Source organism: Microcebus murinus, chromosome 7, assembly GCF_040939455.1.
Source record: "Microcebus murinus isolate Inina chromosome 7, M.murinus_Inina_mat1.0, whole genome shotgun sequence".
Lineage (NCBI taxonomy): Eukaryota > Metazoa > Chordata > Mammalia > Primates > Cheirogaleidae > Microcebus > Microcebus murinus.
This window is the reverse complement of record NC_134110.1, coordinates 81,420,250-81,492,338: the sequence shown is the minus strand read 5'-3', so window position 1 is coordinate 81,492,338 and position 72,089 is coordinate 81,420,250. Positions and strand designations below refer to the sequence as shown.

The 72,089-nt window shown below is 36.1% G+C and overlaps 1 protein-coding gene and 1 long non-coding RNA gene across 2 annotated transcripts; one reads left to right on the top strand and one right to left on the bottom strand.

The window, feature by feature from the left end:
* Nucleotides 1-16,722: 16,722 nt before the first annotated feature.
* On the bottom strand, nucleotides 16,723-38,913 carry PEX2 (peroxisomal biogenesis factor 2). Its single transcript, XM_012739181.3, has 3 exons — nucleotides 38,766-38,913; nucleotides 23,812-23,953; nucleotides 16,723-21,469 (listed from the first exon to the last, which is right to left on the bottom strand). The coding sequence occupies exon 3, from the start codon at nucleotides 21,452-21,454 to the stop codon at nucleotides 20,537-20,539; it is 918 nt and encodes a 305-aa protein (XP_012594635.2). The 5' UTR covers nucleotides 21,455-21,469; nucleotides 23,812-23,953; nucleotides 38,766-38,913; the 3' UTR covers nucleotides 16,723-20,536.
* A 41-nt stretch (nucleotides 38,914-38,954) lies between these two features.
* On the top strand, nucleotides 38,955-64,481 carry LOC105857069 (uncharacterized). The gene is made up of 3 exons (XR_012920196.1): nucleotides 38,955-39,110; nucleotides 45,231-46,498; nucleotides 63,998-64,481. It is a non-coding gene; the product is annotated as an uncharacterized LOC105857069 (long non-coding RNA).
* The last annotated feature ends 7,608 nt before the right edge of the window (nucleotides 64,482-72,089 follow it).

Sequence of the window (72,089 nt, the reverse complement as noted above, 5' to 3'; positions counted from 1 at the left end):
AATATTTAAAGGCATATTGATAGAGGCTTTTTCAAATTTCTGTAAAGGCATTGAACATTTATTTTTTCAGTGTCATACTTTTTTCATAAAATTACATGGAGGTACAAGACTCCAAATGGTATGTATTAAAATAGAAATTATGTAATATGAAAAATGTGAAACATCGACGAGACAATTAGTCCTTAAAAAAGTTTTACAAATTAAGACTGTATTTTTATATTATTAAAAAACACCACAAACTCATTGCTTTTTGTAAATAAGAAAAACTTCTTTAACGTAACAAAGTGAAATTCATTTCCATTGTCATAGGAGATTGACAACAGAAAAAAAAGATTAATTCCTTGGCTTCTAGGCTACTATTTAAATCTAGAAATATTCTAGAAATGACTTAATCTTAGCGACAGAGAGCGTCCAGCTCATTTGGCAGTCTTGAAAACTGCTCAAAAGAAAGAAAGAAAAAACAAAAAAACGAGAACAAAAACAGACAACAAAAAAATCTCAGCCTCTCTGCACCTTTTGTGATTTCATAGCAAAGATGAGTTCCAATCCATCTCGTTTTCATTCTAGTCCTACATGCCCCACTGGTCTGGGAAAATTGTTCCTGACAGAGGGATGAAAACAAATGGGAACTTGCCTGCAATTTGCTGATGTGCAGGAGAGCTCTTTCCCAGAATTTCCTTTTGGCAAAAGCAGACCTTTCAATTTACATAAAAGTGACTGTGTTTTTCCTTTTACACTACCCTCTTGATTTACATTTTTCTTTATTGACTCACTTCTTCCTGGTGTGTTAGAAATCACTCCTCAAATTCTAGAATGACTGAGAGTCCTTTTGGCTCTTCTTCAGGCCGTGCATCTTCACTCTTTCTAATCAAAGGCTGTTCCACTCTTATGACTAGCCCAAACAATGGGGGTCCTGCTGGGGGTGGTTTCTGTGGACCTCTTCTCTCTCCATATGGGGGAAGTAGAAATTTATTCATAGCACAAGCCTCTGTATGGTATTTTAGTGTTTAAAATATTTTTGAAAGAGTATTATTTTTGTTAAAAAAATCAAATTTATTAAAAATGGAGGATTCTAGATAGGAAAATGTCAATTTTTAAGAATAATGAATAACGATGATTTGGGGAAGACCTACAGACAAAATAAATTCAGTAAGCTTCTGTATATTTAAATGGATAGAGGAATGCAGAAGACAATAATAAAAGGACTATAGATTTTAGAACTAGATATGTTTTGGAACACAAGTTATGTAACATATTAGTTTTGTGACCTTGGACTTAAACTTTCTGTGACTCAGGTTTATTGTTAGTATTGTCTCCATTTATAAAATGGGGATGGCTACACCTTTATTACAAGGCATTGTAAGGATTAAAACACAATAATTCCTGACACATTTGAACAACTGTTTGTAATCCTACACGTTTGTTGAGGGTGGACACTGTGTCTTTTCATTTTGTTTTCCCCATATTAAACATAGCAGCTATATACAGACATGCAAAACATATACACCGAATGACTGAACAAGAGCAGTGGTGCAAATAATCTAGAATATCTGATAATTGGAATAATTGTATTCCTAGTAAAGCAGGTTTACATGTGGCTTTCCATGGAATGAGATTTACATGATTCATGATTAGCTAATATTTGGAATTAGATTGCATTCCATGGGAGCACAAAGGTTGAACAGAAAGTCACAATGTCAGTCTCTTTGCACTTATTCTCCCCCCCCCCCCTTTAACACTAGAATCAATGGATCCGGGCTGACATCTATGTAACATTATACTATAATAAGAGCTTATCTTAACATTAAAAGCTCTTTTTTGGTATATCCAAATATAATGTGTGTATCTAGTAGGCAGTTGGGCCTATTTTGGGAGTTTGATTTTTTTCTCCATAAAACTGGTGATCTCAGAGTATGAAATAAAAATCTAAAATCCAGAATTGGAATGGTGGCTTCAATTTACACTGTCTAGCTCCCGTGGTTTTTATAACAGGTTTAAACTTATTTCAAACCTTGTAGTGGAAATATCTTTGAGCTAAACCTTGGAGATCTTTTAATAAATGAAGATGGTAACCCAAAGAATAAGACAAACAACATTACTAGTGATTAGGAAAAAACTTGTTTTGAAAATAACATGGGTTATTACTAGTATTATTTTTAATGTACTTATTACAATCAATCTGGCTTGCTGTGGGTTGCATTTAACCCAAAATCATTTAACCATAAATATTTCAAGGCCATGTACTTTGAGGATAGTCAATCAAATTTAAATAAAACACTTATTTTAAAATGGCATATTTAAACCTTCTGCTACAAGGGCTTCTTTTAACCTTAGAATGGCATCATACTTTAGTGGAGCAATTGCAGCAGAGAATGAATATGAATCACTTAATTTCATTAATATATTTATATTGCTGCTCATTGTCTGAATCATCAAACTATGCATGGCTTTTAAGGGGCCTAATGTTTTGCTGTTCTTTTGTTTGCAATAGTTTAAGCAATTCATATTTATGTCACTTATGCGTGCCTACTATGGGTGGGAAAGGTAATTAAAGATGAGAGGCAAACATTGCCATCCCCATTAGCATAAGCCCAGTGGATGTAAGCAATTTAACGAAGAATTTAGCTTGTGATTTTGTAGCAATAAATATGGTGAAGAAGAGAATCAGATTATATATTTTAAAATAACAGAACATATTTTTATTTAATTAAATTGATTCATTGGGTATGTTATCATGACTAGTACACTAAAGAAACTATTAAATGATTAAATATGGAGGCACACACTATTACAATATTGCATTGTTTTAATCAAAGTATCTGTTCCAATAATGTAGATGACAATTTGTTAAGGACCAGGGACATGGAAAGCCGAAGGAACTTAGGGGACAGAAATGGTGGAAATCATAGAAGTATTAACAGGTAAGGCGTAGACATGATTCAGTAGTTAAGGCTGAGGTGGGGTTCTGAAACCAAGTCCAAAAGGTGGACAAGACGGGGAAATGGAAGAAAGCAGGTTTAACATAATATTAAAAGAAAATGTGCCTTGAAGTTCAACATACATTGGTTCAAACCTCAGTTCCACTGATTACTTACAGTATGACACTGGAGACTTATCAATACTGTTTTCTCATTTGCAAAATGTGAGTAATAATGTTTGCCTCTTATGGTTAGTATAAATATTAAGATAGATAACATGTATAAAACACCTAACATAATACTTAATAAATGACATTTTTTAGTGACCTTGATACAGCATCCACATTTACTTCATGTGTATTCACTATTAGGCATTATCTTTGGACTAGTCCCTACTCTCCAGGAACTTACATTTTAATAAATGTGAGAATATGTACACAAGTAATGACAATAAAGTGTGATGTATGCAGTGAAAGATGAGAGTAGTGAACTCAGCTTGGATAGGCAAGAGGAACCCGTACAGGGAAGGGGACACTTAATGCTTGTACATTCCATTATTGATTATCCAAGGTAGGCATCTGTCTTAGTCTGCTCAGGCAGCCATAATAAAATATTAATACCATGAATTGAGTGGTATGAATAACAGAAATTTATTTTCTCACAGTTCTGGAGGCTGGGAGTCTGAGATCAGGATGGCCAGCATGGTTAGATCCTAGGTCAGATCCTAGTGAAGGGTGTTTAACTGGCTTGCAGATGGCTACCTTCTCCCTGGGTCCTCACATGGTCTTCGCTCCATGAGTGGAGCACAGAGAGCAAAAGAGAGATCTCTTCCTCTTAATAAGGCCACAAATCCTATCAGATTAGGACCTCACCCTTATGACTACATTTTTAACCTTACTTACCCCCTGAAATCTCCATCTCCAAATAAAGTCACATTGAGGAGGTTCAGACTTCAACATATGAATTAGGGGCAGGCACAATTCAGTCCATAGTAATATCTGTTTACAGCCAGGAACCAAATCTTTAAGACTGAAGGAGAACAGCTGCAGAAGTCATATAGACAGTCTATGCAAAAGGAAACAGAAGCTCAGATAAGTAGCCTGCCAGCAAATCTTCACTAGACTTGAAACTCCTCACAATAAGGTAGTATTTTTTTCTCAGAATGGAAAATTTTGCATATTTCCAATATTTTTAGGACAAAAGACAGTCTCTATGTTTGGCTATTTGGGGTCTTGTGCTCAGTGGGAGCACGTGACTAGAGAAATGATGATATAAAAAGGGATGGTAGAGAAACAGGAAGAACTGCTGTCTCATCCATCTTGGATTCTTTCAATGGGGCCTGATACACCAGACGGTGTTCAATACATGTTGGTTTAATTGACTTGATAGGAAAATCCAAATGCACAAAAATAAACTTGGGTTTTTGCACTAATGATGACAGAAAGTAGCTCCTTGTCAGAAAAAGAAAACTTACTATCCCAGGAAAGGTAAGTTATTTGTTAAAATATCTAAATTACCGCTTCTACAGAAGCTCATAAATGTTTAACCCAGTGAAGAGTGGGTACAAATACAATTCTGTAGCCTAAATTCCAATTGTACTTCCTCTTCTGTGTGCATAAGAGCACTGCATTGTGCAGCCTCTCTTATGGTTAGATTTGGTCCAGGCAGCCAAGTATTGGCCTATGGGATATGGGCAGAGTAACACAAGCCAGTTCCAGGCCTGACTTTAAATTCACCTTGAGTGATCCTCAAGCTCTTTTCACTGCTGCTGGTAGCACCCTGACTTACAAACCACATGTTCCAGACTGTGAAGTTGTAAAATAGAGGAGGCTCATCTAACCTGCCTTGGCTTTGCACAAGTGAGAAGGAAATTTTTATTGTGTTAAAGATATTTAGATATCAAGTATAGGTGAGCTTATCCTGACTGATACATTATCCTTTCCATGTGTGAGGAAATTTATTTTCTTTTTGCTTAATTCTATTTTATTTCAGTTTTCAAAATAAGTGGTCTCAACCTACTAAAGTAATTTAATGAACCCTAGTGGGTCATGATCTGTAGTTTGAAAAACACTCTTTAAAGAATGTTAGAGTTCAGATAAGTCAATGGGATGCTTGCCACTAAAACAGATGTGTTAAATAAGATCCTAAAGACTTTGGGGCTATGGTTCACATTAATCACAATTAGATGGTTCCATTTTCTCCTTAGGTAGCTAAAATCTGACCCCAGTCACCTCACTGATTGGTGACAATGGAAACCTACTCTAGAGATTTGTCTCTTTAAAGGAGGCAAATATTATTTTAACAATATAAATATTAATGGTTCACTCCCTAGAAAGGACAAAGAAAATGAGATCACAATTTCTAAATAATCCTGTTTCTTTTCTTCTTGATCCGTGATGTTGTGGACTGCCTTGGCTTTTTCATTTTCATGCAGTTTTCTTCATTCTGGCTCTCAAATCTTTTACTTCATATCTATGCCTTCCTGGAGCAGTTTGGCTGTGGCACATCCCCAGCTGTTATCTGTCCGGCTGCTCTTCCTCCTTAAGGTTTGAAATCTTCTGAGATAAACTTAAAGCTAGTTCAGTATTGACCTTTCAATTAACTCAAATACTTGAGCTCTCTTTAAGAAAGGTTGTTTTTGATTATTTGTTTATTTTTAAGTAATATGTTGCTCAAGCAAGAGAGTATTGAGCTTAAAGAGAGACAGCGGATCTTTATCTCTTCTGAAAAATGTAGGAAGTCTGGATACCTTGGTGTATCTCAGGTTTAGATCTATCTCGGCCCACCCTTCCATCTCTGGGCTTCAAAATATTTTAAACCCTTAGGAGACTTTTTATCTACCTTGTCTCTACTTGAACTGTCAGAAAGACTTGATGACAAGGAACCAAGCAAGCTTTCTGCTGATAAGAACTTTTATTTAAAATCATTTTCATTAAAACATCTTGATATTTGAATATAACATAGCAAGAACAAATTTAAAACAGATTCAGACCTAGCTTCTTCACAGGTTAAAATCCTTTGTAACTTAGTATGGGGGAAATAATGATTAGTGAGTGTTTCAGTAAATGTGCTCATGCTCTTGTATGAAGATTCAATATTCTGTGGACTTGCAGAGCAAGAATGGAAAAGTCCTTACAGTAAGACAAGTATATAAAATTCACTCAGTGATAGATAATAACAAAAGGATACAAATATTAATACCATATTCAAATATGCTATTGCCATTTGCAGCAAGGCAGAGTTTTCTAAGAGTAGTAGTGATACATTATGTCACCCATTTAAGAATAAGAGCCCAATGAGAAATCACATCACGGTAAAATTTAAAGTGCCATTTTTAGTGGGCATACTCTATTCACAATAAATTAATCCTAACTACTAGTTCTTACCTTAATTTTGAAAAGTAATTATTATTTAAGGCCACTGACAGTTGGCATGAACTAGAAACAAAGATAACAGGTGGCTGTATCATGATAGCTGCTGATGTTTGTGAATAAGAAGCAAGCATCAGTTATAAAGAAGTAGGAATCATCTGAGGCACAAAACCATGGATGGAAGTCTATGGTGTTTCCAATCAGAGAGTGAATGGGGAAAAGAACTAAAGGTTCTAGAATGCCATACCAAATGAATTAGGCATTTTTCTTTTTATTTAAATGGGAAACCATCAAAGAGGGTTTAATGCAGTGCAGAGGCCTGATAAATTTGAAATTGAAATAGCAAGCATCATTATCAGAGATGGATTTGGTGGCTGGACTGGAGGCAAGGAAGTCAGAGATCATAACAATTCAAACTAGGCAGGGAAGTATTACAGAAATGGACAGCAGTGGTCAGAAAAGATGTGTAAGACAATGCAAATGCAGAATTACAGGGCTCAGGACCAACTGAATGTAAAAATGAGGGAGGGAGAAGGGGAAGTTGAGAAATAATTACAGCTTTTCTTTCATTGTGACTAAATAGGTGGTGATATAATTAAAAGAACATAGTGAAAAGTGGGCTCTGAAATAATGATAAACAGTTAAGGTTTTGAAACTGTTGGGCTAAATCTTCAAATAAGATAGATTCAATCCATTAATGGTCTTTGGAAACCAGGCCAAACAGTTCGGCTTTGAAAAGTAGTTAGACAAGAGCTACGGACGAGTAAAATCATAGAATAATGAAAATGGCACTAAAGTATAATTTATTGTACATTATAACTTTTAAGAAAAACTAGATTAAGAAAAACTCATCTTTGAGAAGCCAGTGATGTCAGCATAGTGATAGCAACAGAAAAATTTAGGGAGAGACCAGAGAAGGGAGATTTGAAATCAAGTCATGAAAGGTCCCCTAACCTATATTACGACAACTTTGCCTTAATAAGAAGGAGGTGCCTTCTCAGGACAAACTAAATTCTACCAGTGGAAAGCATGGCAAATGGACCTTCCAAAAATTATAAAAAGACACTTCCTCCTATGAAAGGGCTCATGTGAGCCTTCATCTGCCCCCACCAAAAAGCACCTTTTTTAAAACTCAGTTACAAAAGAAAAAAATAATAAAAAGGCACCTGCATGTCGGAGTTCAATACTTAGCACATAGAGTATGGCCTGAATTTCAGCTCCCATTCAGCTCCTTGACCTTGCTTCTGTTTGCAGCATGGGTGTGTATTTGTTAGTGTTGGAAATGTTGACTGGACATGACTAAAGGAAGACAGCCATGCTTTGTTTTACTTCAAGCATATAAAGGACTTTTTTGTAGAAGGAAGATTAGACTTTTCCTAATGGATATACAGGACAGAATCTTGAAATGGCAGGTAAATTCTTTAATAAGTAAATAAAACTATTCAAAAGCATGACAGATTTTCTTGGAAAACTGTGAATTCAGTTATTAGAAGTAATAAAATGGAGTCTGGATACCTAATTGATAAAGATTTTACAGAGGAATTCTTCAAAACACTTCTTTCAAGCCTGAGATTTTATGATACTTGCCAAGTAAGTGTTATGGCCAGTAAATCCATGATTACAAAAAACAGCTGACTGTGGAATGGAAGAGGCAGAACTTGACTTGGTTCTTGTAAAAGGAATATTCTCTCAAATACAAAGATTTGGGAAAAAAACAGAAGAGCCCCCCAAACACTTAATTTTTAATGTTTGTGTATGTGTATAACATATGCCCCAGTTGACTATGATTTTACTATAGGTACCAGATTAGCGTTAGCCTAAATATTCTATTTGAATTGATGGATTATCCTAGTCTAAAGAGTTGTAGATAAAATCCTGGTTGGTCTTTGGCTAGATTATGTGCTTGCATTCCTCAGATTTTCTAATGTGGATAATCAGATAGCTAATGTTCTGTGTTTCTGCATTCAATTGCTTTGCTTTGACATACTTAACTAGGATAACATTTTTGTTTCAAAACAGAGGTCTTCAATATGACTGACCTTGTAAATAAGTGTACATGTATAAAGTATCTACATTTAACTTAAGTAAGAAAGTAAGAATATTAAACATCAATCTCTGGTTTTCACTTAATGTTAAGTTGGCTAATTTAAGGAATTTTTTTTTCAGATACATAAGCAATGGAGAATGCTGAAAGAAAATGGATAAAAAGAAAAGAGCCCTCTAAGAAGGACAAGGATGTACCCGAGCCAGTGGGTTAGTTACACAGCTAATATTGCTGCTGTCTTTTCAAAGGACAAATAGAAAGTCAGGGAGATAAAGATCCTGTTTTTTGGTCGAGGAGGTTGCTGAGCATCTTGGCACACATTCTACCTTCCTACTCACAGCCCTCACTGGCGATTAGAAACTGAATCTAACCAGAGTACCTAAGAGTTAATGTTTTTAGCAAAGTAGAACATTGGGGTCTTGCAATTATGTATATAAATACCTATTTCCGATGACAATTTCATCAGAACTATAAGAAATAGAGGAAAATAAATATTGGAAAGATCAGTGATACAGTAAAACTCAAACACATAATCGTTTTTTGAAAAAAGATTCTCATTTAATTTGTAGGAAATCCATTCATCAATATTCATTTATAGAATGCCTATCATGTGATAGGCACTCAAGATAAAAACAGTAGCAGCAGCAATAACAATACCTTTTTTCATCAGTTGCTGTTGGCTTGATCTAACAAGCTAACTAAAACAACATTTCAAATCAAGTAACATTTATTAAGTGACTAAAAATGTACATCTTTATGGTACATTATTCTCGAATTGAGGATATTACTATTGTTACTTAATTGGACGTATTTATATGTCAGCATGCAGAAGAAAAATCTAAATGATATTTGCTCAGTCTTATGTGATAACCTTTCATAGTTTATTGCTATTTGGCACGAGTACAGTATAAAATCAGGTTTAATGTTACAAGAGATTATTGTTAACAGTTACCTATTGCTGCGTAACAAATTACCAACCACTTGAGGATGGGGTCTTGCTTGCCAGTTCCTAGAGCTGCTTGAAGTATCAAAATGGTTCTGGACTCTTTAAATACTTATTGTGTTAGACTTTTGCTACCTTATGCTTAAAGATGAGAAGAAAGCCTTCTGTCCATTCCAGTCAGGTTTTGTCCTTTGGGCCCAGAGCAACATTTCATATGTCTGTGTCCAACAGGGATTATCCTGAGAACATATCTTTTGTTTTTTAGTATGTGTATCACAGTGTCACTAACCTTTTTCTTTTCTTACCTTTTTAGTTGACATGTAAGAATTGCACATATCTATGGGATACAGAGTATTTTGATACATGTATACAATGTGTAATGATCAAATCAGGGTCATTAGCATACCCACCACCTCAAATGTTTATTTTTTTTGAGTTGTGAACATTCCAGATCTTCTCTTCTAGCTTTTTGAATATATGGTAAATTATTGCTAACCATATTAGCGCTACAGAACACTAGAACTTATTCCTCCCATCCAGCTATAATTTTGTATTCTTTAATCAACTTCTCCCTATCTTCCCTTTCTCTATACTCTTCTCAGTTTCAACTATCCAAAATTCTACTCTCTACTTCCATGAGCTAATTTTTTTTTTTTTTTTTAGTTTTCACATGAGTGAGAACACACAAGTATTTATCTTTCTGTGCTGGACTGATTTCACATAGCATAATGTCCTTCAGGCTCATCCATGTTGGTGCATATTTCAAGATTTCATTCTTTTTTATAGTGGAAAAGTATTACATTGCATATATAAATTACATTTTCTTTATCCATTCAGCTGTTGATAGACATTTACGTTGGTTCCCTATCTTGGCTACTGAGAAAAGAGCTGCAATAAACATGGGAGTGCAGGTATCTCTTTGACATACTGATTTCCTTTCCTTTGGATAAATACTCAGAAGTAGAAATGCTGGATGTTACGGTAGTTCTAATTTTAGTTTTTTGAGTAATCTCCACACTGTTTCCCATAATGGCTGTGCTAATTTACATTCCCATCAACAGTGTACAAGAGACAACATCTCTTTTATTTTCTGCTGGCAGCCCTCCATCACAAGGTTTGATGGTTCATTTTATGTGTCAAGGTGGTGGGTCCACAGGGTGCCCAGGTATTTGCTCAAACATTATCCTAGGTATTTCTGTAAGGGTGTTTTGAATGAAATTAACATTTAAATTCATGGACTTTGATTAAAGCAGATTTCCTTAACAATGTGGGTTGGCCTCATCCAGTCAGTTGAAGGCATAAAGAGAACAAAAAGAATGGCTTTCACCTAATAAAAGAGAATTTTCCAGCTGGCCAGTCTTTAGACAGCACGGGCTCTCCTAAGTCACCAGCCTGCTAGCCTACCCTGCAGATTTTGGACTTTTCAGTCTCCATAGTTGTATGAACCAATTCCTTATAATAAATTCTTTCAATATCTATTTGTGTGTGTAAGTATATCATATATATTTATAAATAAATATATACAAACACATACACATACACACACACACACACATCCTATTGGTTCTATTTTTCTGGAGAACACTGAATATCATATAGGGGTGTACTCATTCCTTAAGGGCAGGCAAGGCATATGGCAGGACACTCTGCAATTCTCTCTTTCATCCTTATCTTGGCCCCAGGGAATAAATCCTCTTTCTTCACTTCAGCCTCAATCAAAAACACCTCGAGCAATTTAACATACTTTCCTAAGGTTTATTCCATAAATTCCTCTAAAATATACATATGTGAATCCTAGGAGTACATATAACCTTGTGATATACATATTTTACATAAACCATTGTCCCCATTTCTGACTCCTTTTCTATGAAGGATTCTGAGAAGTGGAAATCTTGGGTCAAATGCTGAGGTACTTAAAGTTCTTCATTCATACTGGCAAACTACTTAAAGTATATCATTAATGGGCTTTCATCAACAATCAATATTCATATCTGTACAGTGCACTGTTATTCTAATTAGCATTTCTTTGCTGGCCAAGTGGAACACATTTTTATAAGTTTATTAGCCATTTTTACTTCCATTTTGTCTTTTTTTTTTGAGACAGAATCTCGCTTTGTTGCCCAGCCTAAATTGAGTGCTGTGGCGTCAGCCTAGCTCACAGCAACCTCAAACTCCTGGGCTCAAACGATCCTACTGCCTCAGCCTTCTGAGCAGCTGGGACTATAGGCATGCGCCACCATGCCTGGCTAATTTTTTCTGTATGTATTAGTTGTCCAATTAATCTCTTTCTATTTACAGTAGAGATGGGGTCTCGCTCTTGCTCAGGCTGGTTTCGAACTCCTGACCTCGAGCAATCCGCCCGCCTTGGCCTCACAGAGTGCTAGGATTACAGGCGTGAGCCACCGCGCCCGACCTCCATTTTGTCTTTTCACGTCTTTGTACTCATTATTTTTATGGAGGGGTAGGTACGGTTTTAAAACATTAACTCTTTATCTTTTATATAATTTGAAAAAATTTTCTTATTTTGTGGCTTGTCTTTACATATTTTAGTTATTTTTTTATTTTTATAAAATAATTATACCCAAATCTCCCAAAGATGGTTATTGTCAACATTTTGCTACAAATTTCTCCAGTCTTTTGTTATGGGTTTATATAAACATATGAACATTTTTGTTCAGAATAGAGTGATAGTGCACATTCTATTTATAACTAATTTTCTTTGTTTTACTGAGAGATAATGAAAATACTACCATGTTATTAAATATTTTTTTACAGCATGATTTACTTAACATATTTCCTATTGGATATTTTTGGCTGTTGACAATTTTTACCATAGTAAATAGAGATGAGCATCCTGGTAAATAAATCTAATTATAATTTTATGAGAAAAAGGAGGTTTATTTTAAAGTTTCTCATATATATAACCAATACGCTCTCCAAACAATTTACTACCTTACAGTAACTTAAGATGATGCTCAGGCCAGGTGCAGTGGCTCATGCCTGTAATCTTAGCACTCTGGGAGTCTGAGGCAGGTGGATTGCTTGAGGTCAGGAGTTAGAGATCAGCCTAAGCAAGAGTGAGACCCTGACTCTACTAAAAATAGAAAAATTAGTCTGGTGTGGTGGTGCACACCTGCAGTCCCAGCTACTTGAGAGGCTGAGGCAGGAGAATTGCTAGGGCCCAGGGGTTTAACATTGCTGTGAGCTAGGCTGACACCATGACACTATAGCTCAGGTGACAGAGCGAGATGCTATCTCAAAAAAAAAAAAAAATGCTCATTTTTCTATACTTTCAGCAATACCTGGTATTATTAAAAACCGCACCACCAGAAAATAACTTTACCAATATGTAGGTTAGAATGAGCATCTCTTGTTTTTCCTTTCCCCTGACATTCTTCTATTCATTCAACTACTAATTATTGAGTACCACTATGGACCAGGCACAGCATTGAGTTCCTAGAAAACAGTAATAATTCTTCCCCTTTCTAAATCATTATCTCCACTTCCTGGGTCAAATAAATTCTTGACATGGACATTTCCTCTCAAGTATCCAAGTATCTCAAGAATTTATTGTATTTCTCCTTTATCTCAACTATAATATAGCTACTGAGGACACAATCGGTTTCTGCTCTAATATCACTGCTACTCTAAAGGGTAGTTCTATGTGGGTAACCTTTTTTTCTGATACATTTATGATTATTATTGAGATCGTGTAATGCTGAGGGTATGGTTGAACAATGAGCCTGCGGGATAAATTGTAAGATAAAACTGAAAAGTAGTTTGGTATTGTAGAAAGAGGGTGGATTTTGAGTCAAAAGACCTTAGTTCTCACACTTGCTGTGTAACCCTGGGCAAATTACTTAGTTGCCTCTTTTGTAAAGTGTGGTTTATAACACATCTCACAGAACAAAAAGTTCTGAGTATCAGCCCCTGGGTAGAGCTAAAGACTTCTGGCTCATTTCAGCCAAAATTTGTTTGCTACTTTGCTTATCCCCCTTTCAACAGCCTTTTCTCTAGTTTTGTTACCCTGTCTTCTGAGGTATCCTTAGCCTTTCCTACTGCCTTGGAAAATCTCAGTTCAGGATTACCAACCTGTGCTTTCTTCTCTACATGCTACCTTAATAGAGCAAGAGAATCTTGCTCTCACTGGACTATTTTTCATAGTGATAACTATTTTTCAGGCAAACTGTGAACTCCATAAGGGCAGAAAACATGTCCTGTATTTAATGTCTTTGCATCCTTGGTGCATAATTAGCACTGTGTCTGGTACACTGTAGGTCCTTGTGGCATGACGATTCATCTGAACTTGGATGTTAGGCGCTTATGTGTTAAATCTCAAGAGCTTTTTCTTTCTCATTTTGATGTCCTTTTTAAATTTCTTCACCTGAACATATCCTACACACCTTAAGACTGAATTAAAATGTCACTGCTCCTGGGAGGCCTCTACAGGTCCCTGATGGAATAAATCACTCATTTCTCAATATTCTCCAAGGACTTTGTCTATTTACTCTTATCATCCATCTTCTTCTTTGGTAGACTCTGATCTCTTATTTATCTTCGGATTCCTAATGCCCAACATACTGAAGAAAGTGTTCAATAATCATTTGTCTGAATTGAATGAGGAGGGAGGCTAGGCTTAATTGTTCACATGACCTTAAATTTCAGTTTGTATAAAGGAGAAGTCAGTTTAAAACGAACTCAGAGGACAATAAGTAAAAAGAAGCAATATGCAATAACTGGGGAGTGATGGGATGAAGAAATAGGTTTTGATTGGTGGTATCATAATTTATAGATGTATAGGAGCCACCTTTCCCCCTTTCTTGGCTGCCTCTAATCTCTGCCTGGTGCCAGCAGGAAACCCACTACAGGTGGCAGCACATTGCATAGAATGTATCATATCACAGATAATGCTCAGCCCTTCTAGATATATTGCTTTCTATTGATGACAGAATTCCAGGGGCCACGGCAGACTCAAAGGCAGATGTTTATATCTCTAAACCATACTTGGAGACCTCTGCATAAGAATGGCCCTGCTGAGACAAATCCATGGACATTACTTATGTAACTCATTAAAGGAAGTATGTGGGTAACCAGAGCTTCAATGGAAGGCAGAGGAGTAAATAAGGACCAGCTTCAGAACTTGAATTGGTTATCTTGAAAATCTGTCACTTCACCCTTGCAATACCTCATAACTTTGTATTATTGGTAAATTTAATTATCATGCTTTTGTTTCAACTTCTCAATCCAAGGATTGAGGTGTTTTTAAAGAGACTGGACTTTAATTTCTGAAGGCTTTTAGATGTTTAATCTTTTCCTTGTCAGTATTTCTGAGGATTTTTATTTATCATACATGGCCTTAGACTATCACTGAGTCTGCAAGCTTCCTCCTTTCCCCTCCCCAGTTTATCTTCATCATATTTTATACCTGATTACTCATTTTCCATTTCTCAACTTTGAAACACTGAACAAAAGCAAACGCAAGTATTGGTGGAGGTAATTTACCTAAGAATAACTCTCAGGAGTTCCACTGTTAATGGAAAGACCATGCTTCCTAAGTTTCCCCCAGCCCTCTGCCTGCCTCCCACTCTGGGGTTGAAAAGAATGGAAATATGCATTATTGAAGAAAATAATTTGGAAAATTATTGGGAATAGATTTGAGAAAAAATGTTTCTCTTAATATTTCCGCTTTGCCCCTGGGAAATGAATGTCATTGTTTTCAAACATTAAGGAATCTGTTGTTTTTGAATTTTCTACCAGTTATCCATCTATCTGTGGAATAAACATATGCAGGAAAGACTGATTTCTTAATTTTTAAAAAAATAAAACTGATGGGACAGCAAATGATATTCAATCCTATTAAAGAGACTAAGTACAGACCTTTAAAAAAGTCCTTACATTCCTTACATTGGGATTGTGTTGTATGGCTCTACAATTCAGGGGTACTGGAAATTATAGAACATCTGCAATGAAATTGGTTTTCTGTGAAAAACTGATGAATCACTTACTGCCAATGACTAGAAGGAAAAGCACTTGTTTATGCCCTTATGTAATGAATTTTTATGAGGTGAAGTTTGCTGTTTATAAAAAATACACTTTACGCTGCTGTAGATGTAAAATAATAGAATTCAGAATCCAGAGCAATGCATTACTGCAAAGACAGTCACCAGCAGAATATTATCTGCTTACAAAACACCAAAACAAGGCTATTACTTCTATAATGGAATTAAAAAAAAAATCCCATCTAGCCAGTTGGATTCTAGAAGAAAAAGTATTTAAAGAGATATAGCTGAAATTGACAGTTCCAAAATTGCATGTATTTTCAAAGAAAAGTTATTAATTCTCTTATTGTGCTCCTGAATTCCGACTGTTTTTCCTCAAAGCAAGAATGCCACAGAACATTTTAAATTAAAAATGGCACTCCTATGATACACTACAAACTTGAGGTGCTGGTCTCTCTATACCATTACAGACATACATATACAATTCTCCCTACAATAATACACAATATCTGTGAGGGGCTCGATGATCAAACTCCAAACTCTCTTGCTTTCTTCAAACATTTCCAGAGCATCAGTATTGTGCCAGTCTGTTTTGACTGTAGTATTAAAAAAAAAGAGAGAGAGAGAGAAAGATTGAACTCACAATCTTACTTTGCTGGTTGAGAGGGTCGTCAGTCAAAACTGGGGAATATTCTACTAGCCCCAAGAAGACGCACTAAGAAATAATGCTTGCAATATTCAATGGGGCTCTTTGTTCTCAAAGAATTTATTTGCCCTTTATATTTGGTCTGAAGCTAAGTATTTTTAAAGCAATTAATTATAATTTCCATTAGTGGAAAACAACTATAGTATTTTATAATTTGTGTTGACTAAAAAGGCACTCTTACAAATTTATGTGGATTTAGAAGAATAGAGACTATCAGGAGATGGTATTCCCTGAGTGCATAGTGAGATGTTTATCAGAGAACCGTCCTGGACACCTCAAAGAACAGTAAAACCTCCAGCTCCACTAATTCAGAATTCTGACTATTTAGATAAAGTCTCAGCTTAAATTCAAGTTTGCATTATCTATTATTGGCAACCAAACCATAACAGTACCTCAAAAATGTCAGCATTTTTGTGTCCACATCTGGAAGGAATATAAAACCTAGGTCAGCCTCAGTGTCTTGATTCTTAGTTGAGGAAATATAGTCATTTCACAGGCTTGGGCAATTGATAATATTTAATATTCACGTCAATTGCTCTGATGTGATATATTCTAGATATTTTAAAGTAACTAAACTACATTTATTTATATTTATTTGATATTTATTTACCAATATTGTACAAATACTTTTACCCTTTTTTGTCTCATACTTCTAAGTGATTTAAAAAATGCACACACTGAAGACATTTAATATGTAATTTAAGATGCATGAAATAATTCAGACTTTTTCAACAGCTGTGGTTGGCTATAAAGGTAGGCTTTATTTTAATGCAAAAATAGGTACTCTAGCAATTTAGAATCTTATATCCTATATTCTCTCACATAGTCAAAAGACTTGTTTACTAGCTGTGCAGATGTTTTACCTTCGGATTGAACTGAAACAAAATTGGCCATGAGATTTTTTAAAAAATAACTTATTTTGGTCTAATTAAAAAGTATTATATGCTCATTGTAGAAAATTTGGGACATATGGAAAAATATAAAGAAGAAAATCAAAATTGAATTACTGAGAGGCATTTATTATAAGACATATGTATCTGTTTATCTCATCATTGAGATCATATTGTACTTAATTTAGCATCCTACTTCTTTCATTTTAGTATCATACTGTGAACACTTTCCCATGTAATTAAAATTATCCATAAATATTTTTGCATAAAGTTCTTTTCCATTGTATTCACGTAACATTGTTTTAGTTAATTAAATAGCTAAAGATTTTATTTCCATATTGTTGAGCATTTATGTTGTTTCATTTATTATAAATAGTGCTATACTAAATATCTTTTAAATAAATCTATACCATAATTCTTATCATTTCCTTCACATAGATTCTTGAGTTCAATGGATATTACAAAAAAAGTCTACATCCACCTGATTTTGAATATCAGTATTACCTAACTAAATAGATTTATGCTTTATTGGTTCTGGGGTTTGGCAAAGGCAGGAGTTGAACCTGTTAATGAGAGTAAATTATTCTACTGCTAATGAGAAGGAAAATGAACTGCCTACAAAATACAAGACTTACATTTTCTGGCCTCAGAAGTGACTTGGTTTAACCTTATTTGACTAGGTATAGTTAGTTGCTAGAATAACAACTCAATTCAGGATTCAGTGAAGGTCATTATACGCTTTTCTTTTTTTTTAAAATAGAAAAAATAAGAGACTACCTTAAAAAATATGAAGGAATATTCTGTATTGTTTGACAATTTACATACCATTTGAAGGGATAAGAAGACATAAAAGTAAAATACTTGCTAACTTATTTGTGGTGATGAATATAACTATACATTATATACTATTAGTTGCAGAGAAACATGGATCATCAGGTCTACAGACTATATGGCCAATTGGTTTGGCTAAAAAGTACGTTCGGAATTTCTCTGTTGCTGAAAATATCTTTTCTTAATACATTAACACTTCACTTACTGCGTGCTGTTAAGAAAAATAGCTTTTTGTTGAAAGCAAATGTTTCAAGTAAATCAAGATTTTGCCTTTACATGTCAACATATTTTGAAGGCTTTCTCAAATATAGCAATACTAATTTCCCTTCCTTCTTAACCAAATTATACAGAATATGAGGGAGCTTTTACTGATGATCCAAGGTTATTTTTAAACCACAATTACTATTCACAGTTAGTCCTCAGAGCCTGTGTGTTCCTACTCTAAATGTTACCAGATTATAGTCTTTTTGCTTTTAAGTTTTTTTTCTTTGGTACCAAGCTGTCCATTACTGTTTGTTATTGTAAATAAGTCTACTTTTACCAGTTTTCTTCCTCTCTTTTATGTTATTTTTAATCTGTTGGTGAAAGTTTATTAGAATTTCATTTAAAATAAAGCAGCCTGGGGACTTGAGGAACTGTCCCATGAATAGAGCTTTGGTGCATGGACCTATGAAAATCTATAGTTTTCTTTAGGCTTTATTTCCAGGTTCCTGACCATTTTGGATAGTGATACTATTAATGTACTACAAACCTAACGGAAATAACGACCATGTTTGTAACAGCCTTTGACCTGATTTTCTTGCTTTTACTCACACCTCTCCACAAATTATCCAAAGTGATACCTTAAAAATGTTAATTTGATCACATAACTTCTCTGTTTAAAATCTTCCTGTGGCCTCCCCATACTTTGAATAAATCCAGGTATTTTCCCCCCTTGGCCTGCATGGCCTTACGTGACCTGGCCCTGGACTCCTCACCTCACCCACCTCATTTCTCACCTCTTTTTCTCTTGCTCATTGGAATTTCTTGCTGTTACTCAACCAGGTAAGACTCTCATCTGAGAGGTTGGACACCTGCCATTTCTTTATCCTGGCACCTTTTCTCTGCTTGGAATTCTCCTTCAGTTCCTTTAGGCATCTTTTCAAATTTCAACTCCTCAGAAAGGCCTTCATGAGCATGTAATTCAATATAGTATCCCTTGTGACTCTCCATTTCCTTAACCTGTTTTATTTTCTTCAGAGTCTCAACATCTGAAATATACACATGATAAACTATTTTTTTAAATAACAAAACTGAATATTCCTTACACCAATTTTGTTAATAAGAAATATATGTGCAACAAAATGACTGAAATGAAATATATCAGAATATTGTGATCTCTGTTAAAAACAATTATGAGAAATTAAGTTTTCTACAATAATGCAGAATTTTTGAAGTTTCCTAAAACAATCTTTCAAAATTAGAGGAGGAAAAAAAGGGCAAACTTTTAAAGATGTAGAATACTTTCCTTAGGTATCTTATTCTAAATTGAACATAAATTAAACTTATAGTCCATTGAATCACAAAATGTAAACTCCTGAAGGTAACTTTCTTTTCCTGTTTTATTCATTGTTCTATCCCTAGTGGTTACATTAGTACCTTAAGTGCTTATTGAAGGAGGTGAACAGAAAAATGAACTGGCAATGTATTTCTGCCATATTAAATAATTTCATTTTCCTAGCAAGATGTTTATTACATAAGAACTAAGTTTTTCAAAACATTCTAGTTAAGACTTGAGACAAATCACTGCTCAAGCTAATTCTATAATAGTTTAAGAGTTTAAAAAAATAATATGTTGATATTGTGATTTTTACCTGTGTAATAATCAGTTGAAAGTAAATAGCCTTGATTATCCTATGGCTAACTTTAACTCCATGTGAATTATTTCTAACTTTTTTATATCAAAGTCCAATATATTTTATTTTGTATTTTGGTTTATTCTCAAGGCAAAAAATTGAGAATTGGTATAAAAATAAGTGCTATTATTTTGGTGAAGTAACTTAGAGTCCAAATATTTTTCATGTTACTGTTATGTAGCAAAAGGTTCATTTGTAAGCTTTTAAATGAAAAATACAAAGAAAAGGAGTGAACTATAGAGAATTACCTTGATATGTATTGGTATATTACTCTGTTACACACCTCAATGTCTTATAAAACTATCAGTATACTTGCTGAGAATGTAAGTTCTGAATCAAAGGCTACAGAAAGAGACTTGTATTTGGTGTTTTTCATATGGTCCTTAATTGTCCCAGGCTTCATTTCTAAACTGCTTTAAGCAATTTTTACTTTCTGCACATAAGAAGCCAACTATGATGGGGTCTAACAACTGAGGAATGAACCCCTTAAAAATCAGCATAAGAGAAAAGCATAAAATCACAATTGAGGCATCAGATTTTAAGGTTTAAAACTGTGTTGTTAGATTATAACATTATGTCATCTCTGAAATAAATACACACTCATCCCACAGTCTCCCAAATCTTTATCTTTGGAGTCCGACCCCTTTCTAGGAAGTAGTAAAATGAAGAAACGTTCTTAGTCATCTGACAAAAGCTCTCCATTATTCTTGACACTAAAAATTTAATGGTATGATTTAAAAAACATAATATATTAACATTTATATATTTAGAATTATGTGGTTTCCAGTGATTAGACTTTAGTCATGCCTGGAAAGGAATAGAAGACAGTGGCTAAGAAGCACAAGCCTTATAAAGGATACCTAAATGGTACACTTAGGATGACCAATATTAATAACTTAAACATGCTATATTTCCCCTTAGAGGACACAATATTAGTTTCTAAAGAGCATTCACTTCTGACATCTCAATCCCTGATTTCAGTGGCTGCAGACTGTGTACCTCTGTCCCACACTTAGGACAAGTGAAGTACATGTCAAATAAGAAACTACTCTTAACACAATAATAACAGAAGATATGCTGACATCCTATGGTGTGAGGCATGGTGGGCCACTCTCCACATAGAGAACATTTTTTGCCACTGGTGGCTAATGTATCATCACTACTAGGAGCACCAGTGAGGGGAATACACCAAGAAGATAACTTGGCTTTCAACTTCTGGATATTGATAAGTGGTAAGAGAAAAATCAGAAACTCAGCAAAACCATGCCAGAGAAGTTCCCTATTCATATACTCAAAGCCAACTTCACGTACATTTTGAGGCTTACAAAATACAGAACGAATGCCTAAGAGACGTTCTGTCAAAGTTGCAAACTTTCCTCTTTGAAGGAAAATCAAAAAATTAATCAAACCACCTAATTTCAGAAGTCCAACCACAAAATTCATAGACTGCTTGACTTTCCCAAATGATGCTAAACGATGGTTTCGAAACAAATCATAGCAACGCTCTTCTAACCACCTCCCACCAATTGTACAAACAGCATACCAGATCTTTTGATTTTTAGTTGGTGGCTGATATCTCAGGTTAGGGGAAAAATCGTTTTTGTATTGAATATTCAAAACTGACTGTCCCACAGTGGCATTTTTGGAGTAGATGGTGAATCTCCACAAGAAAAGCCACAAGAATGCTTTCACCTCTGGTTCAAAGCAGGTTAATAGGCCTGGCTTAAATCCATGAAAGCACTGAGTAAACTGGGACCAAACCAGCTGCTCCAGGGCCTTATTTAGTTCAAGTGCATCCAACTGACTTATTCTTAGCACTCTGTTTGTACTCTTCGTATTCTCTTTTCTGGGAGCCATCTTCTCTGAAGGTTTCTAGGAAAAAATACAATCAAGGAATATCATCAAACAGTTGCAATCTTATACTACCTCCTTAACTTACGATGGGAGAATTATGATACACAGATTACACAGGACTCATAGAAAATGGGCCTTTTAGTAGTCTGTAAATAGTATAGTGAACAATTGCTTCTTACTTGGCACGTCTTTCTCTCTCTCCTCTCTTTTTCTTTTCTTTCTTCCCCCATGCTTTTTCTATTTCTTTTTTATTCTTGGCCCTCCTCATAAAAGGAATAAAAACTAAAAAAATAAAAAATACAAAACGCCCAAATCCCCACATGCTATTTCCACAAAAATACTATTAAGCAACATTCCTTGATCATATATTCTAGCAGGGAGACATTAAAAATCTGAAGCTAACAGCAATGAGGCCAAATAATAGCATGACTAATGGAGAAATATATGAATGTAATAAATATAATGAACAATAGAAGACTGGAGTTGATGGTTAAGTCAAGACCTCAGTTTAATTTCCAGCACTTCTACTGACTCCAAAAGTATACTGTTCAACAAGTTACTTAATCTTCCTCAAATTTTATATTTATAAAGAAAGTTAGAAAGAAAATTAAGTGAACAATATACATTTATTATTCTATCACACTATTGCAGAAAATAAATACTACCAAATCTTAGCATGAAGCAACAAGAATGTAGAAATGCCATTATTAAGTTACTAAAAATGTACAAATATAGTACTCCAGGAAAAAAAAACTATGATACAAACATTTTTCCTACAATAGTTTCATAAATATACTAAAGAAACAAACAGCTGCTTAAGGAAAAATTTTAAATGAAACAAAAAGCTGATTAGTGGTTGGCTAGGGATGACCAATATACATATATTAAATGCTTACTATATGCCAAGCTCATGCAGTTAAAACACACAGCCATTGCTATAGTTGATTATACAGACTGGTTTAAATACTTGAACTGTTATTAATGAACTGGCAAATCCAACCTATGACCAAATATCATGCTTAAATTTTGTTTCTAAAATGGGCCTTCTAGGCCAGGCGCAGTGGGCTCATGCCTGTAATCCTAGCACTCTGGGAGGCTGAGGCGGGAGGATCGCTCAAGGTCAAGAGTTTGAAACCAGCCTGAGCAAGAGCGAGACGCCGTCTCTACTAAAAATAGAAAGAAATTAATTGGCCAACTAAAAATATATAGAAAAAATTAGCCGGGCATGGTGGCGCATGCCTGTAGTCCCAGCTACTCGGGAGGCTGAGGCAGGAGGATCCCTTGAGCCCAGGAGTTGGAGGTTGCTGTGAGCTAGGCTGATGCCACAGCACTCTAGCCCAGGCAATAGAATGAGACTCTATCTCAAAAAAACAAATAAATAAATAAAAACAAAATGGGCCTTCTATATGATCTCACTTATATGTGGAATCTAAAATAGTTGAACTCACAGGAGCAGAGAGTAAAACTGGTTGCTATGGGATGTGGATGTAGTAGAAGTAGAGAGATATTGGTCAAAGGGTACAAATTTCAGTTATGAGTAAGTTCTGAGGTACTAATATATGGCATGGTGACTACAGTTAACTTTTTATTTGGAATTTGCTAACAGAGTAGCTCTTAAGGGTTCTGACCCTCCCCCCCCCACTAGCCACCCCAGATCACACACAAGGGAAGTAACTATGGGTAGTCATCAATGTGTTAATTAATTGTGTTAATTAATTTGGTTGTGGCAGTCATTTCACCACATATACATATATGAAATCATCTACGTTGTATATTTTGAACATATGCAATTTTTATTTGTCAATTATACCTCAATAAAGATGTGAAAAACCACAAAAAAATAAAATAGGCCCTCAATAATACACCAAACTTGATCATTATCATCTCTAGACCTTTGAAAGGTACAACACACTAACAAAGCAAGGCATGGATCCTGCTGAAGCTCACTGCCACCAGCTGGTCATGTTATCTTCATAAGTCATTTCACCTGATCTCTACCTTGTGTCTTCACTTACAAAACAATGGGCTGGAGAGAAAATGACCTTCACATTTCTTTCAAATTCTATTGCTTCAAGATTTTTACTAAAAAGATGTTAAACATAATTTGCTAGAAGGGAAAAGGACTGAAAAATGCATCCTAAAATAAACTTGTACTTCTTGAAATTGGGAATATCTTTTGACAATAGAAGATGTTTTCAAGAGGGAAGTTTTAAAATTACCCATGGATCCTAGATGACTTACCGGCAGAAGACTACATATTTATCAAATTCAAGTAGAGGAAATGAAAATGCCCACTGACTAACAGGTTGTTTATTACTGTTTTCCCCTCAAACCAAATATACGACAGAAATGCTTCTCACCCATAAATGTCAACCACCTTCTGGGGAGATCTTATCTTTTTCCTCTTCCTGCTGCTCCCCCAAGACTTGACAGTCTACAGCTATGGCAGTGGGAATGTTTGCTGCAAGTTCTATGAAATCCTTGTCTCATACTTGTCAGGAGCTACAGAAAAGAAAGAAGCAGGTTAGAAAGAAAGTTCCCTTTTTTTCACTACTCATCTAATCCATTGCCAAGGACTGTTGTTTCTTTGTACAAAATATTTTTCTAATTCATTTATCACTCTCTATCCCGCAACAAGCCTCTTCCTAAATTCTGGCTGCTTTCCTTTCTCCCCTAGACTACATCTAATTGGTCTATCAACCTTTTGCCTACTTCAGTGCATCCCTACACTGCAGTCGTTCTAAAATACAAACCTCCCCAAACCTATTCCCAGCGTACTTTCCTTCCTAATACATCACCATCTAGTCATAAAGTGTCACCTTCTCTTGTTCACCAGTGAACTTTACTATCTGTTCCTTTTGCATGAAATATCATGTTCCCATTCTTTCACTGAAAAACTCATACTAAATTTTTAAGTATTGGCTCAGATAACACTTCCTCCTAACTCTCCAAATTTGATTAGCTACCCCTTTCCCAGTTGTTCCCTTAGCATTCTATTCTTTTTCTGTCTTGCTATGTATTGTATATAAATGACTTTTTAATTGTCTATTTCCTCCACTAGAGGATAAGCACTGTTGTAAAGATTATTTGAGTCTTATAACTATTGAATCATAGCAACGATTGCAGTTCCTGGTACACAGAAGGCATTCTACAAGTACTAAATGAATGGATAAATGAACAGGTTGGAATTGTGAGATGTGTGAAGGTTAGAAAATTTAAATTCCCATCCATTAACTTGTAAAATTATTTCAAATTAACATATTCAGAATACTGCGTGTGACTTATTTTAACGTGTTTGTCATGCATGTCTGTTATTTACCAGTTAATGTGTTAGAGTCAGTGATATAATGGTACAAGCAACATAGTCTCAACCCTTGTAGAGCCTATGATCTACTGGGGGAGGAAAGTAAGGGTATACTATATAAAATAAATAGGCAATCACAATAAGATGTGATAAGTGATATACAAGGGGAAATTTAGGGCACTGTACTTTACAGGTATGCTTCAGAAGGTCAGAGAAGGCTTCCAGGGAGAGGCACTATTCTTAGCAGCCACCTAATGGATTAGCAGTGTCATCCTGATAAAGGAAGGTAAAAACATTCCAAGTTGAGGGAGGTAGCATGTGCCAAGGACTGGAGGGGCCCAGACAAGAAATAAGGCTGGAAAGGAAAGCAGGAAACAGATCACAAAGGCCCTAAAAGTCAAGTTGAGGAGGCTGTATTTTATTAAGAAGGGAATGGGTAGCCACTTAACAGTTGTAAGCAAAGAACTAATCAGATTTGCATTTTCACTGCTTGTTCTGGCCATCCTGAGTTAGAGGCTGAGAGAAAAACTGGAGGAATAGACACCAGTTAAGAGGTGGTTAAAATGATCTAGTGAGAAACTAATGATGATCTAAATTAAAAAAGTATCAGTGGGCACGGAGAGAAAAAGGTATCTCTGAAAGCTACGAGGTGGTAGAATTGATACTACTGGGTGAGAAATAAGCCTAGAATAATTGACTTAAGTAATTAAATAACAGTCATCCAGTTCTCTGAAACAGGAAATACATGAGGCAATACATGTATTTGAAGAATACATGAGGTTTGAAGAAAAAAATAAATACATACAATTTTAGAGATCTGAGGCTCTTATGAGACATCTAAGTGGAAAAATTCAGTAGGCAGTTATATGAACATGGGAGAAAAAATCTGGGTGGAGATGTTAGAAGTCTGATGCTGCTTTGATAGGACTAATCTGTTTTAAAACTACTTTATCTACGTAAGTGCTAAAATCGGGAAGTATTTTAAACCAGATAGGTAGATCCTGTCTATTTATAACACAATCAACTTGCTCATCCATAAGCAACTCTTCATCTATTCAAGTTATATCATGATAATGTAGCAATTCAGTTAAATATTCAAGATCCACTTCTAATTCTATTAATAGTTCTCTTGCTATTTCTACCATGTCTGCAGGTAGTTCTTCCACTGAAGTTTTGAATATCTCAAAGTCATCTATGAGGGCTAGAATCAACTTCTCCCAAATGACTGTTCGTGTTGATATTTTGATCTGTTTCTATGAATCACCAATATTCTTAATGTCATCTAGAATGGTTAATCCTTTCCAGAAAGTTTTCAACTTACTTTGCTCAGATCCATCAGCGAAATTACTGTCTATAGCAGCTATAGCCTTATAAAATGTATTTCTTAAATAGTAAGACTTCCAAGTCAAAATACTCCTTGATCTACTGGCTGCAGAGTAGATGTTGTTAGTAGGCATGAAAACATTGATCTCTTTGTATATCTCAATCAGAGTTCTTAGTTGACTAGATACATTGTCAAGGAGCAGTAATATTTTGAAAGGAATATTTTTTTTCTGAGTAGATCTCAACAATGGTTTTAAAATATTCAGTAAATCATCCTATAAACATATGTGCTGACATCTAGGCTTTGTTGTTCCCTTTATAAAGCAAAGGCAGAGTATATTTAGCACAATTCTTAAGGGCTCTAGGATGTTCTGAATGGTAAATGACCACTGGCTTCAACCTAAAGACACCAGCTCTATTAGCCCCTAATAAGACAGTCAGCTTGTTCCTTGAAATTTGAACCCAGGCATTTACTTCTTTCTCTTTCACTATGAAAGTCCTAGATGGCATCTCTTTCCAACAGAAGGCTCTTTTGTCTACACTGACAAACAACTGTTGTTTAGTTCATCAATTATCCTAGCCAGAGCTTCTGGATAACCCACTGCAGATTCTACATCAGCACTAGCTGTTTCACCTTGCATTTCTACATTATGGTGATGGTTTCTTTCCTTAAACCTTACAAATCAACCTCTGCTAGCTTCAGACATTTCTTCACCTCTCTCTGCCTTCACGGAATTGAAGAGTATTAAAGGTTTGCTCTGGATTAGGCCTTGGCTTAAGGGAATCCTGTGGCTAGTAGTCTGACCTTCTATCCAGACTACTAAAACTTTCTCCACATGAGCAACAGGCTGCTTTGCTTTCTTATCATTCATGTATTCACTGGAGTAATAGTTAATTTCCTTTAAGAACTTTTCCTTTACATTCATTCACAACCTGGCTGTTTGGCACAAGAAGTCTAGCTTTTGGCCTATCTTGGCTTTGGACATACCCTCCTAGCTTAATCATTTCCAGGTTCTGATTTAAAGTGAGAAATGTGTGACTCTTCTTTTCATTTGAACACTTAGAGGCCACTGTAGAGTTATTAATTGGGCTAATTTCAATATTGTTGTTTCTCAGGAATAGGGAGGCCCAAGCAGAGAATGAGAGACAAGAGAATGGCCAGTTGGTGGAACAGTCAGAATACACACAATATTTAAGTTTGCTGTCTTATATGGGTGTAGTTTTTGGCACCCCAGAACAATTACAATGCTAACATGAAAGATCACTACAGACCGTCATTAAAGATATAATAAGAAAAAACGTTTGAAATACTGCAAGAATTACCAAAATGTCACACAGAGACATAAAGTGAGCACATGCTCTTAGAAAAATTGTACTAATAGAACTGTCTGACTCAGGGTTGAAATAAACCTTCAGTTTGTGAGACAAAGTCATAACATGTAACCAAAATGTTTGTACCCTCATGATACCCTGAAAAAAAAAAAAAGAACAAAAAAACCCAAACAAAAAACAAAAATAGTATTTGTGAAGTGCAATAAAGGGAAGCACAGTAAAATAAGGTGTGCCTATACTTATCAGGTTGCTGGGCCTAATCCCCAGAATCTGATTCAGTAAGTATGGAATGGGGCCCAAAAAGGTACATTTCTAACAAATTCCCTGGTGATGTTAAAAACTACTAGGATAGTCTATTTCAAAGCAAAAATCAACATTTATTTTTGCATATCACTTATACAACTCAATGCTACATTCCAGTCCTCCAAGTCATTTCTGTGTAGTTCTCATTCCTGTATCTATAAAGGCTATTACAAATCTTTCACTGACTCAGGGTTTCTCTTTCACATATTAAGTAGTCTTTGTGAAATTTGAGACCATTCATTCCACAAATTCTATGAGTAACAGTATATTCTAGCCATACTAGGTGCCTGACATACAGAGAAGATATGTCTTGGCTCTCATTTAAGAATTCCAACCAAAGTCTAGAAAAAGAGGCAGGCAAACAGACACTAACTAGGACAATAACAGAGAGGTATATGGGATTGAAAGTTCTCAAATGCAACACATAAAATTTCAAAACTATCTCAAGAGAAAAGAATTTCAAATTCTCACACACACAAATCAATGAATAAGATTATTTTTCTCACTTTTTCCTGCAGCTAACAGATTTTCTCTAATTAACTTAACCATTTATGTAATTAAAAAAACCCCTAAAACATTATTTTAAAAACCTCAAATCTACCCCAAATCTGCAAAATTATTTTCCCACACTTACCAAATCACCTTTTTCTTACTTCATTATTACCCTTGGGAAAAAGTACAAAGTTCTTAGACCTAATAAAGCTCAAGCCTGTCTCCATCTCTGCAACTGTATAACCCACTATTCCCTAATGAAGTCTTTAACTACAGACCATCTTTCAGTCCTGCCTCTGTGCCTTTTCTCATGTACCTAAAACACTTACCTTGCTTACCAGCTATGTCCACTGCCCTAAGCTATCTGCCTTCACATTACAACTCTACTTCAACATTCTCTCTGAAAACTTAACTATTCCCAGTTCCCACTAAGTATTACCATTTTTAACCCTAACAGTAACTGTCTGTGCCACTCAAGTCCTCAACCATGTGTGCTATAATTCCAGTCACATAAGTATACATTCTTTCCCCAACTTAAATAGAAGCCAGTAAAGGGAAAAGGGAAAGTGTCTTATCTTACACTTATTTCTTACAGACCCTGCCACGTACAAAGTGACTTTGACACCTAACTTAGTTTTCCTCAGGCAAAGTTCTACCATCACTCTGGATGTGTGGGAATATGGTATATGTAACTCTTCTGCTATAACAGTATCTCCAACTCTGCATCTTCCACAGATTCATATGCTGTGGTCAGCAAAATAAGGGAAACTCTCTTATTGTCAAATTGCTTTTGAAAAGCTCTAACCATACTGGATACCAATGTAAGGCCAACACTATCAGTCCCCTTCCTACTCCTTACCCTAGTATTGGACTGGATGAATTGTTATTTTTTTAGCTGAGTCCGAGATAAAATATTTGGCATGCCTTAGAGGGTCAGTTATGCCAATATATGTATCTTTAAATACTAGGGTCACAACAGTTCCAGATTGTGGCTAATGAATCTTATTAATTTTACAGTTCTAGAATTTATCACAAAGATAGGCTCATAGTAGCTACTAAATAAATGTAGTACTTATGTGCAATGGAATGATTAGTCTGGTAGTCAATCAACTTACTAGCTGAATATCGCGTGAGAACATTTAGATGAACCAGATGGTGAGAAAAGGTATGCATTGTATAATGACATTTTAGTCAACAACGGACTGCACATCTGACGGTGGTCCCTTAAGATTATAATGGTGCTGAAAATTTCCTATCATCTAGTGATTTTGTATCCCTTGTAATGTTGTGCAATTAAGTTTTAATAAATTTAAGGTAGCCTAAGTGTACTGTGCTTAAGTCTAGTGTACAGTAAAGGCCTCCACATTCACTCATCACTCACTCCCTGACTCACACAGAGCAACTTCTAGTCTTGTGGGCTCGATTCATTGATGGTAAATGCCCTATAAAGCTGTACCATTTTAAATCTTTTATACTGTATTTTTACTGTACCTTTTCTATGTTTAGATATATTTAGATCACAAATACCACTGTGTTACAACTGCCCACACTATCAAGTACAGCAATATGTTGTACAGGTTTGCAGCCTAGGAGCAACAGGCTATATCATATAGCCTAGGTGTGTCGTAAGCTATACCATCCAGGTTTAGGTACATTCTGATGTTCACATAAGGACAAAAATCACCTAACTATGCAATTCTCAGAATGCATACCTGACTGTACCTTTTCCTCAAGTTTCTTAGTCATATTTAGTGAGAAACAGGTCAGAGTGAGTGGTTTCTCAGAATGATCAGCTATTTCAAATCCTTTGTTTCTAGAGGAATCAGACTTAAAAACATTTAGTAAAGACAGGAATTTTTAATGACTGCCAGAAAAGGAGACTTAACACAGTCTCTAACCGATCCAATATTTAACAATACTTATTATCAAAAAATTCTTTCGTATTCCTTCTGTTATAGCTTAACATTTTTTTTCCCTCTTTTTCTCCCCAGGCCTGGCCTCAGTGTAGATTAGGAACAGCTGGGCTCACTCTCCTCCCTACATAATACTCTTTAATAGACCAAAAGACTATTATTAAACTGCTCTTCAGCCTTTGCTCCTCCAGATGAATGATTTGTTTCTCCATTTTTTGTTTTAGGCTTTATTTTCCAACATTTTAATCATTTTTGTGACTTCTTTTAGTTGTAAACATAGAACAGACACTGTCCACTACACATCATAGTTCATTAAAGTGGAATACCTCTCCTGTGTTCTACATTCTTCTTCAGGCAACTGTGATAGAGTGGAAAAAGCAGACTTAAAATCAAACAGGCCTGGGCTCAAGTTGCAACTCTGTCACTTACTTGCTATGTGACGTTAAAAAATTCATTAGCCTCAGATTCTTCTTCTAAAACCTGGTAATAACAGCTACCTCACAAGGTTGTTGAGATTAAACCAGATAATGTTATGAAAATGGTTTGGAAACTGTAAAGTATTATTATTACATTATTGCTACTTTGGCTAGGGATACGCATAAAAAGAAAAAGACTCCAAGTTGATTTTGGCAAATCTCATTTCAAAAGACTGAAATCTTCATTATTACTCATACTAATGCCTCAATCAACCTGTATCAGAAAGAATTTTTTCCAGGAAATACTGACTACACCATTAATTGTAGCAGTTAAAAGGTGAACATGATGTTACCATTATGTGTGCATGTGGGAGGGGCCAGTAGGAGAGAGTAGAGGCGAGGTTGAGTGGAACTCACTGTACCCTTCACTTGTATCATGTCTGAAAGGAAATGATACAGTGTGTATTCTGAGAGAATGGAGATGGGTTCCAGCATGACCTGCTCCCATGATTATTTAACCCCTATCAACTTGGTTGTGCCTATTATCTTTTGAAGTAAAGAAACTTTAGGAATGCATACTGATAACATCTGACTCTAGGGTGCTTTGCTGCACAGGGCACGGTACAGGTAGTCCAAGACAAGCACTCAAACTTGGGTTCACCACCAGCATACTACATTCAGTTCCTCCTCTTCCCCACTGCCAACTCCTTTTCCTGGCAGGTACAATTTTATAGAATACTGGCCTTAGAGAAGGGCAGGCTAGGAGAAGAAACTGACGAAATCAAAATAACCAGAAGTTCAATTAGTCAGTTAAGGAATATTCTCCCCTCTACTGCAGTACAGTAAGATTGTTATGATAGGTATGAAGCACAGAAAAATGTCATACATACCTTTAAATCACATGAAATTATTCTCAATATAAAGTAAGCAGTTTGTGTTTTAATGAATTCTAATTCTCTGACAAATGGTTACTCAATGTAACCAATATTTATTGAGAATGCCTACCAAATACCAGGCATTCTTCTACGTACCAGGAATTCAACTGAAATATTTAACTGTCAGTTAACGTCCTTTTATTCAAGCGTATTTAAAGAAATAGGATATTACTGCAATCAGGACTGGCCATTGATCTCTGAAGCATAGAACAGATCCCAAAATGAGAGAACACTACAAGGGATCACAAAACTTTCCAGGCAGAAAAGAGGAAAATGGTATTTAGGGCAAGAGAACAGGTTGTGCAAAAGTCCAGAAATGTGCAAGCTCCTGGCCATGGTCTACCTGGGACATTATGGGGATGGATTTCAGCATGAGCTGCATGCTTGGTTATTAAACCCCCATCAATGTGTTTGCATCTGTTATCTGGAAACGGACAAGTCATCCACTGTGACTAGAGCAGACCAGGCTTGCAGGAGAGACTGGTTGAAGGGTCAACACAAGTAACACTGTAAAAAGAACCTGTGTTAAGGAAATTGTGTTGATTCTGTAGGCATGAATAATCACTAAAGAGAAGAAATGTAACAATACAGACATTTTAAAAAATTGATCTGATGGCCGAGTTCAATAAAACTGAAGAGAAGGAAAAACTGTCATTCTGGGAGACCAGATAGGATTCCTTCAACAACTTTCTGGAAAATTCAAAGTAATTTAACTTATTTCATTAAGAACTGTGGAAATCAAAAGGGAGATTATATTATCCTCACATTTTCTGATAAAAAAATCCCCAATGCTTTCTGGTAAACGAGTACTTTCCTAACTTCTGTTAAACTTAATTGCCAATACCCATGCCCAATGATTGGTCAGTATATTTCTACTTCGCTTTCAAGAATTTAAGTAAGCTTTAACAATTTCTGTATTACTGGTTCTTATAGATTAGTATTTAGTTTCATAAATGTAGGCTCAAACTGGAATAGTTAAAAAAAAAACACAAGCTAATCTTCTTTAAAAAAAAGTTGGGATTGTTTTGAATGCAAACAAACACCACTAAATTTAATTCAGATTGATTTTTCCCAAATGCCAAAAACAGACAACACTGCTTTTTCCTATTCTACCTTTTAATACATAATCCTACCACCCCTCATTTTCTAAACTATACTATCTTTAAGATTCTAAAAGGCTAACCCAGGGGGAAACATTTATTGGCCATGAAGAGACATATAAAAATAAGTCACTAAAAAATATTTAATTACTGGCACTAAACAATCTCAGTGTTTAATGAAGGAGTCTACTAGGTTAAGGATATGTAAAAAGATGCTTAACGCAAAATTAAGACCAGATAAAAAGTATAACATCTACTAGGGTTAGTGTGATTAACTTGTCACATAAATATGTTTAAGACAAAATGATCTAGCACTAAAAACTATTAAAAAGGTCTCCTGCTGACATTTTATCACTAAACATGTCACACTGCTTTTCTTTCACAGAAAAAAAAAAGCAACTGAAAATTCATTTACTAAGAGCAGCAATATATAACCTTATCCCTTAAATAACTCATGCTTTCCTTTTGTTTTTTATTCCCCAAAATAAAAACTTTGTCACTTATATAACGCACCAAAACCAAAACAAATGACTATATCTCACTAAGGACGGAGGAATTTTTCAGGATATACTGTAGAGCGTTTATTGAGTATAGTACAAATTATGAATGAATATATTTTCTTTAAAAACATGTTATTGACAGAAATCTATCAATAATAATGTGGGTATTGTCAAGGCCTGTCAATAGTAATGTAATTATGATTAAGGGGATAACATGGATTTTAGCTATAATACCAAGTAACATCTCCTACATTGCTGCTATCAATATACACATTATTATTGACCTGTTCCGAGACTCTCAGTACTAGATGTATTACCATTAGGCATATTTGTCAATGCATACTGCCTACAAAAATTCTACATTTAAATTTACAGTCTTGTAAACTTTGTCAGCAGAAACATGTGATTCCCAAGTAATCTCGAAGCTAGCACATTCACCTACATATTCTGTGCCAGCCTATCCTTTTTCAGCTCCATAAAAATCAACTAATTTTTAGAACAATGTCACTGCCACATTATCTTAAGTGTTCTAATAATCAAAGTGAATGAGACCATATATTTAATTTTTTCCCTTTTTAAAAATGTTAAACTAACATTTCTTATTATGAGGTTATAGATTTTAAGTTTTGCACCTACACCATACTATTTTAATTTCTTTGTGTAGCCGGATAGATTTACTGTCCATTGTATTGAAATCAATACTAATAAATGGGACATGCATCACAGACGGATTTAACAGGACACAGATTCCCAGAACACATTTCAAACATGGGCAAAAGAGAAAAAGCTATGGCTGAAACCTATTAGAACACTGTGACCTCTGGTACTGCGAACAGGCCTAGAATCAACAACTGTAAGTTCAAATCCCACTTCTGCCACAGACTTGCTAAGTGACTTGTCACTACTCTTTTGTTCCTCTCTTTCATCATATATAAAATAAGTTTCAATAGTTTAAAGACATCTGATGTTACAAATCCCAATCATACCCATTTGGGTAATGTCCAAAATACAGGAAATTTTAAAATTGTGTTATGGACACTAGACTTCTAAATTATTTTTAACTTCAATGCAATCCTCATCAAAATCCAAATAGGATTTTTCTTTTTGGGGTGCTAGTGGGTACATGACAAAACATTTCTAAAATACATCTGAAAGATAAACTTCAAAGTAGGACAAATTTCTCAAAAAGATGAACAGTGATAAGTAACTTGTCCTAGCAAAAGGGAATTTTTTTTTTTTCATTTCAAGAGAGGAGGGCCCAAGTGCAGCTCATGCCTGCCTGTAATCCTAGCACTCTGGGAGGCTGAGGCGGGTAGATTGCTTGAGCTCAGGAGTTCAAGAACAGCCTGAGCAAGAGCGAGACCCTGTTTCTACCAAAAGAAGAAAAATTAGCTGGGTGTTGTAGCATGCATCTATAGTCCCAGCTACTTGGGAGGCTGAGGAAGGAGGAGCCCTTGAGCCTAAGAGTTTGAGGTTGCAGTGAGATAAAATGACAGCATAGTACTCTATCTAGGACAATGGAACAAGACTCAGTCTCAAAAAAAAAAAAAAAAAAAAAGGAAGGAATTCAACACAAATCAAATATGACAATTTTCAAGACTATAATTATTCTTACACAATTAACTGAGTGCTTTACTAATATCATTTACAGTATATTTATTCAGGTATCTAAAACTAACACAAAATACTTTCCTTATATCTTAAAAAAGAATTTCCAATATCCTGACCTAGCTTTACAAATATATTTTTAAGAGAACAGCATAGCACTCACACTTTTTTTTTTCCCCCAGAAAGTTGACACCTCGGAGTCTTCAAGAGAGAAGGCATATTGTGAAAACAAAAAGATGTTTGAGTGAATACTGGGAAAAGAAGTTACACTGCCCTCGATTATTTCTGTACTCTAGCCGAGGTTCACTAGCAGACTGAGACTCCGAAAAAGTGATTTTACCACACTATACTCTTCATTGGTTAACATTTTCTTTTTTAAAGCAAATGTAAAATGTTAACCTACTCAACTAGAATCCTTATAGGAACCGTTTTAGGAAAATTTGAATGGAGAAGGAAAAAAAAATACCAACTAACTGCAGAAATGGTAATACTGCACATGAGTTTGGAAAAGGCTGCTGCAGGACACATGAAACAGAGACAGTTTTCACAGAGTAATAGGAAAGCATTAAGGAAGACAAACCCAAAGAATTTCTTATTTACAACCATAGTAAATACATACTACTTACTTACCAGTTATTGAGTGATAACCAGTGACTATTATAGCTAATTGCCATGTACAAAACTAAATATCAAATTATTTCAATCCTTACCATATTAAGAAATAGGTTATTATTTCTGTTCTAAAACAAAGAAACTGAGGCACAGAGAGATTAGCTGACTCAAAAGTATAAAATCACATGGCTTGAAGTGGCAGAGCGATGCTCTAGTGTTCTATACTAAGATGGTGATAGGCCTGGAAATTAAACATAATGAGGATGGTACCACAGGACATGCAGATGGAGCTATTTTTAACAGGCTAAGTACTAAGAGTACTATACTAAAGTATAAACTTTAGCATAAACTTTTGCAAAAATTCAAATCCAAGAATGAACAAGAGCCACATGAAACACATGAGGCAACTAGATCTTTAAATACTCTATAAATTTAGAAAAGGGCGTTAGAATCTAGTTGCTTAATTAAGAAGAGAACTCTAAATGACTTGAAAATTGTTGGAACACACAATCGCATATTTTATGGTACAAAAGAATGTGGAAATGTCCCCAAAGTAACAAAGAGGCATTAGCAATGGAATAGGAGGAAATATCATGTGATACATATTATGTGCAAGACACTTTATTGCAAGACACTTTATTTTCTTTACCTTTTTTTAATCCTCACAACAAAGTACAGTATTATCATCTCCATTTTAAGAAGACAAAAATTAAGACTTGAGAAAATTAACAACCTAAGCTGGCAATTAATTTCTGGTAAGAAAAATTGCAGAACACATAAGATAAAGTTAGTAGAATGGATATTTGGTAAATGTGGATCAAGTTTAATCCTGCAGAACTCAAGGTAAATGTTTATCCTCTTCAAGATCATTCAAAAGAACAGACTGCCAGTCAAGCTCTCAGGACTGTAGATGGGAAAAGAAATTAAAGGCAAGTAGTGAGGTTGCTCTTGTGGCCTGGTTTGCATCTCATCTACATTCCCTCTCCCTGCCTCTATACATGTGGTCAAAGGACAATTCAAAGGGACTGAATGTCAAATCTGAACAGATCATGTGGGTGAAAAGATGAGTTATGAACATTCATTTATTATGATCACATATTTTATATAAGGTAGATGCAACACCAACTCATCCATCTAACACTAAAAGGAAGTAGTTAGGCATGATCAAAACAGAGTCACTCTAGAGTTCTCAGTTTTTGTTCAAATAGTAAAAAGAAAGAAAACTTGTATGGAGTTTTATCTCACCTTACTGAGAGGCAAGTAAAAAGAGAGAGCTCAGATAAAAAGAAAATATATTAAATAGAATAAAAAGCAATATAGAAAAGGGTATTTTTGTTGTATTGATGGAAATAAGTTGGTTAGAAGATTAACAGCCCACACTGGGAAGGGCAGAGGATACTAGAAATCCTCCTTCTGGTCCCACTTCCATGTAAAGAAACCACAGGACTGGGCTTAAAAGAGCAGTGCAAAGATTATAGACAAGGGCCAAATGGAGCAATTCAGGGCTTTTCTCCTGAGGTTTCCAAAGGATTGGAAGGACAGGGAATATTTGGAAACTGCTGTCACTTCATAAGAAAGAGATAAAGGTAAAATTCAATTTGCTTCTAAGTTGTCCAACCCAGATCATCATGAGGAAAAAAATGCAATGATTCAGAGTAAAACTTTTGGTCAGAAATAAAGATTGTGCATACGCATACATTTTCATTGTGCTCTAAGAATCTGAGCATGTGGATTGTGTACAAGACGGAAAGAAACTTTAAAATTACTTGTTGCTGTGAGGAAAACATAGGGCCAGGACTCAGAACTTTACTAGCAATATGATAATGCACAAGCCAGCTGAAAATATCTGCCCTCCTCATGGCAAGGATTATTATTAGCATTAAATATAAGCAAACTTTTTATGGCTAAAACAAAAGGATATGGAGAAGAGAGGAAAATAACAAATTATGATTCTGATCATAAAGAAAAAAATAAATTTCAAATTTGTATCGATAAAACAAATTGAATTAAATAGGGACATGTTTGTAACTTTTAGAATTAACTGTGAATATAACTTTAAAACTCCGTAATCATCATATACGTGCACATTAAATACAAATAATTATTCTAAGTAACAGAATTTTACTGCTAGAAGAAAAGGAAGATCTAGTCTAAGATATGAACTTAACAGTAACCCTGCTATTCAAGCAGAATACATAAATAGCTGGTCTTGTTAAAATACAGCTAAGAGTCGGTTTGTTTTGTCTCTCCCCAGCACAGCTCCAGAAAATTTCTACAAAAGTTCTTTTTTGGAACAGTTTTAAAACTATACAGATTGAGTGCTACCACTAATTTCCAAAAATGAGGAGAATAAGGCCAAGTAAGTAAGTTGGTCAAAATAAACCCAGAGTCAGGACTAGAACCCCACTCTCTTGATTTAGTCTAGTCTCTGATGTTGTTACTTTAATTAAAAAAAAAAAAATTGAGGGGTTCTCTTTTTGATTTTGTAAATAATTCTACTATCTCTCTTCTTTCAAATCTCCTTTTCCCTTAAGATCATTCAACTCTAATCTTTCTGGATACATGTAATTGATAATACGGGCAAAATCAGAGAAGTTGAAAGAGAAAAAGTCAGCCACCCCCAAATCATTCTGTTCAGCTTTAAAGGCAGCACATAGGCGAAGTTGTTTACACTACACACTGTGGTGTGGAGTGAGCCTCAGTGTCCTTAATAACTAAACTTTTCAAGGGCCACCACAGAAGAATACAGAACGTGTTAGAACAGAACGTTCAACAATTTGTCTCATTTTGTGAAAAGGCCTTCTGCTAAATGTTGGATGTTTGGAAAACGGTACTCAATAAACAAACACACGATTTTTAAGGACCCAGAAGAAAAATGTTAATGATTCTCACTTTCTCAGATTTCTTATCAGAAGTCAATGTGAAACACAATTAACTCATCACAAGCAATTTTTTAAAGAAAATTCTCAGTATCTCTTCCCCCATAAGATACCAAAGTGCTTTTAAATGAATGCGTGTTCAATAACGTTGGAAACTCAGGCATACCTAATTTTTTTTTTTTGGACCGAATAGAACACTCTACATGAACCTTCAGATATTAAGTGAAGCCTGGATCCCGAATGATTCCTAATGCGGCCGTTTATAAGGGGTAAATCCCTTCATGTCCGCCAAGTTCGAGAAAAAATTCCAGTCTGTCTTTAGAAAGTCACTGCGTGGAATGCAGAGAAAATCTAGCTGTGTGTTCGTTAATTTTTAATGACGCTATGCTAAGAATATTTTTAGGAGTTTAGGCTTGCCTCATTGCCGTTCCCGAGAGAGAGAGAGACTTTGATTTGCTTCTCCCAGGAAGGCAAGAAGCCAACAGACAGGGAAACTCAAAGCAAAGGCCGACAATTACAAGGTCAGGAAACTCCACGACCTCCCGGCCGCAAGCAAGACCTCAGGTTTGCCCTCTGCTCTTTAGGGCAGACACTGACCTTAGGAGTCTGCGAAACGCCCATGCTCCACGTAACTTTTTCTGAAACATTCTCTGGCAAGCTTCGCTTTTCCTAGCGGAATCTGAGCTACCCAGCTTTCCGGAACTCGCGGGCTTCCGGAGCGACGCAAGACCCGGAAGTGGCTGAAAAAACTAGGGAAATTACACCAACGAGAACCACGCTTTAGCGCTCCGCGGAAGGCCCGGGAGGGCCCAGCAACAGCGAACGCCCACAAGCCGAAGAACCGAAGGGCCGAAGAGCCGAAGAGGACACTCTCGCGCGGTGATTGGTCGGCTGGCCGCTCTGAGGAAATCCGACTCTGATTGGCAGGAGAGTCACGAACCGGTCAGCCCCGGGTCAGGGGCCGCTAGAGGAGAGGCTGCGGTGTCAAGGGGCTGAGGGGAAGTCGGGGCTGTTGAGGGCAGGGCTTTTTCTACCCGAGCGCGCCATCACGGGCCACCGGACAAGCGCCGCCGGGTGGCAGCGGGGCGTCTCCGCACCTCCGGGGCTCCTTGTTCGCCTTGTGGGGACGGCCGGCTGCGGGATGGCCTGGTGGGGAGGGAGCTCTCGGGCGGGACGGCTGCGTGGAGCCTGGGGCAGTTGTGCGGAGTGTGGAGACCCGCCTCCACCGGGGCCAGTGTGCGCGGGGTGGGAAGCTCGCTGACCTCTGCATGCTCCGGAAGGCAGGTGGCGGGTCCAGTCAGTCGTCCGCCCTGCAAAGCCGCCCCCCAGAGGCCGCCCCCGTAGAGCTGACTAGATGCGCTCTCACCTTCCTGGCGGCGCGCACCTGGCCGCTGTCTTCCCGCCCCAGAGGCGCGTCCTATCTCCCTGCTAACTTTTAGGAACACGGGCCACCGGGTCCCCGGGCCCCTGGGGAATGCAGTCAGACTTTATGGGAGTGAAGTCCAAGGGAAGAGCGCTCCCTAGGCAAGTTTTGTGTAGCGGGCTTTGAGAATGGCCACTGTCTTCTCACTGTATTGTGTGAATACCAGTATGTCTAGCGGGTTGGTTCTAAGGTCTGAATGAAGTCAGGTAGTTCAAGATTCCTGAACATAGTAGGTTTTAAAGTTTTAGTTCTTGCCTCTCCACTCTAGACTCAACCCCCCTCCCCATCTCCATGCCAAGAGTACTTAGTCCTACAACAGCTCTACTGTTAGATTTTGGAGAGCTTATCCTGTAGAAGTATGAGAGAATTTTTTTCCCCTTGTATTTTTGTTTTCCCCTTGTATTTTTTTCCCCTTGTATTAAATTGCCTTGTGGAACAGAGTTGTTAAGCTCATAATAGGAAGCATTATAGTTAATATAAAAGAAAATTTGTTGATGAATTCTAATACTATCCAAATTCATTTTTACGTTAAAGATGTGCAATTTAACATATACCTGGAATGTTGCTTTCTGTACGTTAAAGAGATCTTGGAAAGAAATGGGCCTGAGGAGGAGCAGAAGGATGTTATCTGGTTTAGTGAAAGAGGATCCTTCCCACCGTGTGAAGCAACAGCACAAAGGAGATAGAGTAGGAGCTACAAATTGATAGGGTATGTAGTTCTAGGAAAAGGAGATTTTTCTAGAGCTGCATCTGTCCAATAATGTAGCCACCAGCCATTTGAAATGTGGCTAGTCTGAATTGAGGTCTGCTCTAAATGTAAAACATGCACCAGATTTCTAAGGCATGGTGTGAAAAAAAGAATAAAATATTTCATTACTTTTATATTGATTACATGTTTAAATGAGAATGTTTGGGAAAATTTAAAATTACATATGTGTTTCCCATTATATTTCTATTGGATACTGCTGTTCTAGAGAGCAAGAAAATCTCTGAAGAAGACCAAAACTTTCATTTAGCAGTTGTGAAAGAAGGCAGCCATGTTGCACTTCTCAGGTAGCCTACAGATGTACTGTAGGCTTCACTTAATTTTTATGGGAGGGGTAAAAAGGATCCCTCCCGCACCCCAAGAAAAAACACCAACATAGGGGACATTTTCAGAAAGCAAGTTCTAACTTGTGGAGCCTTATGTCTGTCACATAAACATCACAGTATTGAAAATAATAAAGTTGCCCAGTTATTAAGAAATTTGAATTATGTTTAACAAACTTGATTAAGAATACAGGGAAACAGGTATAACATTTAAGATTCTGTTAAATGTGTTTAAAATAAGTTCTGCATTTTAATGTTTAATTTTTAGAGATAATATACTTCTTTAGTTTTCCAGTGAGCTAGTGTTGAGGTTTCAGGGAAGCTTTATTTCCAGGTTTTTTTAATACTTGCTTTAAAATATATTTATTTTTCATTCATTTATTTAACCAAAGCTTGCTGGGGGTCAGGAGTATTGCTAGGCAGTATAGATAAAATGTGAAGATAGAAGACAGACATGGCCCTTGCTTTCTGGGAGGTAATGCGTACCAGTTCAGAGGCAGTGAATAAATAGATATTAATAATAACCAAGGCAAGTGTATTTTGCCTTTCAGTAAATGCTTACCTCTGTAAATTCAACATTCTGGGTGTTCAAAATCTAGAATTTATATATTACTGCTGACATGTTAAGAGTCTTTGTTAGGACTTAGCTGTGGGCTTAAGAAATATTAACAAAAAAATCAGAGTTAATTCATTCATAACTATGAGAACCTAAAGGATAAAAATTAAAATCGAATATTTCTTTACCTTTAAACATAAAGGAAAGATGAAAAAAATTTATAGTAGCATTTTATATCCTCTTTTAGCCTTTTAGCAATCTTTAGTTTCTAAGAATTTAATAATAGAAATGTAAAGAAGACATTGATTTATGCCCCTAATATAGTTTAAAATTGCTGACTTTACGATGTTAAATTTATTTTAGCATATTACATAGTACTTAAATCAATATATTTGAGTCTTTTAGGAAAAAGTTAAACATAGATCTTATGTTATTTTACTACTGCTGCTGTAACAAATTATCACCAAGGTAGTGGCTCAAAACATCAATTTATTATCTTATAGTCTGTAGGTCATAAGTCCAACATGGGTCTGAACAGTCTAAAATAAAGGTGTCCACAGGCCTGTGTTCCTTTCTGGAAGCTTAATGGAAAAATCTGGTTTTTTGTTCAGGTTTTGGGCCAAATTACACAATGTTGTTATAGAATTGACTTCCCTGTTTTCTTGCTGGCTGTTAGCTGAGGGATGTTCCCAGCTTCTAGAGGCCACCCATGTTCCTTGATTGTGGCCCTTTTCCTCTACCTTCAAAACCAGCAATGGTGGATTGAGATCCTCTCATCCTTCTAATCTCTCCTTCCTCTTATTCTGTTGTTGTGTCTCCAATTATAGCCTTTTAAGAATTTATTTGATTAGGTTGAATCATTCTATCTCAAGGTCCATATTTTAATTACATCTGCAAAGTCCCTTGTGGCATAGTAAGATAACAAATTCACCAGTTCCAAGGATTAGGGCATGGACATCTTTAGGAGCCCTTGTTCTGCCTACCACAGATCTCACTTGGGGCCATGCAGTATATCCAATATTTTTTACGAGTGTTCTCAATACTTTATGTTTGAATAATATAAATGTTGGTAATAACAGATAAATATTATTGAATGTTCCAAGCCCTATTATGAGCCCTTTTACTGCATTCGCTCATTAAACTTCAGAACTACCCCTAGAGGCAAATACTATTATTACTCCCACTTACAGATAGGGTACAGAGAGCAGAGTAAATTGCCTAACTTCTCATTTCTCATGGTGGAATGGGGTTTGGAGCCTAGACGGTCTGGTTCCAGAGCCTGTGCATGCTCTGAACCTCAACATAATGAAGATAATTTCTGAATATAGGAATTTACTAAGCACGTGTTAGTGATATAATGGCTATGAATTCAGGATCTGGCATCACGTCACACTGTCTGGATTCAAATTCCACCTAACAGTTACTGGATGACTCTAGACAAGTTACTTTACTTGATCAATAATAAACTCAACTAATAATATTAACACTTGAGGATTAAATTCGTACTATATGTAAAGTACTTAGAATAGTGCTTCCAAACAGTCATGCATCACTTAACAATAGAATTGAATTCTAAGAAATGCGTTAGATGATTTCATTATTCTGTGAACATGACAGAAACTTACACAAACCTAAATTTTGTGTAGGCTGTATTATACATCTACCTAGGCTATATGGTGCAGCCTATTGCTCCTAGGCTACAAACCTGTACAACATATTGCTGTACTGAATAGCGTTGCCAATTGTAACACAGTGGTATTTGTGTATCTTAATGTGTAAACATAGAAAAGGTGCAGTAAAAATGCAGTATTTTAATCTTATGGGACCACCATTGAATACATGGTTCATCATTGTGTTGGTAGGTTGTACCTAACTGTAGTAAGCTATCGCTAGGTATAATTATTAGTGTCAATTCAACCTTTAAAAACAGTATTTATTATAAAAGGAAATGTTTCCTTTAGGAACATACACATTCTATTTGTGAAATAAAAACTAAAAGTTAAAATTTAGACTTTCCTTTTAATACACAACAATGCCATATCCTTTCTCAGCCTCTGATTTCTCCTCACTCCAGTCTAGCCTCTATCTTTCTAGCAGTGTTAACCTTCAGTGTCATTTGATCATGTACTTGTAAACACTTTGTCAAGACTCTAGTTGTCCCAACTTAATGCCCAAACTTTCCAGAAAAGCACCAGGACTTTTCACACACTCCAAATATTCTTTCCTGTTACTCTCTGCCTAGTATTTACACAGCCATCAATTCAAACATCTCATTGTTCTCATTTGCTATTATTATTCCTTAAGGTAGGCCCATGTATATGTGTGAGGGGCAGTGGCATATCCTGGGTCCCTAACTATCACTGGCTTTCAAATACCACTCCAAAACTCTCCTTCTCTTATATTAATAATAATGTTTGCTGCCATTCCCTTAATTCAATCCTTGTTATCCCTGCACTTTGAGTCATCTCGTAACAAATTGTTGGCCTCCTGCCTAACTGCCCTTCAGGCTTATTCTCTTCCCTTCCTCCTAGAATGATCTTTCTTTCTTTCTTTCTTTCTTTCTTTCTTTCTTTCTTTCTTTCTTTCTTTCTTTCTTTCTTTCTTTCTTTCTTTCTTTCTTTCTTTCTTTTTGAGACAGAGTGTCGCTCTGTCACCCTGGGTACAGTGCAATGATGTCATCGTAGCTCCCTGCAACCTCAAACTCCTGGACTCAAGTGACCCTCTTGCTCCAGCCTCCTCAGTAGCTGGGACTGCAGATGCATATATGACACCCTCAGCTAATTTTTATATTTTTAGTAGAGATGGGGTCTCGCTCTTTTTCAGGCTAGTTTTGAACTCCTGAGCTCAAGCAATCTGCCTGCCTTGGCCTCCTGCAGTATTAGGATTACAGGCATGAGCCACTGTACCCAGCCTAGAATGATCTTTCTAAGATACAAAACTCCACATGTCACTATCCTCCAAACTCTTCAATGCAACCTCTGCCTGTTACTGAGTAATATTATTCCTTTTCTGTGCTTCTTAGCACCAGTTAAATGCTTCTGTAGCATTTAAGGCATCCCACAATTGTTTATTTAAATACTTTTCTTCCCTTCTAAATCATGAAATCATTGAAAATAAGGTAATAAGAGATGGTTTTGCTTGAATGAATTTATATTATATTACTTTATCATAATAAAAAATTATTACATTGTTACCTTATTTTGTCAATATCTTTTGTCACTAATTTGTGAACTCTTTAAGGGGAGGCTCATTGTTGTATTCATTTCTCTTTTCCTCTGTGCCTATGGCATACGAGATACTTAGTAAATAATTGTTGAAGGAATGAATTGGGAAAAATAATCCAGAATAGATACAATTTTTCTAGTTCTCTTAAGTCTAAAAAATATTAAGCAACTTATTGGGAATATATATGATTATTATATACAATTTATTAATGACTTTAAAAAGAGCATAACTGGTGGTTAAAAGCATGGACTGTGGAGCCAGAGTGACTGAGTGTGAATTCTGGCTCTACCACTCACAAGATATGCATTCTTGGAAAAGCTCATTACTCCTATGTCTGTTCCTTTTCTGTAGCAGGAGGGTGATAATAGTAAGGTAACAGAATTAAATGAGTAATATAAGTGTCGATAGCTTTAGACAATATAACAGTGTTTATCACACAGTAAATGTTCTAAAAACATTTGTTAAATAAAAACAGTAATTTATATCCTCATTGCTTTTGATGATAGGTAATGGTCTTGTAATACAATGATTAAAAAAATAGTTTTATAATTGTGTTTTTGAACTATAGGCTTTGTACTCTGCATGATTTTTAATATCTTACGTTATACAATGATCATATATATTCCTTATATAGTTAGAGAGTGCTTGTGTGTGATCCCTCTCATGAGAAACTTACATATTTTTCTCTGTGTATTACTTTTCTATTGTTGTAACAAATTACCACAAACTTAATTTCTTAAAACAACATTGTTTTCTTATTGTTCCATAGGTCAGAAGTCCAACACTGATCTCACCAGCCTAAGATCAAGTTGTCAGCAGGGCTGTGTTCTTTTCTGGAGATTCTAGGCTCGAGTCTGTTTTCTTGCCTTTTCCATCTTCTAGAGGCTGTCCACAGTCATTTGCTCATGGCCTGCTGCCTTCTCTATCTTCAAAGCCAGCAATGTTGCATTTCTCTAATCATTCTGCTATGGTCACATGTCTTTCTCTGATTATAGCCAAGAATTGTTCTCTGCTTTTAAAAATTCTTGTGATAAGATTGGACCCACTGGATAATTCAGGTCAATCTCCCCATGACAAGGTCTTTAATTACATCTGTAAAGTCCCTTTTGCCATGTAAAGTAATTTATTCACAAGTTCTGAGGGTTGGTGTATGGACGTCTTTGGTGGACCATTATTCTGCGTGCCTCACTCCTGCACTGTAAATAAGTCACTACTGAAAGGTACATAGGTTATACCTTTTGAAAATAAAGGTAATATTAGCTAAATTGTTAACAGTAGTGTCAGTATCATTTATTCTTCCAGTGGTTGATGAGAGCCAAGTTTGCTTAGCAGAGTGCTAAAGTACTGCAAAGCCCACTGATGAATGTCTTTGTCTCCAAAGACTTTTATTCTAGTGAGGAAGGGAGAATAAACTCATGTTTATTCAGTGAATAAACATGAATAAAAATGAATAAAATTTAATGTTTATTCAATTAAACTCATGTTATTTCAATGTCTGCTATGAGCAAGTTACTTTACAATGAACTTCAGATATAGTGATCTCATTTAATTTCCACAATAGCTTTATGAGGTATGGTGGGCAGCCTTCAAAGATGACCCTCAATGATTCCTACCACATAGTGTTCATATCCTTGTATAATTTCCTCCTTTGAATGTGGGCTTGACCTGGTGACTCTTCCAAGAGTCTGATAATAGTAATAGGAGACCATTTCTGAGGTTAGGTTCCAAAAACCTGTGACTTTTCTCTTGCTTACACTTTCTTGCCCTCTTACTTGCTTACTTTGGTGAAGCAAGCTGCAATGTGGTAACTTGCCATAGTGAGAGGTACGTGTCAAGAAACTGAGGATGGTCTCTGGCCAACATCCAGAAAGGAACAGAGGCTCCTAGACCAACAGCTTGCGAGGAGCTGAATCCTGCCACAACCAGAACATGAATTCTGAACCAGATCCTTCCCAAGTTTAGCCTTGAAATAAATGCCTGAAGCTCTGCAGACACCTTGATTCCAGCCTCATGAGAGACCCTGAGCCAGAGGACCCAGTAAGTCACACTCAGATTTCTGACCATAGTATTTATGAGATGATAAATGTTTTTCAAAGTCACTAAAAGTTTGGGATAATTGGTTATGCAGAAATAGATAACTAATACTAAGGTAAATACTGTTTTTTATGGGCATGACTTATTTTTTAATTTTTATATTGATACATACTGTACATATTTATGGTATCTGTGTGATAATTTGATACATGCATATGATGTGTAACAGTTAAATCAAGGTAATTAGGATATCCATTATCCTAAACATTTATCATTTCTTTGTGTTAGAAATATTCCTAATCTTTTCTTCTAGCTATTTTGAAATATACAATAAATTATTGTTAGCTATTGGCACCCTACTGTGCTATCAAACACTAGAACTTATTCCCTCTAACTATATGTTTGTACCCATTAACCACACTTTTTTATTCCTACCTTCTTTTTCCCCTTCCCAGACTCTGGTAACCATCATTCTACTCTCTACCTCCATGAGGTCAACTTTTTTATCTCCCACATATGAGTCAGAACATGCGATATTTATTCTGTGCCTCGCTTATTTCAGTTACTATACCGTGTTTCCCTGAAAATAAGATAGGGTCTTATATTTATTTTTCCTCAAGAAGACACCCTAGGGCTTATTTTCAGGGGATATGTTATTTTTTTTAAGTATGGTACAACAATCTACATTTATTCAAATATAGTTAAGTCGTCTTCTTCTGGAACATCATCATAACTCTCCAAACCCCAAATTCCATCCTGAATTTCTTGCGACTCTATTTCCTTTAGAACCATTGGCCCCAATCTCTCATGTTGAGCAACAGAGCTCTCATGGGGCAGATGAGAAGGGCTGCCTGTCTTCTTTACCACGCTGGGATGCAATGCATGGGTTGTGTAGATACTGCGTAGCCACACCCATCACTAGGTCTTATTTTGGGGGTAGGGCTTATATTGAATAAATGCTCAGAAATCCTGTTAGGGCTTATTTTATGGGTAGGTCTTATTTTCGGGGAAACACGGTAATGTCCTGCAGTTCCATCCATGTTACTGTAAATGAAAGTGTTTCATTCTTATTTTATGGATGAATAATATCAATCACATTTTATTTATCCAATCATCCATGGATGGATACTTAGGTTGATTCTATATCTTTGCTATTGTGAATAGTATTGCAATAAACATGAGAGTGCAGATATCTCTTGGATATACTGATTTTATTTCTTTTGGATTCAGTCAGTGGTAATGCTAAATCATATGTATTATTAATTTTTTGAAGAAATTTCATATTATTTCCACAGTGCCTGTATTAATTTACATTCTCAACAACAGTATACTAGCATTTCCCTTTTCTACATCCTCACCAGCATCTGTTACTTTTGTCTTTTTGATGTTAGCCATTCTAACTGGGATGAGATGATATCTCATTGTGGTTTTGATTTGCATTTCACTGATGATTAGTGATGTTGAGTATTTTTTCATATGCCTACTGGCCATTTGTTTTTCTTTTGTGAAATGTATATTCAGATCATTTGCCCATTTTTAAATCAGATTATTTGGTATTTTGCTATTGAGTTGAGTTTCTAATATATTGATTATTAATCCCTTGTTGGATGGATAGTTTGCAAATATTTTCTCCCATTCTGTAGGTTGTCTCTTCACTTTGTTGATTATTTTCTTTGCTGTGCAGAATCTTTATTTTAGTACAGATAAGAAAGCAAAAACTTGACAAGATTTAGGCACACAGTTACTAGTGGAAGCCCCTTCCACTACAGATAATAATAATAAAATTGGTGTATTGGTAGCAGTTGACATTTATTGAGCCCTTCCTAGGTATTAGGCACCTTCAAAGCATTTTATATACATATCATCTTAGATTATTACAAAAACTTTATACTATGGGTACTATAATGATCTCATTTGATAAATGATGAAATTGGAGTTAAGAAAGGTTAAAGGATATGCCCCAAATCCATAGTTAGCCAATATATTCCAGGATTTGAACCCAGGTTGTTTAACTTTTAAGTTCTCACTCTTAACCACTATTATGAATTGCTCCCTAAAGATCCACACTATGAGGCAAAAACTGGTGGGGTAGCAGGGGGAAATGGAAGGCCTGTAACTGTTGTGAGGCAGATGACGTTATTCCTGACCAGGTTTATTAGGAAATGCTTGGGTGCTAGGAAGCCATCTGACTGGGCTTTTCAAGGTTGGGGAGAATTTAGGCTTGTGGCTGTTAGAGGAATGAGAATGCCAGCTGAGCAACAACAGGGAGAGAAGCATAAGACACAGATGGGAAAACACCAGCCCACAGTGTCTAGAGCTGGGGCAGGATGAAGAAAAGTGGAAGATAAGTTTAGAAAGGTAGTTTGTGGCCTGGTTCTAGTTATGTAAAAAAATATGAATATCTTTTTCATAAAATAATTGATTCTAGAGTTTTTTGACTAGTCATTTGAATCAACTACATCTTAGTTATTACAGAGATAATAGTCTTGTAAATTTGAAACAGAGCACCCGTTGTATATATTGTATGAAAATATCAAGTTTAGTTTCAATGAAGTACAAAAGAAAATTATGAATGTACACTAAAAATTTTATATGGTTTAACTTCTTACCACATTCAAAGATGTGTTCAGTTTATATTACTTTCAGTGAAGTGAATGTATTGTTCCATATCAAAAATTTACAGGCCTTTTTTTCCTTATAAAAACAACGTTATTGGTGATTACATTCAAAGCACATTAAGTATTTTACTAAAAACATAACATATAGAAATAAAGAAAAAAATAGTTATAATTGTGTTTTTAGTTATCTGGATATTGGCCTTAAAAACAGAACTATTTTTTTCTCAAAACATCATTCAAATTCACTAAATGGAAATTTAATTTTATAAGATGAACTTTTCAAATTTGTTTATAGTGTGAGCTTTCAATTTAGACAATTTATCATTATTTGGAGAGGAATTTTTTCTCTTAAACCAGATTGAGTTTTCTTTCTAGGGAATAAATGCATCCAGGAGAAATGTTTCCACAGCTCATACCTAGCCAAAAGCAGTGGCCATGAAGGAATGGATAGCTCATTGAATAATGACAAAAGGAAAATATGTAATCCCTTTTCCCTTAGTCTCTCTTTGTCCTTGACATATCTTAAAATTTTCCTATACATACATTAAATCAGTTTACATTTCAATTCTTAAATTTGGATGTTGAACTTCTGTTTTACAACAGTGCAAAGCAGGCAATTGCAAATATAAAATATATATGCAGAGGCCTGACTTTGATTTGTGTTTGACAGCGGTGTGACCTTTGGAAGGTCTCTTAACTGTCATGGGCCTCAGTTTCTTAATCTCTCATCTGTTTGACATGTCCTATACGATTTCTTTTTGTTTTAATGGATTAGGATTCTACCGGCCAATTTTTTATGGCTGCAGTTTTAACCTGATTCTGCACTTAAACATGTGGGACACTGTCTGCATATATTATTTGAAGTCATCTTTTCTATGTCTGCAGGTTTTCTGCAATAACGTAATTACATCCATAAGAGAGGCTAAGTCCTAAATTCTTAGCCTAGCCCCAGTTTGGTTCTTCTTCCTGCTGGTTTTGATCTTATAATTTAGGAGAAGATACTCCCTCCACCTCTCAGGCAGATTATGTACTAGCCCTAGAGGAATAAGCTTGAAGTTATTTCACTGTAAAATATCTCCCTTTTCTGCATGTATTTAAGTATTTGTACTGTATATCTTACTGCCATAACAGAGGAAATCAGTGAGTTAAAGAGAAAAAAAAATGTGGCAATTATTTAACCTGATACCATTAACCTTAAGCAGGCTCAGCATCCAATGGCTGGCTTAATCCCAATCCTCCTAACCCCCTTCTCCTGGAAGATAGCAGTGACTCTTAGAAGTAGGAAACTTCTTCAAAAAGAAGCCTCTGAAGCCGTAAGAACTCAAGTATCTGAATTAATGTATTTTTCCTGCTCATTTTGGAAGGCTCTCATCACTGAACATTGTTTTTGTGTATCTCTAAGTTGCAGACATTCCCTAAAAGTTGAACAAAGGTGATCTTGTAGAGTTGCAAGAACTAGGTTTCAAGTTAAGGAAACCTGATCATTTTATGTCCACCCTACTTAATGACCTTAGGCAAATGATAGAAATTCTGAGCTTCAGTACCGCATGTGAAAATGAAGAATATGGGCTAGATGAATTTTGAGAACTTTGCCAGTTTTAAATTTATATGATTCTAAGAGTACATTGCCAAACTCTTTAGATACTCTGGATTAGAACCAGGCACCAAGGTGAATGCCAAAGGGCAGTGCTGCTTAGCCAGGCTTTGATAATATCCAGAACAGTAGAGGTTCAGGTTTAATTCACTTTGATTCCAAAAACTTCTGGGAAGAAAGGTAGCCCTGAGGACATAAGACTAGGCTTGCCATTCCTATACCATCTCTAAGTGTTTTGTTTTATAATATTCAGTTAATAGAGGTTTAATAAATTCAAACTATTTTCCAGTTATTATTACAGAAGGACAGTATACATCTTTGATTTTTGTATTTATTTCTTTTAAATCCTATCATTTACAAATTGTCCTTGCTAGAAAATCCTGTTAAGGTTTATTAATCAAATAACAATCATTGAAACAATATTTTACTGCCTATATGATACTATATTAGTCACTTTGGGAAGATATAAACACTTATGAGAACATGCTTAGGTAGCTTGCATGCTAGGAGAAAAGTGACAAAGAAATAAAAATACAAACAGGAATAAAAGAATCAAAATGCCCAGGACATTTTGTAGGAGAATAGAATTATTCTAAAAGGGAGAATGCATCCTTTGGTTTTTTAAATAAAATAATTTGGGAGTACTTTGTTAAATTAAAGATTTTTTTAAAAAGAAGCAGGTTAAAATATTTCTTTTCCCAGCCTGCAAAGCTCTCTTTAAAGATAAACATTGAAGTGGTATTTTTAATTATTAAGGCTGGGCACTTATTTCCTTCTTACACTCATATACTTCCAAGGGGATTTGGAACATGGAAGAGTTTCATAGCTATTTAGAGAAATGAGAATCTAGGTCTTTATAATTACAAACATTACTTCCTGGTTCTATCTAAGTTCAGGCTCTATTCTCGGTGGTATTGAACCTTCCAAGTTGTGATACATCAATATAAAGTATGCTCTGTGTCTGAACATTCAAACACTTATAAGTCTCTAGGATATATAAAGGCAAGTTTGTTTTAGTTACCTTTGTTACCCGTTGCTTTTTTCTGTGTGGTTAGTGAATTGCCAATTAAATATATAATTTAGAAAATAAAATTTGATAAATTTATTCTCATTTCCAAATAATTGTAACTAAAATGCAAAGCAGTAATAATGTACTCTGGCTGTCTATGAGCAGATTACCTGAAGCAGTGTCTGAGCATGTTTAGTCATAAGCTTAAGACAACCAGAAAATGCTGATTTTGGGGGAAATTTTGATGGATTTCGTTACTAACTAATAATTCGAAATTATTCGTACTAATTTTGATAGATTTGTACTAACTAACAAAACCTTAATCAAAACTAAGGTTTTGATTCGTACGAAACCGTATCTGTTTGTGCTTAAGTAGTGTTTAGTAAAGGTAAATATTTCTGTGATGAATATAGTTTTTTAAAATAATGCTAATTTTAATAAAGTGCCATAGACTCAAACTTTAGATTAAAGTTAGGTTATTTCCCTCTATTTTGTAAAATAATAGTTAATAAGCAATGGTTAATAACATATAGTACCAAATATATGTCACACACTATTCTAAGTATTTTACGTGTATTAATGTTCGTGATATTCACAACAACCTCGTGTAATAGGCGTTGTTATTATCACGATTCCATTTTAAAGGTGACAAAAGTGAGTCACAGAGAGATTAAGTAAATTACCCCAGATCTTAAAGTTGACAGGGTCAGAATTTGGTTTGAGGCACCCTGACCCTGGCATCAGTGAGTGCTCTTAATTACTGTTCTATGCTTCCTCACTTCCTCTCAACAAAACAGGCTGCACTTCAGCTTCCTTCATTTTGCAGTCCTGGACCCACATTCTAAACTTGAGCACCTAGAGCCCAAATCTGTTTTTCACTTAATCACCTAATATTAAATGAATGGGATGGGAAGAAGTCAAAATACTAGCTGTGTCCAGGGCCAGCTACATTATTTGCAGGGCTCAGTCTAAAATGAAAATGCTTGCTCGAGAAAGAGAGGGAAAAATGTAATTAAAGGTACTAAATTATAAAGCTTTTTCCTTTCTTTTACAGTCTTCCTCTTGTTATAAATTTTTTTTGTTTGCCATTTAATGTCATTCTAAGTAAAGAAAAAATGAAATTTTAAATGATTAGTGTGAGTTTTACCATTCATATTTGAGCTACACAGCACAAAGGAGTGCACAATACCTATTTTTTTTTTTTTTTTTTTTTTGAGACAGTCTTGCTCTGTTGCCCACGCTAGAGTGCTATGGCATCAGCCTAACTCACAGCAACCTCAAACTCCTGGGCTCAAATGACCCTACTTACTGCCTCAGCCTCCTCAATAGTTGGGACTACAGGCGCATACCACCAAACCCAGCTATTTTTTTTTCTATTTTTAGTTGCCTGGCTAATTTTTTTTCTACTTTTAGTAGTAATGGGGTTTTGCTTTCGCTCAGGCTGGTCTTGAACTTCTGACTTCAAGTGATCCTCTCCCCTTGGCCTCCCAGACTGCTAGGGTTATAGGCATGAGCCACTGCTCCTGGCTCACAATACCTATTTTGAATGCAAATATAAGTATTTAAAGCATTCTAGTATGTGGAATCACCAAATTTCACAACGCTTTTTTTGTACCTTACACAATAATTTTTTTTAAACCAGAACATTGGAAACTGCATAAAACTAACTAAATTGTTTTTATTTTACTTCTTTATTTTACACATTCTGCCTTCAGTTTACTGATGATTAAGGGAGGACTGAAAGAAAGAGGAAATATGGGTTGTCTTGATTTTTCTTTTCCTTCTATGTCATCATTTTCAGTAGAAGCAGCTCACTAGTACAGGGAACTAATATAAGTAAGAAGGGATATGATGAATTTCCTTGGTTGCTCATGTTTCTTAGAACACCATTGTCTTCTTTCTGTGTCTGAAGTAAGTTCAGCTTCAAATAGAAAGCATGGCTAGTAGTGCCCTTGCTTACTCAGTAACATGCTTACCTTGTAGACTTGATTTGTGTCTCTGTGAGCTTGTGCTTATTGTGGGTCCACCGGAATACTGTGCTCATAGACACTATGAACACTGTGTGTGAATTGGAAGCTAGGGAACAGAACAGGCCAACATGAACATTTGCTCATGTATAGGTTCCATTGTCCCACTGGATTTCACTTACAAATATGTTCAAATATGAAATTATTGAGAATCTCAAGATGGCACTAGCAGAGCCCTTTTGAGTACAAGGCCCTGTATGCTTACGTGGTTATATGCCTCTGAAGCAGACCCTGCTCATAGCCATTAGACAAGTCAGAAGCTGGATTAGACTGAAACAATTTTTTACAATCAATGCCAAACATTTTGCTAAAGATATAAAGAATTGGCCTGGGAGGATAGTGTTCATAGGTGATCAAGACAAGGCAGTATTGACTTCCAGAGGGTTCTGGCCCCCCAGCTTTGATAAGAGCCTAAAGAAGCCAGCTGGTTGCTTGAAGCCATGCTCAGTAAACACCTTCCACAGCCTGATGGACTTCCTTGGAAAGGCCTGGATGGTACATTTCTGCGGGACAGGGATGGGTATATGGAGATTTCTGTAGGGCAGAGATAAGTACATGGAGATTTCTCTGAGGCAGAGAGAGGTACATGGAGATTGCTGTGATGGTTTGGCAGTAGATGATAAATCCAGTGGCCAGAAAACAAGTAATAATCATACTATAACCCTGCCCCATCATACATGCAACATTTTTTCAAGGCATTTTCACCCACATTAGCTCATTCAAGCCCACATTTCTATAAGATAGGCTGGAATTACATTCCCATATTACAGATGAGAAAGCATAGGATGTCTAGAGCAGGGCTGTCCAATAGAACTTTGTGCAATGATGAGAATGTCCCATATCTATGCTGTCTAATAAGATCCTCACTAGCTACCTATGGCTAGTGTGATTATGGAGCTGAATTTTTCATTGATTTGATTTTAATTAAATTCAAGTAGCCACATGTAGCTAGTGGCTCTATACTGGACAGTGCAAATGAAAAACATACATGTCATATGCTCCCTCCACACATTAAGCCACTAGCATACCAGTATCAGAGCCTGAGATTCTCAGAACTTCTCAAGAGCAAGCTCGTAACCAGGCACTTTTGATATCTGGGGGATGTCACTCTAGATCAGCTAACTTGTGTCCCTCAGACCTGTTATTTATCCCCTTGTTCCAGTCAAGAGCTGGAGAGGGCAAATTTTAAACAGCAAATCTCCAGGTGATAGTAAATTAACACTCTTGTTTCAAAAAGGCAACCAGAGGTATTTGGGATCTAGATATGCTTGTCTGTCTCTAAGAGGGTTAACAAGGCCAGGTTATCAGCCACCCCTAGAGTGCTGGTTTCATTATCTCTTCAACTCTGCTGAAAAGCACCTTCCTGCATTCTTTCAGATTTTATTTGTGTTTAAAGAACACAAATGCTGTTTACAGCAGCCCCTATGCCAACTCTGGGAATCTTATCCAACTTTACTGACCACTTCATCGTCACACCATCAAGATGAATTTCATTTGAGGCCTAACTCAATTATCACCCTTTCTCCCAATACTGATGCAACTCATTTTAGTGTTAGTACACTTTATCAGATGGGCAGCATCATCACCTGTGAAACTCCTTCCCTCCCTCACACTATCAGTAACTCCCAATCCATTTTTAGTTATCTATTGGACATTTATTCAAATACTTCTAGGGATGAAAAAAACAAAAAACAAAAAAAGGGCCGGGCGCTGTGGCTCACGCCTGTAATCCTAGCTCTTGGGAGGCCGAGGCGGGCGGATTGCTCAAGGTCAGGAGTTCAAAACCAGCCTGAGCAAGAGCGAGACCCCGTCTCTACTATAAATAGAAAGAAATTAATTGGCCAACTAATATATATATAAAAAATTAGCCGGGCATGGTGGCGCATGCCTGTAGTCCCAGCTACTCGGGAGGCTGAGGCAGGAGGATCGCTTGAGCCCAGGAGTTTGAGGTTGCTGTGAGCTAGGCTGACGCCATGGCACTCACTCTAGCCTGGACAACAAAGTGAGACTCTGTCTCAAAAAAAAAAAAAAAAAAAAAAAAAAAAAACCAAAAAAAACCAAAAAACAAACTTGATATAGTCCCTAGTCTCCATCTACAAACTTCCCAATCTCCAACCGAGTTTGGGAAAGCTGCATTCAAAGCTATCTATGCTCTTTAGTATCTATCTACCTTTTTATTCACCATCTGTAACTCAGATATTGACCAGATACTGGAAGAGTACATACTCATATTCTTACCAAAAGCAAATGATCCATATAATCCCTGGGGAATTTATTCGTGATCTTACTGTGTCTTCCATCCACAACATTCTATTTTACAGATATAAGTTAGATCACCCACTGATTACCCAAACCTCCTACCACAGTTGGTACCCCAACAGTCAGCTACCATTATGAGATTTATGAGCCATTCAAGAGTATGGCTCTCAAGCTTGTTTTTTTTCCCCAAGATGCCTGAGGACTACTACACATATATTTTCCCCATTTCCTCCTATCCCAAGCTAATCTTCCTCCCCTGAAGTACCACAATGACCTCCTAATTGATCTTCCCATGTTAATTCCTACTCCATCCAATCCATTTTACATAATGCAGCCAGGATGACATTTTAGGAAGATAATGATAACCATGCTATTTCTCTGCTCTAATCCCTTCAATGGATTTTCTTTGCTCTTAGGTTACATACCAAAATCCTCAATATGGCCTGAAGATGCTGGAAGATCTGCCCAATGCCTCTTCCCATTTGTTATTTTTTTTACCTTAACTATTTTTGCTTCAGGCACAAGGCCTTTTTATGTCATTCATCAAATTAATTCCACAGACATTTATTCAGAATCTAGGATGAATAAGACAGAGAAGATCTTCACTCTCATGGAAGTTTTGTTTTGATTGTAGAAAATAGATGCACAAGTAAGAAAATAAATAAGATAATTTTATTGGAGAAAATACAGTGATGTGATTGAAAGTGACTTGGGAAAAGCCCTGCCTGCTATAGAGAAGGTACCTAAGAAGGCTTCTTTTCCATACTCCACTCCTTTCTGCCCCAGGACCATTACTTTTGCTATTCCTTGTACTTTGAACTTCTTTCTCCCACCTCCCTCCTTGATTTCCACCCTATTCCACTGAGGAATCTCCTGCTCATTCTTTAGAGTTCAGATATCTCTTCCTTAAGTAATCCTTCCCCAGTTCCCAGGCTAACTCAGGTTTCCCTGTTGCTTTTTCTTTTTTGTACCTACCACAATTATAATTAAATATTTGCTTAGTTATTATTATTATTTCCTGATGTCTTTCTCCCCTACTATACCATGTAACGGCAGGGGCAATGTCTTCCCTATATCCTCAGAGTCCCATCTTGAGTCTGTCACCTGTAGTTGCTCAATATATACCTGGTGAATGGAGTGATAATATTATAATAGTAGTTCACTACACAGCATTACAAAGCAGAAGATAAGAAGAACCTCCTTTGGATATGCCCTTCCCACTTTTGAATGTCATCTTCTCCAGTATGTCATAGAATTGTATAAGGCCTATGTCATCAGACACTGTGTGGCAGGGGAGGTATACAGGTTGGCTTCCCTACCAATTTATATGTATGATCTGCCTTTGCTGGAAACAGTGATAGATTACTGTTCAAAAGGTTCCCTTCCTTATCCCTCCTGCCATGCCTCTCTCCTTGACTTTGGGTTTAGCTTTAGTACTTATCTTGGCCAATAGACTATTAGAAGACCTACTACAAGCAGGGAATGGACATGTGCTTGGTGTCTGGTCACGTCCTTTTATATCTACTATCTTTACCATGAGAAGAGCTGCTGTTAGGCTGGGCCCCAAATGAGTACATGTGGACAGACCTGAGCCCAAGCCTCAATGAGGAACCATGCACAACTGGACTATGGCTTGAGCAGAGCTGTGCAGCTGAGCCCAGTGCAAATCAGCCTTCACTGTCCCACAAACATTTGAGCTAAATAAACATCTATTGTACACTGGCACAATTTTGTGGTTGTCTGTGATGCAGTATGCTGACTGACACAGACCTTAAAGGTTGGAAAAATTTCTGCCCAGGTCTGAATGTGGCTCCTTTTTCACAGGAGGCTTATGAACAAAAAATTAGCTATCTGTCTGGGACACATCCAGTGAAATACGTTTACGATGATGGAACAGAAGCCAGATTGTCACAATAAAATTTCCATTTGGGAGACCTACAGCAGTCAATGATACTAGCAATTCAGAAGTCCTGCTAGATAGACAATGTGAGGGTCTGTGGAGGTCATGAGAATGTGCCTCACAGACCTCCTAATACAGGGAGCACACTTGACCTAGGAGGGCTCCATCTGAAGCATCTCTCATTGCCTTGCAGTAGAGGCGTTGCCTACTGTGGTTTGTTCTTTGCCAATAACTGAACATGAGAAAGTTGGAATGGTAAGACAGAATCCTTCCTGAGAGACCCAGAACTCCTTTGTAAGCCAGCATTAGCAGTTTTGCTGAGCTTAGCTTTCTTTGCACAGCAGTCTAGGCACCTTTCCCCAACATTCTTTCTCTGTGTCTCTCTTTCTCGCTCTCTCTCTCCTTCACTCACAGTCTAATGGCTTTCCCACCCTTTCCTAACTGCCTCTTTATTTCTCTGAACACAGGTTCTTGCTCCACTGAAGTCCTTACATGCTTAATCCTGCCTTGGCATCTGTTTTTTGGTGGACCTAGACTAAAAAAAGTGGGAGTGAGTTCAGTTTAAGAAAATGGGAGTGAGATGGAGATTTTGGACTAGCTCACCCACCACTCAGTATGAAAATTGGACACTGTCCTGATAGGCAGGTGGGGAATGGATAGCCCCAGCACAAGGTAGTAGTTCAGTTGCTAATAACTTCTCTAGTAATGATCTGGAAAAATGTTCTGGTGGAGGGGAATGCTGAGGCAGGTGCCATGATGCTGGTATTTGAGATATGTAAGGTGAACCATGCCTACCGAGACAGTAAAGTTGACTGGTTGCTGCTCTGTTGAAACGAGGCCCTGCAGAAGGATAATGAAGGATTGCCTGGCATAAACAAATGGTTAATGGCTAAATGTGAGAACCAGAAAGCTTGGGTGGTGGTAGCATATTTAAAAAGTAGGTGCAATCAGATGGTAGAAAAAACAACTAATTGTGAGAGTTTCACAGCTCCACAGACACCTGAACATTCAACCCAAACAGGTTTGTTATGTGAAGTTCCGAGCCCGAGTAGGGAAAACTAGGGATCCTAGAACTATGATGGTACTATCAGGATGTCTCTGAGGATGGTGATTCCACAACTCTCTCTCTGAATCTTCTAGGTGTGCAGAGGTGGCCACATATCACCTCTGTAGAAAGAGCTACCCTTTCTGCTGTGCTGGAAGACTCTGCAGTACCTCTCCCCATAGGCAACGGACACCCCTGTTCAGAAGCAGCCTTCATCACCTCTCCTGCCTGCCAGACCTATAACTAGAGACTAGATTTTAAACATTCTTGGTCATGGGGCCAGAATGCTAGTCTGAATAAGCAAAAATTTATTGACTTGGGGTCATTTCCTTGGAAAATAGGTTTTAATGCCCTAGCAAAGACCCAAGGGATGGGGCACATGTTCTATTGGAGTGACTCTTTGGAACCTCGACAAAACAGTGGTCAAGTGTCAATAAATTAGAAATGTCTGATTAACTTGGAAAATGGTAAAAAAAAAAAAAAAAAAGGAGAAAAAAAAAAGTTTGAGGAAAGTAGGCATGTTGGATTGGATATAACATATAAGGCCAGAAAGTCCACCAGAGGATTATGTCCCATAGAAGCCCAGAAGACACACCATTCACTAAAGCCATCAGTAATGCACTGGTGGGAGAGATGCAGGCCAGGGATGATGGTAGGAGAGATCACAGAGCTGGGCTCCTTCTATGAATTGATGACTTATGGGACCCATCAATAATAGAGGTTGGTGGGGGTTAATAACCATCAGAAGCCAGGAGTCCACAATTGTAGGAATAAATGGCAAGGTTGAAGAGAGTTGTAAAGATGGTGAATAATATGTGGTGTCCACAGGGGCAGATTAGAGATGGGGAGAGAGGGTGAGATAGAAGAGAAATATAGACGAGAATGAGCTTCTCCCTTGCTCAGTCCCCATACATAAGTCGATTTTCAAGTCTGGAACCCACTGACTGAGAAGTGCCTGGGTCACTAAGAAGCAGGACTCTTCAACCCCATGGAATATACCATCACAATCCTCCAGTATTTCCCCAAAAGGAATTACATTCATTACCTGGGTGCTAGTACATGGGGTAAAGAGGAATAGCAGCACATTTGAGGACTACTGAACTCAGGGTCTGAGTTTACACTGATAGTTGGAGACCCAAAGTATCATCATGACCTCCTGTTGAAGCAGGGCTAAGAGGCCCAGGAGTCCTGACTAAAATCCAGCTCACAGTGAGTCTACTTGTTTCAATGACTCACCCAGTGATCATTTTCCCAGTCCCTGAGTGTATAGTTAGAATTGGTGTATTAGGCAATTAGATTAACCCCCATATTGGGTCCCTGGAGAAGGAGCCATTGTAGTGGGGAAGACCATAAGGAAACCTCTGAAACTCATCCTCCCAAATTCCCAGCCAAAATAGTAAGTCAAAACAAAATTTTATCCCAGTGGAGACTATGGAGATTAATGACACTATTAGAGAACTAGATGATGCAGGGGAAATGGCTTCTATCATATGTCAATTTAGTTGGCAATCTGATCCCTGAAGCTACCAGATAGACCCAAGAAAATGGCTGTAGACTACTGCAGGTCTAACCAAGTAGTAGCCTTTATTACAGTAGCTGTGCCAGATATGGTATTGTTGCAAAAACAGATTAATGAGACCTCAGGTATTATATATGAATGTGGCCTATTATTTGGCAAATGTGTTATTTTTTTATTTCCATGGTAAGTAGGAATCAGAAACCATTCATATTTGTATGGGTCAGATGACAATATTCATATGTAGAAGGAGAAAGAAAAAGGCCAAGTTTGAATTTATGGGTGGGTTGGCTAGGTAGTGAGTAAAAACCTGGAAGAGAATACAGCTATATTCTAGACACATAACAAAATAGAGAGGAGAGATCTTCCCAATGGAAAAAAACTGTAAGCTGTGCACCTGGCCATCCACTTTGTGTGGAAGGAGAGAGACCCTGAAGTGAGAATATTCATAGATTCCTGGCCAGCAGCAATGGCCTAGTGATCTCCAGGGGTCTGACAGGAAAAAGACTAAAACAATGGAGTTAAGCATATCTAGAGTAGAGGCATGTGGATCACTGTATGGGAGTATGTACAAAGGGTGAACTATTTTCATCCTTCATGACCACCATAAAGCATCCAACATGGAAGAGACACTAGGTAACAAAGTACATAAAATAACTTGACTAGTTGATATTAGCCAATGTTGACCACCCTAAAACTGACATAATGGGTACATGAATGAAGTGGACACAGTGGTAGAGACAGAGGCTATTTATGGGACCAACAGCACAGATTCCCCAATGATTTTGCTAAACTTTCCTTAAAGTGCATGGCAGTCTAGAATGACTCCACCTAATCTTCTCCTTTTTTTTGGTCAGGGACAGACTTGGATCATTGTCTGACAGGCTCTCCTAGCCTTATCTGTTTCCTTCTACATAGGAATTTTCCCTAATAAAATCATTTTATGTTTATTCCTGTCTTAGAATCTGCTTCTTGAAGGCCGTGGACTTACATAGCTCCCTACTCTAGGAATGCAGAAATGGTCCTTTAGTTAGGCTCCATTTCTGTTCCCTGGAAGTAGCTCCATTCTCTTCTGTTTTCCATGACCCTTAGTTCTGGTTTTCTGCATCATGCTTCTTGACCACAGGTGAAGAGGGTATTGGAGACTCCACCTTTTATGAGGACTAACTTTCTCAGCCCCTGCTTCTAAATAATAGGAGCCCAAATGCCATAGTAAGTAACAAATGTCTACAATTTATTTTAGTTCAGGAGAGTGATAGTACAACTCTCTTAAAAACGTAGCTTTGTATCTGTTTAATTCTGGTTAGCTCAATTTGCCAATAGCCACATCTATAATTCTAAGACATACTGCTCTCTCTAGACTTCATTTTTGGTAACTTAAAAGTACAGTCTTCTGTGGAAGAGCTGCTTCTTTCACTGAGCCATTTTGACCCATGGGAATATTTGACTTCATTCTACTATAAAGCATGTGCTCACATAATACCATGCAAAAGGCCTCAGCCAGTTTGCCTATTTGCCCAGTTTTTGTTTTCTAGACAGCTCAGGCTCATTTTAGCTTTTACCTCCCCACTGAAAGTATCATTACTAGATTATTTTGTTCATGTTGGAAACACCATGTTGCAGACAATCCTGTTAATTGAGTATTCACACACTTGCTGGGTTCAAAGTCTTTATTTTTTCCTCTCATCCATTTTCAAAATCTCCACAAACAAGCTGGAGCTCTAGGTCAGCTCCGTACTTTTGCCCATTTGCTCTAGTTTATTCTGTGAGAAACTCACTCATTTTTTGTTCCACTTCTACTACAACACGTAAGAAAAAAGGAACAAGGACTATAGCTGGGGACACTCCAACATGTAAGTATCAGGGAAAAGAAGCAGAACCAGATGAGACTGAGAAGGAATAACCAATGAAGGAGGAGAAAAACCAAGAAAGGGAATGCCTTAGATGCCAAGTGGAGAAAACAGCAATTGTGCTCAATGCTTTTGATAAGTCAGATGAAGTCTGAAAATAGATCATTTGCTTTAGCCACTTGGGCCATTGGTGACCTGGAGTAGAGCAGTTTGAGTGTAGGGATAAGGTTGGATCCTAATTGCATGGGTTTAAGAGGAAATTGAATCTTTTTTTTTTCTTCATTATGTAAAGAACCCCCACCCCTTCTCTCTGTTTCTTTAGTTTTGCATCTCTGCCAATCCCCTCAATCAGTACAAAACATCCCATTAGCTAGAGCTGCAAAGTGGATCTTTCCTCTGTAGAAAGTGAAATAATTATACCTATTTTAATACTATATGAATACTATACTATTTTAATACTATATGAAATAATTATACCTATTTTAATACTTTGTCCTCATCTCATCCATTGGTCTAGTCTGCTCATAGAATCCCTGAAACCATGATTGTATTTTACCTCATCACTTAGCATCAAGGTTAGTGCTAACTAGTTTTTATTATGGTAGGACTTTATCTTACCCTTCTAATTCAGGGTGTTTTTCTTTGTATCAAATCATGTGCCAGCTCTGACTAGGATTTAAAGGGGCTGACATTAGCAGGTTCCATTTCAAGGTAGTTTGAAAAAGAATGTAGTTGGCAGGGCTCTTGGGTTCTAGCACTGATTCTAAAATAATTGTATGATTTAGTCAAGGTTCTTAGTTGTAAGAATATCTGGGAAAATCACTAAGAAAATATCATCTCTGGAATAAAAGAGTCTTTGTGGTTTTCCATATCCATAAAAGTCTATGCCTTATTGCCCTTAGCTCTTCAAACATTTTTTTTAGATTGACTTATTCTTTCCAAATGTCTGAGGAGGTGGATAAAATTATTCATGTTTTAGAGATTTGGAAGTAGAAGCTAAGAGAGTGCAGGTGATTCACCATGTTTTAAAGTTGATAAGAGGGAGAACAATTTACAATTGCAAGCCATGAAGCTAAATGGTCTAGTTTGAATCATGGCTTTGTAACTTACTAACTGTGTGACCCTAGACAGTGATTTAAGTCCTGAAACTCAATTATTTTAACTGAAAATAAGGTTAGGACCAGCATTTTCCTTATGGATTGTTGGAAGCATTAACTGTGATAATCCAGGTAAAATGCTTTAATGTTCCTCAGCACATAGTATGTATTCAATAAGTATTAACTCTTAATAAAATGTATTTCTTTTCCTTTTAGTGTCTGGCTTCCTACTTGCATCTGAAGTATATACCAATTGCTTGTCTGGTCTTTCAAACCACATTTTTATTTTGGAATTCTAGCTACTGGGTGATCTGAAAAGCTATAACTGTTTTTTTAAGGAACATATTAGTATAACAGTAAGGGGAATTTTATTACTTTCTATCAATTTCCAATATAAAAATTGACAAATCAAGGCAGCCCAAATTTGAAAGTGTGTAGAGAGGGAGATTACCACTAAATCACTTCATTTATTTTTCTCTTTCAAAAATACATTTTTTAAAACAGCAGGATAAAAAAGGAAAATTGTATTAGAAAAAGGGCTGTTACCCTACGACATTTCCTCAGTGATTGATTGTATTTTCTCCCAGGAATTGAAGAAAAGGAGAAGAGAACATGACGGTTGATTGCATCAAAAGTGTGACACGAATAAAAGAATCAAGAAATCACATATGTCTGTACAGAAGTCAACTAATAAATCAAAAGCATGTTCTTAGCTAAGTCAGATGTTTCTTTGAAACAGCATATGGTGCAATTCCAATATACTCTATATTCAGCTACCTAACAGGCTGTCTTGTTGCTTTCAACTAGTGAAAAATATAGCAGCACAAATGTTTATAAGGCTGATAAAACATTTTAACTTTATTTTATGCCCTGATTAGCTATTGCTGGCCTGATGATTACATTGTAAAACCTGAAATCATAAATGAAGAAAATAACCTGTTGGCAGGAGTGAACACTAATTGTTACAATGTCCTATATTAAACCTGTTCATAGTTTCTTTTTAGTAGCTATTTTGATGTAAAATTTAACAAGTTTTCTTTTATCCCATATCAAGACTGTCTTTTTTTTTTAATGTGGATTTAAATTTCTACATCATTTGTAGAGTGGAGTCATAAAATTAACATTTTTCATGATAATTTTAACAAAATCAAATCCTCTTAACTATATCATGCCTTAATCTCTATGTTTGAATAAGGAAAGAATGAAGATTATAATTCTTAAAAATATTATGATGGTAATATTTTGCTATAAAAGATAAATAAATCCTAGTATAATTGAAGAAAACTGGTTCACATAGATTTTTAAACTTTGAAATATTAAAACATTTGTGACTATGTGAAGGTCGTGGGTGGATATAATTTTGTAAGCAACAGAGAAGCTTGTTAGACTATAATTAATTGACAAAAGTGGGAGAAATTTATCTCAGATCATTATTCTCTTTATTTTTCAGGATTATATTTAACTTCTATTATTATGTTAATGTTTGTCAATATTAAATCTGAAAATTACATTCCACCCCCATTTACACTTAGACCAAAAAAATGTAACCCCTCACGTATTTTTGGTCACTGATACCAAGTAAGAACACTCTTTTACAGGAAATTGTTGAGTTCTGTATTTTGTCAAACCCAGTCTGGAAGGAAGGTTGGAGGATATTAGTGAAAGGGTAATTTTGGAATAGAAAAGTAATAATGGTGACATTGGTATAATTTTATAAGTAGCTCTTTCTATGTGTAAATCAGTAAGTTACTGTGAATGAAAACCAAAGACCCTCATCTCCAGTGACCACACTCAGCAGTGTCCATGGAATACATGTGAAGAGTGGATTCTTTATCTTTAGTGTTCTGAGAAAGCCATAGAGCTACTTTGCCAGGATTCTGAAAGCCAGGTTTTCCTGCTTATTTCTTCTTCTCATTAATCCTATTTATTCTTTCCTAAGACCACTAATTCTGTGTTTATTGTCTATTCACTGCATATATTTTATTAGAGCAGGGTATTATCAGTAACAGCAAAATAGTTCATGGAAATATTTTGCTAAAAATGCAAATTGTCAGATCTTGGTGGGACTGATTATATGTTGCAGATTACTTCTGGAATTTTTCCTCCCCTTTGGCACCCAAATAATATAATTGAAAAGGAGAAAAAAAAATTGCACCAGTGAATTGTTTCCTCTGGTATAGATATTTGGCACACATGAACTCAATCATTTCTCCAGTGGTCCAGGACCAAGACTACTTCTGTTCATAGTTGAGAAATATTAAAGAGCCTTGGGATAATAACTTGCTGACTCAGCATCAGGCCATCCACATGAATGGCCTTGCCCATTGCTTGTGCTCCAGTTGTAATAACTGATGTGGTCAAGCCTTTGACCAAACATGTGACCTTTCTCTGTGTCCTATTTAATTTCTTCATAACTTCTTCCTGTCCTTGAATCTTATCCATCTTTATCCAATACCAGACTCATGGACGTTTTTGCATCCTTTCCTATTTGCTTGCCTATCTAGACTTCTTACTGCTTGCAACTGCTTTCCAGTGATAATTATGTTCAAAAGTAGCTGCTCCATGCCGGGATTCTCCTCCTTGCCTGACTGCTTAGATTTCCCTATTGCTGTAATTCCCTAACATGCCACATGTGGATTCAGAATTACTTCTTTGCCTATTGTGGGATCCATGCCGAGTGGCCTCTTTTTTTTCATTCAGGTCAGCCTAATTTTGCTGTCTGGCCTTTTCTGTGTGGCTCTGGGTCTTTGATCATGGAAAAGAGGAAGAAAAATTGTGAGTAGAGGGGCTGAAAACATGGCAGTGGTTAGAAATCTGAACTTTGGAGTTTCCTCTGCTTTGGAACTGTCCTGGATAGATTTCTTCTATTTCTTTATTCTTTTCTAATTGTATGGAGAAAGGATTTGTGAAGCCTTGATTAATTTGAAGCTAATGTGTATGTCAGCTCACAGGTAGTGATTTCAGCAGCTATTTTGAGTTTATCCACATGTCAGTAGCTGTAATTGCAAGCTTCTTTCTTGTTAATTCCCGGAGTTGCCTCTCTTTTTCCCCTGCTGTGAAATTTTGTCCCTCTCCAAAACTGAACACATTTTTTTCCCTGATACGCAAAGCACACTCATTAATTTCTCACTTAGTGATGATTCATTAATCATGGAAGGGCATGTGAACTGCAGTAAAAGCAACTTCTTTAATTTAATTTAATTTAACAAACATTTATTGAGTGTTTAATGTGCAGAGCAAAGCGCTAAGCATGAGACCCAAAGAGACCCAGTTTGGGTGATATGTAAATTATTTTTTCATCAGGATAAGTGTTTAATAAACTTTTCTGAATCAAATCTAATTGGGACAGACTTTATTAGGGTTTCCAGTTCATATAATAAGTTCTAACACAAACAATTTTGTAATAGACATAAAGAAACATACTTAGATGGTAACCATAGAGAATGAATAACTTTTTTTGGGGGGGGTAACTTATCTATAGTCCATATTCTCCTGAAAACAGTGCCCAGTCAAGAATTAAACCCTGCAAAGTACCACTGCTTATGCCTTCCTTTTTTTGTGCTCTTTTTGCTTCTATTATGTAGAAATAATACAGAGTTATAATCAGGGAAATAAGAAGGAATGATATTTGAGCAGAAGTTGAATATAGTACGAAATATTCATTTTAATTAAATTAATTAAATGTTCGGTCATAGAATTACAGAACATTAGAGAAGATAATGACCTGAAAATCAATCCAATTACAATCATTTTTACAGGTAAGGAGGCTCAGATCCAGGATGTGATTTGGCTAAGGTTGCATGATCAGTTGGACTTAGAAACCAGCTTGTGATTTAAGTCTGAAGTATTAGTCATGACTCTTTGGATGGTAAGAAACAGAAAACAATTTAAGCTAATTTTTGGAAAATGTGGGTCATGCCATTGAGAAGTCAATGGATTACAGTCATGGTTTGATCTAGGGGTACCAATGGTTTTGAGTTTATTCAATTCTCTCTCTCTCTCTCCCTTTATTTTTCCTTCCCCAGAATTGGCATCTCTATCAAGTGGCCTCCATTCCTCCTAGTGGGGATAGGTTTCATCCAAAATAATAAAAACATGACTCTATAGTCCACCATATTAGACAATAGAAAAGGTATTTTTAAATGATTCATGTAATTAAAAGAAAACAAATATCATTGAAAACTGATTTAATACTTTTGGAGTATTGCAATAAAGCAGGAGATATTGATTAGGAAACTTTTTGCTATATTGAATTTTTTTGCAATCATTGAATAATTTTTATCAGCACAGTATACTCTCCTTTACCCATAACTCTCCCTCTGTGATAATAATTAGCAAACCCAACTTTTACACTCAGTTTTCATCTCTCTTATTATTAAATGTAAAACTGCAGGTAAATAGCAGAGAAAATTCTTATTAAAAAAAGTTCTGAGGTCCTTATTGTGCATATTTATTTCATCCTTTGTTTATTTTTATACTTATAGTATAATGAATATTAATAAGTTAATTAGTAATTTGCTTAGCATTTTGCTACATATATAGAAAGTGCTATATGTTATTTTAAAACTAAGTAAAAGCTTTTTGAAATTTGTCTTTCTGAATATAATTATTTTTGTGCCTATGCATGATCAAATTCAGTAATTATAGTTCAGGGGCCTACATACTCATTAAACACTTATGAAGTTCTTTCTAGAATGAGTTAGCAAATAAGTGAGAACATACAAACATATGTGCATACACACATTCATAAACAATCAAACATGTGACCTCAAGGCAAAGAAATTTACCAATATTCAAGCACTTCTAGTCTTTATTACTAATCATTAATTCTGCCTTTATGAGGTAGGTGTTATTTCTAGATTAATGATTAAATAATTAGCCTGATATAGAGTGGAGGCTTTGTCAGATTAGGCTTCCTCTGACAAAGGAGGAAGATTAGCTTCCTCAGATTAGCTCTACCTCTTATTTAACCTTTCTAAGTCTTAGTTTACTCATTGGAAAAATGGTGATTAAAAATAGAATCTACAATGTGCCTGACAAATAGCAAACATCCACACTTGTCTGATTGTAAATCTCAAGCTGTTTTCTTTTATTTACACTTTGTATATCTCAAGCTGAAGCATGCCAACCACTCTCCACCATTCCCTGGCACGTACATATACACAAGGGGATGTGGCAGTTTGCCATAAGTGACAAGTGAAAAGATAAATAAAGCAAATCATCCTCCTTCTCTGTCTTTATGCAGAAGTTTTTAAAGAAATTGAAATATTTTAACCACTAAATAATTTGCAATATTTTAAAGATCAAAAGAAGCATAAAGCTTCCCATTTCCTTTTTTACCCCAGTTCCTACCATTAATTTGAATATTTTAACCAGGTCTTAGACTCTCAATTCTTTGAGCTCCTCATTTTCAGTTATCTGAAAATTTCATCACGGGCATCCCATTCCACAGACATTCTTTGGGTCTGGAAGAATTTTGAATTTCTGTACTTCTGCAAGATTAAGTTATTATAGCTCATTCTTACCACAATCTCTTAGCTTCCTAACTCACTCGTTGAGAACTCCATGTTTGGAAATGTGTTCTTTCTTCCTATCAGCCTCCCTTCTTTACAGCCTGTGGGTTAGGCTTATTTTCTCTCAGAGCAGATACTTGTCAATATCTCCAGTTCTCTTCTGTTGTCTGTTACTTTCTGTGTGCAGTGACCTTATTTCTCTCTAGCTCCCCAAACTCTTTACTCCAACAGAACTAAAAGTACTAAAAGTTCCCTGAATATGTGCTGCAGCTATGGGATTTTGTTCCTTTGCTTGTACCACTTGGTACTCCAAATGCCTATCATGTAGAGATACATTTAATTTTCAGGTCTTTCTTGGAAAAAATCTCTATAAAAAGTTTCATGATCATCCCGCTAAATTAAATATATTACTCATTCACTTGGTGCCCCAGGTGATCTATATCCATTACAGCACAGCACAGATTATACTCATTTCCACTTATTTAATTTTTATATCTATGTCCATGGCTGTTTAATTTCTTTATTCTCAGTATTAGTGTAATGCCTAACATGTAGTAGTCAATTCATAAATATTTATTTAATAAATTTGTTAAATGAATTAAGCAAGGAGAAATACTATCTCCCTGCAAAAATTAAAATTTTTACTTTTCCAACAGTAAGGCAGGCATATAAACTTTCATCCCCACTCCACACACATACACCTTTTCTGACTACTGAGGAGCACAGGGACCTCATTGTTGGTAATTTGAGATTTTCTCTGTTCCCCTGTCAAGGTTTTACATTATTAACTTTAGATTATGTGATTTTTAAAAACAAGTTATATTCATGTGTGTGTATGTATGTACAGTAAGAGGTAGATAAGTATATAATTTCAACAGGCACTATTTCAGAAAATAAAAATATCTTTCATGACTTTTTTGATGCTTATAAATGTATCATATCTTTAAAGTTTTTCAATATGCTATAAAGTAAGTGACTAAGGTTACTATTTCATCTAAAAGAAAATTTTTATATGAAAAAAAGTATTCTAGCACAAAAGGAAATTTTTCTTAGTGCTTAGATATTTAAATATCTTAAATAAATATAATATTTAATTCTGTAAACTTTAAATCATTTGACACAAACATTATCTATAGCTCTTACAAACATCTAGACAAATATTTAGAATCAAATACATAAATGGTACTATACTAGACATTGAAGTTTAAGATCTGTGACCTAGATTTTTTGAGAAATATAGGGAAAAATATTTGAGATGTGAAAATTCATTGTCATATAGCAAAAGAATAACTAGAAAAACACGTACCAACCAACTCACATAAATCCCAAAGTTTGCTAATTTTGGTTTTCGTATCAGACACAGCTAATTATGTCAGATGCTAGAATTTATTTCAAAGTTTTAGAAATAGCAGTGAAACAGGTTTATGATGTAATCCAGTATTATTGAGATATATAAGAATTGTGGTAGAATTTACAGTATGTTAAACTAATAAAATATATTGCTTATATGTATAATGTTTAGAAACTCTTAGAATGAGCAAATACATAGTTTGTTATATAATTTGCATGTACCATAAATAGAGCATAATTGATATTAATATTATTGATATATTTTGAGTAATTAGCAATCCTATGATGGTAAATGTTTCGTAACTAGCTCTCTGGGGAAAAATCCTGATTTGTGAGATTTGTCAATGTCTATGCTGTAAATGCTCCTGCCACAACCAATTTCAAGTTGTAATGTGAGGTTACTGAATGCCGAGTTAGTAACTAATGCACACAACTTGGCTTTTGAAGCTTTACAAACCAGCTCCTGCATATTATTATCAAGCAAATGGGCTTGCTGCCCAATGTGTATAGAAGCTAATACCATTTGCAGTAAGATATGTTGAGGCAGATTTTAGCCCTGGATATTCCAGGCCACGAACCCCCCCTTGCTTTTGAAAGAGTTTTGGCATTCAGTTTTCAGTCAGGTTATGGTCTTCTTGGATCAGGAATTGTTGGTAGGTGATATTAGAGGCCAAACCTTTTCTACTGCACATACCTGGGCTATCTATCTTGCAACTTTGGCTCTGTTATACCTACCAGGTAACTTGACATTCTGTTATCCACAGAGTAGACCCAGTTTGGGCTGGTCCTATGGTTACAATACCACTGCCAAATTCTTATGCTTCTGTAGATTTCTGGTAGCAGCTTGTTGTTTTGATGTAGACACTTCTTTTAATAAAGTGATAAAAGAAGTTATTGTTTATGTGAGGCAGTTTACCTTGAAAAGCTGTGCTCAGGGATGACTTTTCTTTCTCTTATTTTCCTCAAGCAATTATAGGCCATGAAGTTTAAGTTTGTTTGTTATTTATTTATTTATCTGTTAATAACTAGGCCTGATACAGTAATAATTTTCTAAAAAATCTGTAGAAATTTTCAAATGTTGGAAGGCTTTACCTGTCCATTCTGTTGTCTGGGCCACTTGAGCATTGCTTTTAAAATGGGGCCCATCTTTTCTTCTCCTTGATATGTCTCAGGAAATGAGGAAACATTAACTTTGGGGCATGTTCCATTTGAATGTACATCTATCATTTATAAGATACAGTCGCACATTAATACTTGCTTTTCTTTCTTCAAATTTTTAGAACTTTTCCAGACTCTAGCACATGTTAGATCATAAAGATAAAGTCTGTGAAGGGCTTCACAAGGATTTGCTTAGATAGAATATGAAATTTCTTTATTGATAAGTTGTAGTAAGCATAACATTGTGGAGGGCAGAAACCTTGATTTTATGATTGATAGCTATAATATATAAAATGCCCTCTGCTTAAATAAGCAATATTTTAGGTGATATAAGTAAAAATTATACAGGGTCCCTAGTTCCTAACCTAAAGTTTGATCATTTGAATGTTTGGTTTTAAATTTCCAGATGGTTCTAGCTTCACCTTTTACATAATATTTAAGGTCTTTGGGATTTTTCAGAGTGATATACAAGCAAGCGTATGAACAAGAAAAATGTCTGAATCAAATAAAACCAAATGTCCTTCTGAGCTATTGAAGTTTATGTATTTTTATTGTGTTGTGAAAGATTTTCTGGAAGGAATTATTTTTTAGAGCATCCTGTCTTATCAGTCCTGAAAATATTTCTGTAATAATAGCCTTGATCTTCAAATTTCTTTAG

What these genes read in the sequence shown, in the direction of transcription:
- PEX2 (XM_012739181.3), bottom strand. Translation starts at nt 21,454, where the DNA reads ATGGCTCCCAGAAAAGAGAATACGAAGAGTACAAACAGAGTGCTAAGA.